Source organism: Miscanthus floridulus, chromosome 10 (assembly GCF_019320115.1).
Source record: "Miscanthus floridulus cultivar M001 chromosome 10, ASM1932011v1, whole genome shotgun sequence".
NCBI classification, from domain to species: domain Eukaryota; kingdom Viridiplantae; phylum Streptophyta; class Magnoliopsida; order Poales; family Poaceae; genus Miscanthus; species Miscanthus floridulus.
The window spans coordinates 61,205,872-61,277,960 of NC_089589.1; the positions used below are offsets into that span (position 1 = coordinate 61,205,872).

The following is a 72,089-nucleotide window of genomic DNA, read 5'->3' on the forward strand; positions in this document are numbered from 1 at the left end:
TTCCGCACTTGTTTCGGTTATCCGACGCGATTAATTTTAGAAAAGACTATTCACCCCCCCTCTAGTCCGCCATCTCGACTCTTCACCCACGCAGGAACCAGTGCACGGGATACCCGAGCCCGCGCTCATGGAGGGTGAGAAAGGATATGACCTCATCGGCCTAGGGGTGCGGAACTACCTCCCTCGGCGTAGGAGCTCTCCAATGCGCCACCTCCTTCGACGGGAGCATCCCCCTCTCAGCGAAGGCGACCAACACCTCTTCATCTACGTTGGAAGGCCTCTAGTTCGACATCGCATCTCGGATTTATGGACGAATCTGTGAGTTTTTCTCTCCCTCGCTTTACCCTCCTCTCTCCTAGAAACCGCCGCGGTGCACGAACGGGCTTGGCGAACAGGAGGAAGGAGAAGAGGCAGCAGTTGGAGAAAGGCGAAAGAATGGAAGGAAAACCCTCTCCCTTCGCCCTATTTAAGGCGGAGAGGCGTGCGATGGGACGCGCCCTGGCTGATGGGACGCACCCTACCCAACGAAATGTTGCCTGGTTAACGGGACATGGCTGGGGCATGGCCCACCACTACCGTAACCCGGGCGCAGGAAACAAGGCGTAATAGCCCGCAAACGACCCTCCGCCTTCCCAGGCAGGGTTTGGAAGGGCCTACCAATGGAATCTCCATCGAGGAGAGGCCAACGGGTCACCCGAGTCGATCGGACGGCTCGGGCGGCAGCCGGGTGACAGGTAAGGAGCAGCGGGATGCCCCATGCGGGTTATGCCAGCCCTGTCACGAACGACGGACACGGATCCGTTTCGGACATATCCGATAAGAGCTCCCTAGACCCATCACTTGAGCCATCGAGGTAACTTTACCACGAATGATACTCTCAATGGTGTATGTATCCTCACCAAAGGCTATTATGCTCAGTCTCAACATTCTATTGTAAAGCATATGTAGGGTTTATAGGCACATGATGATTGTAAGGCATACTTGCATTATATATATTGCTAAGGCAAACATTTGAATCCATCAAGAAACAAGTCATACACTTTGTTTCTCTTTTTCCTCGTTTCTTTTTTCTTCTTTTTCTTTCTTTTTCTTTTCTCTCGTACTTTTTCTTTTTTTCTTTTTGCATAACCCATGTCTCTTTTTACAAGATGGCTAGAGAGGGATGAATCAAATTTTGTAGCATGGACTATATTTATTTGGTTGCAAGAGAAATGATAGACATGCTTTTTGCTTACTTTCAGTGTAAAAGCAACATATTCATGTGGAGTGCACGTCTCATCTTTTATTAGCCAACTGAGTTTAACTAAATATATAAAAAACAACTAAATTAAAAATATTAAATAGGTATCGTGATATTAATCGTATAATATATTTTCATAGTAAATTTACTTGATATACGATTTTCTATGAATCTAATTAAATTTGATATTGTTTGACCGTGAACTTTTCCTTAAGCGGCCGTTCCGTCCCCGGCTCGGATTGTCTGACTTACCTAAGGTAAGTCTGTCTGATGCCATTCATTCGCTATACAACGGTTGTCTTTTTTTAGAATCCAACGGATGATTTTTTTAGCACTATCCAACGGTTGATAAAAAGAGCATCTTTCCCACCTCCCAAATCACATCCCAATTGCGTTTCGTGGCCCAAGTAAGGCCCAGCTCAGGTTTAGATGACCTACGCGTAACTTTGCTCCTATGGCCGCTGGAAAAAAAAAGGCGCGATACGGACGGCGCATGGAATTTGGGCGGGACTGGGCACCGCCGCGACGCCGGGGTCGAGTGTCCGCGCCGTCGCTGCCCCAGCTGCGACCGCGTCCGCGGGATGCTGCTGAGCTTCGCCCGCATCCGCGCGGTCTGCTGCCTCAGCTTCTCCCGCATCCGCGCCGCCGCCTTCCGAGCTCCGCCGGGCGACTGCTGCCCAACTCTTCTTGCGTCTGCGCCACCGCCACCCCAGCTCCGCCCACATCTCAGCCGCCGCCTACCTAGCTTAGCATTGGACGAGGAACGGAGGGCATCGGCCATGGGGTAAGTCAGACAATCTGAGCCGTCCCCTCCCCAGTCTCGCAGCAAGTCAAGTCAACGGTTCGCACGGGCATTATTGGTGCGGATGCGCTTCTCCCATCCTCCCCCCAAACCTACAGCCATTCGTCTCCCACACCCACTCATCTCCAGGTTGTGTCCGATCACCAGGGAGAGGAGCTCTCCCGCTTATTGTCTCAGAAACAGACATCATTGCTTCAGGTATTCTCCAGCCTGGTGCTGATGCAGAATCTATGTTCTTTGGGGCATGATTTTTCCCTCTCTTTTTACCCAATTGACATTTCATCTGGATTTCTGTCATTAAATTGCTGCTTTACAAACGACTGAGGAACTATCTGTTTAGATTCGCTACCTTTGTATTGTGTAGGCTTAGCATATTTATGTTCTTCCCAAGTCCAAACAATCACGATTATCTGTAATTTTCTCCACAAATTCTTAAATTGTTATGAACCCTAAATTTCATGGATTTCACTTATTTATCAATATCTACTTCTGTATGTCAATGGCTTGCAATGTATCCATAGGCTTAATGGAAGGGGCATAGTTATTGGACTTTCCCTACTTCTATCAATCAAAGAGAGTTGTAGGTCGACCATAGGCTTGCAATGTTTATTTATAATGTTATGTTTTGTGCAGCCCCGCATGATTTATCGTCTCATATGAAGGTTATTTTTGTTTAGTTGGGGAATGAAGGGAGATTCCAGCAGACAAAGTAGCTTAAACGACAACTCACAAATATCAAGTGCATTTCCAAGGGAGCCAAAGCTAGAATTCCTAAAGAACATCACAAAAGACTTCTCAAGTGAACGAGAGGTTGGACATGGTGCATTTGGAGTGGTTTATAAGGTATAATTTCTGTCTCATATTTTAATTCTTTTGAAGTTAACTATAACTAGTAAAAAAATTGAAACCATATACTAACATGGAACCAAAACAGGGCATACTTCAGAGTGGACAACTGGTTGCTGTGAAGAAGCTTGTGCGAACATCCGGAGTTCATGATAGACGGTTTCAGAATGAGGCAGGCAATCTCCAGATTCTGGAGCACAGAAATATAGTCAGGTTACTTGGTTCTTGTTACCAAGTAGAAAAGAAATTGGTGGAGAGAAATGGCAGACATTTTCTCTCAGATGTTCCAGAAAAATTTCTCTGCTATGAATATTTGTCTAATGGAAGCCTTGACAAATACACTTATGGTATGGTAATCCCTGGTTGCATAATTGTTTCCTTATTTTTGTTTTTTGACTGTCTAAATACAGAATCCTAATGGTCTTGGTCTACGATAGAAAGTTAACATGATGATGGCTATTTTATATATACCTAGGAATGATACAGGGCACATAAAACATTTTGCCATTTTCTGTAACACAGAAGATGCAAAGATATCATTGAGAAGCTCTTTTCTACGAAGTATTTCAATTCCTTCCTACTTTTGTTATTCTTCAGATGAATCTTCTGGACTTGATTGGCCCATGCGCTTCAAAATAATCTTGGGGATATGCAATGGGTTGCATTTTCTGCATGAGGAGCGAAGTGAAGCCATAGTTCACTTGAACCTCAAACCTAGCAACATAATGTTGGGCGATGACATGGTGCCAAAAATTGCAGATTTTGGACTTTCAAGGTTGTTTGGTGAAGAACAAACCAGAATTCTCACCCAAAATGTTGTGGGATGGATGTAAGAACTTACTAGTTTCTGTATCTTTCCATTCTTCAAAGTTGCAGTAGTATTTTTTGTGTGATAGAATATAATTTGATGCTAATGTGACCCAGAGGATACATTGCCCCGGAATACCATTACAGAGGAGAAATATCAGTGAAGTCAGACATATTCAGTTTGGGTGTTCTTATTCTCGAAATAGTGACAGGACTGAAGAGGGACCTCAATATTCAAGACATTTCTTCTAAGTTACTAATTGATAATGTAAGTAATGCTGTAATAGTATGAACAATTTAGTCTCTGTTGGTGATGTTTTTCTGCTTTACTTTACAATTTCATTATCTAATTTTTCTAATTCGCACAGGTATCTAAAAATTGGACAAAAATGTCGCATATAGAATCAAAGTATCCATCACTGGAAGAACAACACATGCTACAAGTAAAAAGCTGCGTTGAACTTGGTTTAAACTGCGTGGAGACGGATCCAAAGAAAAGGCCTACTGTAGGATCAATAATTGGTAAACTCGAAGGTAAATGAACTGGTTCATAACCATTCATTCATTTCAGGATTTAAAGATTTAATCTAGAGGCTTTGTCGAAACATAGTGATAATTCCGCTGCTGTCGTAATCTCTACCTCTAGAGTAAAATATGCATTCTCTTGTTTAAAATGGAATATGTTCAAGCAGAAATCAGTCATGAAGCTCGCATACACAAATTCATGGAGAAGAAGCTGCAACTGATAACTGAATTCCCAAGGGAACCAAAGCTACACTTTGTAGAGGAAATCACAGGGAACTTTGCCAATGAACGTGAAATTGGTAAAGGTTCTTTTGGGGTAGTTTATAAGGTATATTTTATTTTCCATCACCATCAATTTGAGAAAAAAATATGGGAGAAGCTATCTGAATATTCTTCTGTACTAATGATATTAATTAATCAGGGAATGCTTCAAAATAGAGAAGTTGTTGCAGTAAAAAGGCTTTTGGTAGTTCCAGAAATCAATCTGGATAAGCAATTTACAAATGAAGTATTTAGTCTGATTGATCTCAATCATAGAAATATAGTGAAGCTAATCGGGTATTGTTTGAAATACATAAGAAACTAGTGGAATCCCATGGAAGATATGTTTTTGCAGACACACAAGAAAGGATACTCTGCTATGAGTATTTGCCTAGGGGAAGCCTTGACAAGTATCTTTACGGTATTCTACTTTATCTCATTCTCTCTCTGATTTTAGTGGAATATTGGCTTCTGTTGTATCAAACACGAATTAACAGTCATAGGCAGCTTTATTTAACAAGTTGTTCAGACACCAGGGAAAAAATATCCTTCTGCTCCGTACATTTAGATGACAACAAGCAGGCGCGTGTGTAGCGCAGTGGCAAAGCTCCAGTGGCCGGAGCTAGCTGGCCGGGGTTCGAACCCCGGTTCTGCACCGCTTGCTTCGTGCAAGCAAATTATTTGCCTGAACCTTGATTGCTTCTGCTGGGTTTCAACTCTAGCCTACCCCAACTTGTTTAGGACTTAAAGGCTTTGTTGTTGTTGTTGTTGTGTGTGCCCACTAGATATTTACTGAACCCATCACAAAATATAGTGCAATTTAGTATGAGACTATAAAGGTATTTGTCCACGTTACATATTAGATTTCCTTAAATATGTCCATATATCTTGGGGATGGATCCAAACTTATAGTAGTAACTTTGCATTCAAAGTGTTTTAGTTTGCTAGTAATAATGCAAAATTATGAGTGCTACACAAATATACAACTTTCTCTAGGTGTTGACTTACTGATTTGTCTATTTCTACAGGTGCATCTCATGAGCTTAACTGGAGCGTCAGCTTCAAAATAATACAGGGGATTTGTCAGGGTTTACAGTTCTTACATGAATTGCAAAGACCCATAATTCACATGGATCTCAAACCTGGAAATATATTGTTGAATGATAATTTAATGCCCAAAATTGCTGATTTTGGTTTGTCAAGGCTCTTTGGTGAAGAGCAAACACGTACACTCACTTCAAATGTTGTGGGATCAAGGTAAGCTTGACGAAAATTTGTGAATAATTCTCTGTTTGTTCATGATCAACCGGATTATACTGCATGTACTGCTTCCAATGACTTTCATGCAATGCAGAGGATACATGGCTCCAGAGTATTACTCCAGAGGTGAAGTCTCAGCCAAATCAGATATATATAGTCTGGGTATCCTTATAATCGAGATAGTAACAGGGTTAAAAGTCGATTCTAACACTGAAGACTTGTCATCTAAGAACCTTATCGACAATGTAAACATATTTTGATTTTTTTTATCCTTAACCTTAAGAATGTTGTTCGGACAAATAGAGGTAGTGAACAGTACTTTGAATGGTGTAACTGATGCTCTTTAATGAAACTTTGCAATTACAGGTACAAAAAACTTGGACAAAAATGCCGCAGATAGCTTCTAAGTACCCAACGGTGGAAGCGAGCAGCCTCCAACAAGTTAAAAGGTGCATTGATGTTGGGCTAAATTGTGTCAGCGAAAATCCAAAAGAAAGGCCTTCCATAGGGAAAATTATGGAGCAACTTAATGGAAATGGCTTTCCATCCAGCAGCTAGATCTTGATACTTGAACTGAAAAAAATTCCTAGGAAGCAACAGTGAAGGGGACCAGATAGAAAAGACTTCATGTCTACACTCCCTCTCTCAGTTGAGGCCTATGATCAGTTTCAGCAACTCATTTTCATTCTGGATGACACTCACCTTCTTCAAGGCAAGGATCAATGGTCTTACATCTGGGGTTCGACTGAGTTTGCATCAAACAAAGCTTATCTACATCTGATGGGCACCAGGCAAATATCACCGGTTTATACATGGCTTTGAAATTCCTATTGCCAGCCAAAGCGGAAAGTTTTCTGTTGGCTAGTTTTAAAAGATAGACTTAGTACCCAAACTTCTGAAAAGGAAAACTATGGTGTTGGAAAATTACAACTGTGTGCTTTGTCATTTGGACACTGAAGAGTCTTTGCATCACTTGTTCCTGCATTGCCCTTTTGCTATGTCGTGCTGGAATGTGTTGGGTATGGCACATTTAATACAAGGGGACATTCTGGACACGATCTCCTTGTTCAAGACTCAAATTCAGAGGCCAATATTTATGGAGATAATAGTAGCAATGTTATGGGCAATTTGGTCTACTAGAAATGATGTCATTTTCTTTTTTTTTTTGGGAACGAAATGATGTCATTTTCAGAAATCTCCAGCAATCACTACTACACAAAAGATTATGTGCAGCGTTGCATTTTTGCACTCCGTGGTGGTCACCTATTTTCGCCCGCTGCGGTAAATGCCACGATTTACCGCGGCGGGCATTTTTTATTTACCGTGGCGGGTATTTTTGCCCATCACGGTAAATCGATTTACCGTAGCGGGGGCCTTAAGATGCCCGCCACGGTAAATGGCCGAGGCCCAACAGGCCCAGGGCGAGGCCCAATAATTGGTCTCCATATAAAATGAGCACTTTAGGAGTTTAGGGTTTCAGTTCACTCACTCCTCTCCACCGATAGCGCCGTAGTCACTCCTCTCCTGTCGCGAGCCTCTCTCCTCCCGTCACCATCTCCTTCCACTGCATATCCACCAGCATGGCGCTCTCCCTTCCTCTCTTCTCTCCCACCGATCCCTCCCTCTCCCTCCTCTCTCTCTTCCGAGCGGGGCGTTGAGCGCGGTGGCTCGTGGGACGGCAACGACGAGCCCGTCCTGAGGCGGATCTAGCCGGTGGCGGTGCGCGGTGACCGGATCCGGCCGGTGACGGCGTCCCGAGGCGGATCCGGTCGGTGGCGGCGCGCGGTGGCCGGATCCGGCGGGCGAGGACGGTTCGGCGCTGCGGCCTCCCTCCACCACGGCGGGATCTCCACCACGGCCACGACGCCGGGATCCACCACGGCCACGACGCTGGGACCTCCACCACCGCGGGCGAGGACGCGTCGGCGCGGCGGCCTCCCTCCACCACGGCGCGGCGGGATCCGCAAGGAGGCACGGGTATCCACGAGGAGGCGTCGGCGTGGTCCCCTGCGAGCGACTGGCGAGGTGGTGGCGGCCCTGCAGTGGCGTCGGCGTGTCCAGCCGGCTTCTCCAGAGACGCTGGGGCCCGGCCGGCTGCTCCTCTTCTCCCTCCCCGAGCGGCATGGATCTGCAGCCGTGGGAAGCCCGGATCCGTCGCCGGTGGGCTCGCCAGTGGGCTCGAGAACGGGCTCGCCGGCGGGCTCCTGGTTTTTTTTGTTTTTTTTAAAATGATTAACCGCAGCGGGCATCCTAACGTGCCCGCCGTGGCAAAAGTATATTTACCGCGGCGGGCACGTTACACCGCCCGCCGTGGTTAAGCCACGATTTACCGTGGCCTCTAGGCCACGGCGGACAGCTTTGCCCGCCGCGGAAAACCAAAAACGTCCGCCTCCAGTAAAGTTTGTGTAGTAGTGAATCAGTGATCTCTTGCAAAGTCACCTTTAGACAAGAATTAGCTTGAGTTAAGCTTAGAGCTAAGGAGGAGTACAAACAACTGATAGACCTATGGCTAGACAGCTTTGTGTAATTGAGATAGTAACAGGGTTAAAAGTCTGGGTATCCTTATAATTCAGATAGTAATAACAGGGTTAAAAGTTGATTCTAACACCGAAGCTTTATGGTCTAAGAACCTTATCGACAGTGTAAGTCCAACATATTTTGAATTTTTATCCTAAGAATGTTGCTCTGACAAATAGAGGTACTGAACCATACTTTGAATAGTGTAATTTATGCTCTTTAATGAAACTTTGCAATTACAGGTACAAAAAACCTGGACAAAAACACCACAGATAGCTTCGAAGTACCCAACGTTGGAAGCAAGCAGCCTCCAACAAGTTAAAAGTTGCATTGATGTCGGTCTAAATTTTGTCAGCGAAAATCCAAAAGAAAGGCCTTCCATTGGGCAAATTATCAAGCAGCTTTCCATCTAGCAGCTAGATGCCTAGATCTTGATGCTTGAACTGAAACAAATTCTTAGGAAGCAATAGTGGAGGGGAGCAAATAGAAAAGGCTCTGCAAGTCTCAAATATTACAGGCATCCAATGCTTTACAAATTATTACACGTAGCAACTAATCCTCTCTTGTGCGCTTTCTTTTGAAGAGTCCGCGTGGAGATAGGAAATGAACAGCTTTTGCTGCTACCGCTCAGCGGTTGGAACTTGGAAGCGAAGAGTAAAAAATGCTGAACGTGTAAATAGAAGGAGCAGATGTCATCCCGGATTTGTTCTTGGTACCAAAATAGCGGTCGACACTCGACAGGGTAAATCAGTGTAAATTTCTTGTGACATAGTACAGGCTGAGAGACGACTTCCGTTCTGGCTAGATGTGTACCTGTTGGAAGATCAGTTGTATGCATTTAGTCATCAATCAACCGCAAAATATGTAGTACTATTAGTATATAAATGGACCTGTTTAGAAAGAGAGTCGACCAATCAATTAAAGAACCGTTAGCTCCATTGGCTACTAAGCTAATACTTTAATATAAATAGATAATAGTCCGCTCTCATCCAACACACAACAACCGGACGCGGTTATGACAACTGACAACATGCATGGGTTTTGGTTTTGGAATTACTCGGCAATTTCTGCAACATTACAAGAGTGGTTCTTTGTCACAGTCTCATAGTAGATGGCACCGCGTAAGGCCATTGACGACGACTGCAGCTTGGGTTCGAGTCAATTCAACGTCTCATGGCGGAGCCTCTCAGACACGACGTACACGATGGATGCTTTGGTCCGGAGCTTGTCATTGCCTACTTTATCTGATTCTTACTGTCCCAAACATCGACGAGGCAGCAGATCCGCGCTCTCCCCCTCCAGTGTCCATCCCCTCCCTCCTTCACCCACCAATCTCTGGAGCTTTACCACTACGGGCTCCGGCGGCTCGGCCTACAGGAGACCAGCAAGTGCGACGCCCCCCCTCTCAGCTGACCGCAGCTTCATCCAAGGTGAGCACACCCCGTTCATCTTATCTCCTCCAAATTGGTGTGAGTTGCTTGATTTGTTTGGGTAGAAACTTTCTGCCAATTTCAGTTTTTGCCTTCGGGTTAAATACATCAGATTGCGAAGCTTAGTAAGTTTTCTTTTTTTCTTTCTTTCTTGTATGTACAACTTGCTATATGTTTGACATGGGTTGGGCTCGGACATACAGTAAGCTAGCAAGGTACACAGAAATCAACTAATTACATGTTTTGTTTTACTTTGTTAGTGAGATAGCTAATGTATGTGGCAATGGACATTTTAAGGTACGGTGCTCCATTATGTTTTGGAATCCCTGCTTCCGCTCCAACTATTAACTTTTTTTTTTGATAACTTGCCTCATGTGAATTAATATTGAGCCTTGGTGCTTCTAAAAAGAATTAATGTGGAGCCTCTTTTGGGTCCTCCATTATGTAATAGTAAGATTACTATTAACTCAGTGGATGGAAACATATTATTTACATCCAGGTACAAGAAATATATCTTTTGATATGATAGATAGCTTGTGAAAGAATATCTTACATGCTAATCCATGCTCTGATAATTGTGTGGAGTCCAAAATGTAACAAAACATTAAAATTTAGTTCTAAATTTTGAATTGGTATATGCATTTTTATATACATGCATGTTTTTAATGGAGACTTCAGTCAGTTTAGATGCCAAATCCTAGTTGGACTAGGTAGAAGGTATTCGATACTCTGTACATTATCTTCTGTGCTATGCATACAAAATTGTGTTTTGTACATATACTTCTACTTTGGATTTTTGAAATTTTTAACTTCGTTGCATATACCATGAAATAAATGGCTCAGCATTTTGCATGCATGTTGAGGATTGCCTTATATTGAATTTAGAGAGTGATGTGGCCTCTACATTAGTGGAGAGCGAGAATGGTGGATTTGGAGAATAGAAAAGATGGAGTGGATTAGAGTTTATTGGAGCCTGATTTTTTGGTTTATTTTATAAATTTTGTAATAGTGAACCATGTAGAGAGCCTCTTGGAGATGCTTTTAGGAAAGAATTACATCTGTGCTCTTTAAAAGAAAGGAATAGCATCTGCACTAAAATTTATTTTTTACCCTATGCATTAATTGGAACGTGACAAAACATATTGTACATTGTTCAAAACAAGCCATTAGTAATCAATGGGGGCTGTTATCTATTATTGAATCTATAATCTATTAAGAACGGTTGATATTGTGTGCTTTTTGTTAACATGTGCGGACAGGTCTGAAACATCTAAGCAAAATAGATTGCGTACATTATCTTGAACTAATCAAGCTCCATGCTTTGATTGTGCAGAACTGAACTAATGGCAGAAGCACTGCTAACTGCTCTCTCGAAAATTGGTACCGTTTTAGGAGATGAAGTCATCAAATTCGTCATCGCTGAAGCATCTAAAAAGGCAACTAATCTGAGGGAGCTACCAGAAAATATAAGGCACATTGAGAGAGAATTGAATATGATGAGAAATGTAATACAAGATTTGGATACCACAAATCTCAGCATCAATGTGGTCAAGGGATGGATTGGGGAGCTGAGAAAGGTGGCCTTCCATGTGGAAGATGTAATGGATAAATACTCATATCACGCTTTTAAGCTGCAGGAAGAAGGATCGCTGATGTGGTTCATCAAAGGAGCACAAAATGCCAAAATTTTCAGTGATATTGCTGATGAGGTGGTTCGTATAAAGGGTGAGATTGAGCAAGTAAAACAACTGCAGAAGGACTATTTCCCTGCTCTCCAAGTTCCAGCAAGCCCTGTAATTGTTCGACATGGATCCCAAACCTTCTTGCCAGAGCTTATTCAAGATGAAGATCTCGTGGGGATTGCATTGAATCAGGCAAAGTTGATTGGATGGCTTCATAGCAATGAGCCAAACAACAAAGTGATAACGGTGTCAGGTATGGGTGGATTGGGAAAGACCACTCTGGTCATGAATGTTTATGAGCGTATGAAGAGCGAGTTCCCTGTCAATGCCCGGATCACTGTGTCACAGACCTACACAATAGTTGGTTTGCTGAGAGAACTACTCAGAGAGATTGGGAAGGACACATATAAGCCATCAGATAGCATCGAAAGTATGGATGCCTACAAGCTGAGAGAAGAAATTAAGAATGTCCTAGGTACCAGAAAATGTTTGTTTGTCTTGGATGATGTTTGGAACATGGAAGTGTACCATCAAATGATGGAAGACATTTTCAATACTCTTCGAGCAAGCTGTGTCATCATCACAACACGGAGAGAAGACGTTGCATCTCTTGCATCTTCAGGATGCCATCTTCAGCTCCAGCCTTTGGGACGTTCCCATGCACTCGACCTCTTCTGTAGAAGAGCCTTTAAAAACACGGCTGAGTGTCCCCAAGAGCTTGAGGATGTGGCTGCTTCCATAGTAGAAAGGTGTCAGGGCTTGCCATTGGCACTTATATCTATGGGCAGCCTCATGTCCTCCAAGAAACCAACTAAACATGCCTGGAATCAAATGTACAATCAGTTCCGGGTTGAGCTAGCTAAACCAGACAATGTGCAGGCAATTTTGAAGCTTAGCTACAATGATTTACCAGGGAACCTCAGAAATTGTTTCCTGTACTGCAGCCTATTTCCAGAAGATTGCATCATGTCGAGAGAGAGCCTTGTCAGGCAGTGGGTTGCTGAAGGATTTGCAGTGACCAACGAAAACAACACACTGGAGGATGTGGCTGAACTAATTCTGGTGGAGCTCATTACTAGGAATTTGCTGCAAGTTGAAGAGTATGATGAGCTTGGTAGGGTGAACACATGTAAGATGCATGACATTGTGCGTGACCTGGCTCTTTCAATAGCTAGAGATGAAAAGTTTGGTTCTGCAAGCGATCAGGCTGCAGTGATAAATATGGACTGGGAAGTGCGCCGACTATCATTGTGTGGATGGAATGGAAGTGATGCACCAAGAGTGAAATTTCCACACCTTCGCACTGTATTTTCACTTGATGGTGTTACATCCGCTCACATGCTAGCCTCAATCTTTTCTGAGTCAAGCTACCTTACTGTTCTTGAGCTACAAGATTCTGAGATAACCGAAGTGCCACAATCTATAGGGAATCTGTTTAATCTACGTTACATTGGCTTGCGGCGCACAGGAGTCAAGTCGCTCCCGGAGTGTATTGAGAAGCTATCCAACCTACAGACACTGGACATCAAGCAAACAAAAATAGAGAAGCTACCAAGAGGCATAGTCAAGGTCAAGAAGCTGCGGCATCTGTTAGCTGACAGAGTGGTGGATGAGAAGCAGAAAGATTTCCGGTACACAGGGGTACAGCCACCCAAGGACCTCTCTAACTTGGTGGAACTTCAGACTCTGGAGACTGTTGAAGCAACAAATGACTTAGCAGGCCAACTGGACAACCTCAGAAAACTAAAAAGCGTGTGGGTTTGCAAAGTTACTGCCATCCATTCTGCAGATCTTTTTCCTGCAGTATCTAAGCTGCCACTTCTTGCCTGTTTGCTTCTTAATGCAAGTGATGAGGACCAGACACTGCACTTGGAAACTCTCAACCCACAGTCCAAGCAGTTCCACAAGTTGATCGTCAGGGGCTGCTGGGCTGCCGGAACACTGCAGTGCCCAATATTTCAAGGCCATGGGAAAAACCTCAAGTATCTAGCTCTAAGCTGGTCTGGTCTTCAGGAAGACCCGCTACTGCTTATTGCTCCACATGTACCAAACCTCACCTATCTGAGTCTTAACAGGGTGAGCAGCACAGAGACAATGGTTATTTCTGAAGGGTCCTTTCCACAGCTAAAGACACTAATACTGAAGAACATGCTCAATGTCAAGCAGTTGACAGTTGGGAAGGATGCTCTTCCAAATATTGAAGGTTTATATATTGTGGCGCTGCCGAAACTGAATAAGGTTCCTCAAGGATTTGAATCCCTTGTGTCTTTAAGGAAGCTGTGGTTACTGTCTCTGCATAAGGATTTCAAAATCCTGTGGGAGCTAAGTAGAATGCGCCAGAAGATGCCAGAAGTGGTGGAGGTTCGCGTCGAGTGATCGCCTGCTTCTTCATACCGCAATACTTCTGATTATTTATGCATATAGTCCTTTGTGTTTGATTCTTCCAGTAGATCTGCAATTCTGAATGCTTTTGTGCTTGTGTTTTTACTTTCAATAAGTCCGGAAGAAACAGATCTCCTCACCAAGAATGTGCCTGATAGTTGTGTTTATGCCATGTTATTGTGATTTCTTTGTAGTTTGATTTTCCTTTTTTATGTACGAACCTTGTCATTGAACTGGATTTGACAATAACGTTTTTTCTGTCACCATCTTGCTGCCATGTTCAGTTCTGAAGTAACATGGTCTCATGATCTTTATTTCCCATATGACATTTGACTATCTTAGGCAAGCCAGATTTCTTCATAGTGAACGGGTGACGATTCAAGAACAGACCTATCATTGGGGTTCTCATAATAAGGCTTGTTTCTCCGAGGCCACTGGGCTGTAGTGCCCAAGATTTCATGGCCTTGGGAAACATCTCAAATACGTGCTTGGTATCGCCCGGACGTCCGGACGCCTGTGCGCAGTCCTTTTCTCACATAGTTTCGTGTGCCCACATGAGGCCCACGCTGCCCCAAACCTCATCAGCATCGGTAAGAGAGGGAGAAGGCAGCGGAGGAGGAGACACCGAGACGAGGCAGCAGAAGACGAGGAGGGAGATGTAACACCCAATCTACTTTTAAAACATTCACATGCAACACTTGCAACATACGTTTGAAGCCAGATAAAATACTTGAAACATGCATCTGAAACACTTGCAAAAACACATGAAAAACAATTGAAACCATTGCAAAAACATAAGCAACATCCAGATAAAACACTTATAAAACATATTTCAAAAACATATGCAACATCCAGACAAACACACTTGCAACATACGCCAAAAAAACAGACGAAACATTTAGAATAAAAGCTTGCAACATATGGGCACAACCATTGCAACATATGTAATATCTCGATCTACTTTTGCAATAGAGCACCTGAGTAACATCCAGCAGGCCTGGGTTCGACTCTCCGTGGGAGCCAATTAAACAAGTCTAGAATAAAAAAAATATAAAAAATAGGTTGGGGTTTGTCCGACTGACTTCGGTCGAAACATAATATCTGAAACACTTGAAACAGCTTGCAGCATGCGCTTTCAAGATGCTACGGAGTGGTGCAGAGGTCGCCGGTGTAGACCTCGTCGACGGCACGGACATCAGCAGAGACCGCGGGAGACGCGAGTCCAGGGGCGGCACGAGGGCGAGGGCAGGTCCGTCCCGCGAGCAGGAGCGCACAGCGCGCAGAGCAAGTGGCAACCCACTCCGACTGCTTGTGCCACACGTGCCAAACCTCACCTTCCTAATCCTAAACAAAGTCAGCAGTGCAGACTCACGACCTTCACACTTGCACGATATCTCCCTGTTTATCTTTTTATATATATTGACTCTGTTCATTTCTCTTATAATCCGTCTTTTTCAGCTTGTTTTTTTAGCCGGAACATTATTTTTCTCTCACAACAAATCAGTCGGAACAATGTTTCGGCTGATTTTTCAACGAAGCGAACGGGGCCATCATTATTTTGTCCTTTTATACATATTAATATTTTGTAATCTTGTATTAAATATTCTGGCTACTTGATGAACTCAAATGAAAATAATTTTAACTATAAAGTTTTAAATCTTATCAAACATTATAACTTTGGTATAAGATGTGCCTCCATACGAGATTGTTTGAAAATTTAAAAAATTAATCTCAAAACTATAAATATAAAATGTATATTTAAGACTCTAAAAGACTTGAATAAAATACTTATCTACAACAAACTTATAGATTGGGTCCGCCCGATTAACAATGTGAACATTCAAGGTGGTTTCATAATTCTAAATTTTGAATTTCAAAATCTAAAAACTTAAAACACATATTTGGGACTCTAAACAACTTCAAATAAAAAACCTTTTCAACTAGTAAATTGTATATTCTATTGACAATACATCTTTAGTGTAGAGCATGTCAACATCAGAGATTATTTAAAAATTTTAAATTTCAAATATCAAAATCCATGGACTTAAAACAATATTTTGGGAAACTATAAAGTTTCAAATCAAAATCTTCTCAAATTCAAACTTGTAGGTTGTGTCAAGAGTTACAACTTTTTTTTATATAAGGTTCGTCTTCATTTGATTTCATATGAAAAAGTTATAGTTTATTCTTGACGCAACTATTTGAGAGATGAATCTCTTAAGACCTGTTAATAGTGATTTTTAGAATGGTCATCTTAAACGATACCCACCTCTTTTAACCAATTTACAAAGGTGGACGATCTAAAGCAACCGTCTTATTGTAAATTACTAATGATTAACAGAGGCAAACACCTTAGGATGCTCGCCTTTATAAATGATTAACAGAGACAGGTGTTTGCCTGGAGGCTGCTTGACCATTTATAGGGGCAGTCCCTAGATATGCCCGCATCTGTTAATCAGAGAGGTTGTCTTCTAAAATCACTTTGCTAGTAGTGAAGATTTGTTGTAACAAACGAAGCAATAGTTAGTTATGATTGACAAATTCATCCACAAATATCAAATCATTTACTACGGGTGTTTTGGATCTATTAGTCCCTACCCTATTTGGATGGAGTGGCTAATGGCCACACAAAGACCAAATTGCCCCTAATTCACACAATGTTCTCGAGGGAGTCCAACTCCTCCTTCACCACCGCTGGACCTGGAGCGTGGGCCCGCTCTTGCCCATGGCAACGCATCGACCTCCACGGTGCCGGGGAACACTGGGAGGGGAGTCCCACACACGCTTGTTGTAGCCCGCATCGCCGAGGGCAGCCACGCTACGCGCACGCGGGCAGGACGCTGCGCCCTGGCCCGCGAGTGCATTAATGAGGGGTAGGGGTGTCTTTTTTTTTTGCTAGTTTAGTCCCTTTTAATCACCCCAAAAGATTAATGGACTAATTAGTTTAGTCACACTGTTTGGGTCTTTAGGGGCTAAAAGGGACTAAATGGGGTCACCCCATTCAAACAGGCCCTACGTATCCATACATGGCAAATGTATGTTTGTCATATAATGTAGTTCCCCTAGACATATATATTAAATCAGAGCTTATTTGATGCCATATGAAGTAGTCTTACTAGATTTTTATCGTTACCATGAAGTTAGGCATGATGTTAGAGATACATTAATTTCCTTGGCATTAGTGGTGCAAGTATGTGTTCGACGGTAGCATGACGCCTATACTGAAAGAAACTAGGTAGTAATAGTACTTGCAAGACTGCTTATATAGTTATAATTTTAGATGTGTCATGTCTGGTAAATTTGGCTAACACATGCGCGAGCTATTGCACACAAGCTCATAACATGATATTTATTAAGATTTCCCCAAGGATTTTGTCGAAATGGCTGAGGCGCGAGGGCTTGTTCTTCTTTACTTTTTGTTTTTCGGGTGAGTGAAGCTGTTTTGTAACTAGATGATCTTGAGCAACAAAAGCTTGTGAACGCTCCACTTGAGAAATGCAGTTTATTCCTCTTTGACTTAGCTTTTGACTCGATCTGACCTATTTATCACCTGTATTTTGACATTTAAGGCTCTGTTCGCTTGAGCTTATCAGCCAGAATCAGCGAGTCAAAAAAATATTATTTTTCTCTCACAACAAATCAGCCATACAAATGAGTCGGAGCTAAAATAAGTTCTACCGAACAGAGCCTAAGCACATTTCCGGTAGCCATATTAGTTTGAGAGAGTGACCATGGTTAGAAACTGTGTCCAATACAGTCACGGTCCGAAACTATCCAGAATGAACACGGAAGTGTGCATAGTTGTTTGTTTCCAATTCGAAAAGGGTCACCAAGTCAGTGTCGCCGAGTTCCATAATTGAATCGTCAGCTTTTCACTAAGGCCTTGTTTGGTAGGGCTTCTTCATCGACCTCAGGAGCCATTTGGAGCTGTTTTCTGTCAAACAGGGTAAAATGAAATGGTTCCTTTGGAATACCCTAAAAACATGCTCTCACAAATCTTTGGAGTGGGATGAAGAAAAAAAATGATGGTTTCACCTAACTTTACTAGTGAACTAGAGCCTCGCCAAATGGTGCCTAATTAAGCACCACAAAAGTGGATTCGGTTAAGTTCTCATCAGAGTTATGTCAAGTCAAGATGCGTAGGCCACATCCGTGTGTGAACGGCACTAGCGTAGCGGCCATAGAGAATCTTTTCCTCGATGATTGGTGGGGCTCCCACTTTCCTCGTTGTTCCCGCGGTTGCATCGAATTAAAGTTTGCAGCAGTAGTGCAGATTGCAGAGAATCTCGGTGCTTTCTCCTCTTTTCCCTGTTCCCATTCATGAAGTTTGAAGCGACGCAGGGCAGAGCGCGCGCCCTTCTCAACCTGTTATGTTCACACGCCCAAGGTAAGGCCCCGTTCAGTTGTCAAAAAATTTTGCATAGTAACTGTCACATCGAATCTTACGGTACATGTATGGAGTACTAAATGTAGACGAAAAAAAAACTAATTACACAGTTGCTCGAGAAATCACGAGACGAAACTTTTGAACCTAATTAGTCCATAATTAGACACTAATTACTAAATACAAACGAAATGCTACAGTGAGCCAAAATCCAAAATTTTTTGGATCTAAACGCACCTTAATTAGTGGATCATATCCGTTGCAACTTGCACGGTCATTTCCAAGTATAAACTTTAGATTTAGTTAATAAAATAGTGTCATTTACTCTTCATTCTGTAATATTGTGCGTTCTAAAAAATTTAAGACAACTTAAGGGAACTCTCAAACGATGTATGTACTCATGGATTATTCTAATTAAGGAGTTTCTCCTCAAATTATTGTTTTCTTTTTAACAAACTTTTTGCCAAATCTAGACATAATCATTGCATAGAATGTACTATATTTCATTACAAAATTTTAAAGTCGTAATGCACTATATTTTAGGACGGAGGTATGTCCTATTATAAGATAGAAAAATGAGATAAGAGGTCAAGCGAATCTGAGCTATTGATTTTTCTAAATCGAAAGATTTGACAAGATAAAATACAACATTTAGGAATTATCTGTTCGCTCCTTAACGTGCCATCAACAAATGTTTTTTTGAAAAACAAAAAAGAAAATGTTACATATGTATGATGCACCTCATATAATCGCTACAGCAAATAATCATGTTTGGGCCAAGGAAAGTCATATATAATTGAATGAAGTATACATGTTTCACATTTACATATGCCACGTTAAAAATAAAGAAATTTCATCCAACCTGCACATTGAGATCCATCACATATGTGATGTCATAATAAAAAAACCTTCGCGAAAACCTCAAGAATGGATGCAGCAGATTGTTAGACGGTCATCATGGAGGTTTTCGTGTTCGGCTCTTCTTTCTTTTATTTGTGGGGTCACTCCTAACCTCCCACCCTCCCTAAGGATGCGCGGTTAGAGGTCGAGGGTTTCTCACCGGTGGAAAGACAAACAAATATAAGAAGGCATAGACGCTTGAGCGAAGGGGTCCTGTAAGGGATACAAAGGATAAATGCAGATTAATAGATCATTTAATTGCCCCAAAAAACCTTGTCTCTTACACGGGCGCCCTGGGATATTTATAGACCATACCTGGGGCCATGGTGAAATTACACTAGGGTTGGCGCAAGATAGTTTGTCACAGTCCCGCTGCCAAGGGCAGGGTGGTAATTCCTCGTACCCTAAGTTAACCACTCCAAACCCTAACTACGTCGACGGGGCCGTGCCGGTTTCACGCTGGTCCTCTTGGCAGCTTGCGTCGAACCCTCGCCCATCCCAGGACGGTTCGCTTCCCGTCAGTAGCCGTGCCTCCCTTGGAACACTCCGCGGCCTCCAAATCAGCACCTCGTGCGAAGATACCTGAAATGAGGGACAACTGGCAAAGAACACCCTCGCCGCGGGGGTTAACGTCAGTCACAGGACCGGTTAATTGATCCAAGGCGGGGGTCGTGGGCCAGAGCCGCCTTCCCCCAACATTATTGTAGTTTGAAGTCTTGTTGATTTGGAGCCTATGTACGTGTTTGGGATTGTAACTATTGTACTTTATCCCTTTGGAAAGTAGAAGTTGGAACCTTGTTTCATTATCTAAAATAAATAAATGTCAGGTTTCAATAAAAAATTTATACCCACCATGCACGTCCGCCATGTATAAGATCCATTCATATGCAGATCTATTTTTTTAGATCTAATAAAATATTTTACATGTTTCTCCTGTCTTCCAAAATAAAAAGAACATATAAAATATATTTCTTCAAAATAAGAGACCAAAATTTTAAGCTCTACTTATAGACTAGCACTCAATATTTTTATATTCCCTTCATCTGGAAAAAATAAAGATAGTACTATGTCAAAGTATCTTGAATTTGACAAAACTTTATATAAATATTGTTAATATAGGAAAAAATAAATATCCTAATACTATGATCCTTCAACAGCATACAATAATTCATATAAGTGACTTTTCAAAGATTCGGCTGTGATAAAATACTATTTGAAGTTAAGAGGTGTTGAGAATAATGTCAAGAAATAATAAAATTTCTCTTAATTAAATGTAGAAAAGGTGAAATAAATTAACCAAAATCAAATAGTATATCCTTCAATCTATACAACATATTACTAATTTTACATAAAATATAATTTGTAAAATTCGATAGGAAAGAAGAAGAAGATAAATGCCGATCTGAACAACCTTGTGCACCGCAATAATTGTAACTGCTTGTTGGCTCGGCCTCAGCTCTTGCTGGAACCAGCACAAGCACCGCAAGTGAGTCAACTGTGGTCACTGCTCAGTTAATTAGCAAGTCTTCTTCCCAAGGCCCAAATGCAGAGGTCCGACATACTTTTGTTCGGCTCTCAAAAGAACATACTTTTGTTCGCATCAATCTTGATAAGCATCATCTACTATATACCTAACTAGTACCTGTGCCCTCTCCTTTCCTCTACTCGCCATCCCTCCAACGAGAGTGGCCCTCTGCAAGATTGCTTCAGGTTAGTGACTCTGACTCTGCTGTTTAATTCTGAAAGGTTTTAAGGAAGTTATTTGCGCCAGCTGGATCACCGTAGTTCTGTGTTAAATCTACCAAAATCTAACCTGGCGACTTTGTTCGGTAAAGTATTAAGTATGTATGGTCGGAGCATATATGCACATGTGGATGTTCATCACATATCGCTAGTTGTTCGTGCTCAGGTACTCTTGTGGTGCCCATCGGACATCAGTGCAAAGGAGGTCGATTCTTGATTGGTGTGGTAGAAAACAGCAAGGTGACAAACCAGTAAAACCTTTTCGTGATGCTATTTTACTACTTCCTCTATCCCAAATTATAAAACATTTTGGCATTTTTAGATTCATAATATTTGCTATGTATCTAGACATAACATATATTTAGGTGCATAGCAAAAGCTATGAATCTAGAAAAGCCAAAACGTCTTATAATTTGGAATGGAGGGAGTATATATTCTCTCATTTAGACATGTTTTTTTTCGACAAGGAGTAATGTTAAGGGGCTCTTACGTTTGTACCCTTGTGTTGTATCGAAATTGTGATTTTGCCTCTATTTTTTTTTTACTTTGTGAATTTACCCCTACTGTGCCATTCATGAAGCACCAGTTTACCCCTGCTCCATCATCCACGCCTAACGGTGTTAAACTTTGTACAAAAGGACATAAATGCCCATGCGATTTGATGCTAATGTGACCCAGAGGATACATTGCCATGGAATACCATTACAGAGGAGAAATATCTGTAAAGTCGGACTTATTCAGTTTGGGTGTTCTTATTCTCGAAATAGTGACAGGACTGAAGAGGGACCTCAATATTCAAGACATTTCTTCTAAGTTGCTAATTGATAATGTAAGCAATGCTTTAGTATAAACAATTTAGTCTCTATTCAGGACTGTCATTATTCAGTCTAATGCTTTACTTTACAATTTCATTATCTAATTTTTCTAATTCACACAAGTATCTAAAAATTGGACAAAAATGTCGCATATAGAATCAAAGTATCCATCACTGGAAGAACAACACATGCTACAAGTAAAAAGATGCATTGAACTTGGTTTAAACTGCGTGGAGACGGATCCAAAGAAAAGGCCTACTGTAGGATCAATAATTGGTAAACTCGAAGGTAAAGGAACTGGTTCATAAAACCATTTATTCATTTCAGGATTTAAGGATTTAATCTAGAGGCTTTGTCGAAACATAGTGATAATTTCACTGCTGTCGTAATCTCTACCTCTAGAGTAAAATATGCATTCTCTTGTTTAAAATGGAATATGTTCAAGCAGAAATCAGTCATGAAGCTAGCATACACAAATTCATGGAGAAGAAGCTGCAACTGATAACTGAGTTCCCAAGGGAACCAAAGCTACACTTTGTAGAGGAAATCACATGGAACTTTGCCAATGAACGTGAAATTGGTAAAGGTTCTTTTGGGGTAGTTTATAAGGTATATTTTAATTGCCATCACCATCAATTTGAGAAAAAATATGGGAGAAGCTATCTGAATATTTTTCTGTACTAATGATATTAATTAATCAGGGAATTTTTCAAAATGGAGAAGTTGTTGCGGTAAAAAAGTTTTTGGTAGTTCCAGAAATCAATCTGGATAAGCAATTTATGAATGAAGTATTTAGTCTGATTGATCTTAATCATAGAAATATAGTGAAGCTAATCGGGTATTGTTATGAAATACATAAGAAACTGGTGGAATCCCATGGAAGATATGTTTTTGCTGACACACAAGAAAGGATACTCTGCTATGAGTATTTGCCTAGGGGAAGCCTTGACAAGTATTTTTACGGTATTCTACTTTATCTCATTCTCTCTCTGATTTTAGTGGAATACTGGCTTCTGTTATATCAAACACGAATTAACAGTCATAGGCAGATTTATTTAACAAGTTGTTCAGACACCAGGGAAAAATATACTTCTGCTCCTTACGCTTAGATGACAACGATCAGTTAAATTTAAACTTAAGGTGTGCCCTAGATATTTACTGAACCCATCACAAAATATAGTGCAATTTAGTATGAGACTATAAAGGTATCATATTAGATTTCCTTAAATATGTCCATATATCTTGAGGATGGATCCAAACTTATAGTAGTAACTTTCATTCAAAGTGTTTTAGTTTTCTAATAATAATGCAAAATTATGAGTGCTACACAAATATACAACTTTCTCTAGGTTTTGACTTACTGATTTGTCTATTTCTACAGGTGCATCTCATGAGCTTAACTGGAGCATCAGCTTCAAAATAATACAGGGGATTTGTCAGGGTTTATAGTTCTTACATGAATTGCAAAGACTCATAATTCACATGGATCTGAAACCTGCCAATATATTGTTGGATGATAATTTAATGCCCAAAATTGCCGATTTTTGTTTATCAAGGCTTTTTGGTGAAGAGCAAACACGTACTGTCGGGGGCCGATACTAGGGTACCCAAAGAAGAGCTAATAACCATCAACATTGATTCATTCGAGCAGTCAAGAGCGTGACTACAGCTCCAACCGACTCCCGGGAGCGCAAGCTCTGCCTTGCCTGACCCCTGAGGGCGAACTCTGCCTCGCTCGACCCTCGAGGATTGGCTCCGCCTTGCCCGACACCGAGGCCACGGGCTTCGCCTCGCCCGACCTCTGAGGGCGGACTCCGCCTCGCCCGACCCCTGAGGGTTGGCTCCGCCTCGCCCGACACCGAGGCCGCGGCCTTCGCCTCGTCCGACCTCTGAGGGTTGGCTCCGCCTCGCCCGACACCGAGGCCGTGAGCTCCGTCTCGCCCGACCTCTAAGGGTGGACTCCGCCTCGCCCGACCCCTGAGGGTTGGCTCCGCCTCGCCCGACCTTTAAGGGCTGGCTCTGCCTTGCTAGACACCGAGGCCGTGGGCTCCGCCACGTTCGACCTCTAAGGACTAGCTCCGCCTCGCCCGACCCTTGGTTGGCTCCGCGTCGCCCGACACCGAGGCCACGGGCTCCGCCTCGCCCGATCTCTGAGGGTTGGCTCCGCCTCGCCCGGCACCAAGGGGGGACTCCGCCTCGCCCGACCCCGAGGCCGGGGGATCCGTCTTGCCCGACGGAGACCCATACCATCGCCAACCACTCTAGGTCCAAGCGAATGGGCCTGGGTCAAAGCTCTGACACTAGGGAGGTGACCGGCACGCCCCGATATAACCCGTGGCCATGACGGGCCATACCTAATGATTCACATCAGGAACAACGTCGGGCGTACCGGTGCTGTTCTGCCTAACCCTCATACGAACACTGACAGGCGTGTCAGTTCACCACGACATCCGTCGGGATGGAGTGGAGCACCACGATCGGGAGACGACGCCTGCGCATGGCGCAAGTGACGGACAGGGCCACGACGTGGAGCTATCCCTGTTGACGTCTACAAGGTTGGCGGGACCCGCATGAGGGAAAAGAAGGACCAAATGATCCTGGAGGACTTCCTCTCCTCCTCATTCTCCTCTTTTCCCTCTGCTGTAACCCATGTTTTTCCTTGGCCTATAAAAGGGAAAGCAGGGCATCCCATGAAGGGGACTCGAACCCGATCAACTCGAGCGCATCGAACCCATCGAACCCTGTAACCGATTAGAACACAAGCACACAGCTGAGCAACAACCGAGCTCTCAGCACTCATTCGCTCCTTTCACCAGAGACTTGGGACCTGTCCCTCTCTCGACCATTTGTAACCTCTACTGCAAACTTTTAGTGCTAGTAACACGAGCAGCAGCAATGGACTGGACGTAGGGATATTCTGCTCGAACCAATATAAACCTCGTGTCCTCTTAGCACACTATCCGAGCTAGACAACAATATTAGAAATTTACTAGTCGGTGGCAACTCGAAACACCAATAGTTGGCACGCTAGATAGGGGTCTTTTGCGCATCTCGACGTACACACCAGGCCTTGAATGGCTAGTCACAACGTCAGCTGGGTCTCGGGCGCATATGTGCGCTTCGGGGACCTGGACTTCATCGTCACGACGGAGGGAGAGCCAGCGCTAGCTCCCGCAGCCGTCCAACCACTCCACTCCACTAGCCTCGACACGATCGTCGAGGCGCTTGTGGAGCTACAGCTGCATGCACCGGAGGCCCATGCCCCTAGGAGCGACTAGCTCCTCTGCTTCGACTACGGGAGGTTAGAGCTCCAGCTCGGCGCCTTCCTAGGACCCCGACCATCCTGGAAGGACCTGCGCCACCTCACCTTCTTGTTTGCCAACATCATGGCGTAGCTTGCCGGAGGAGAGCCCCTCTCCCTAGAATACCTCATTCGGAGCGCCCCTACAGCGCTCCCATTCGGTCTCCGCAACGCCGCAGAGACCATTGACCACCTTGTGGTGCAACACATGCCTCCATTCCCCATGAACAACGAGTTCGTGGGGATGACCGAATATGTCGTGGAATCTTCCCACGACCTCCTCATAGGAGAGTTGGAGTCGCCCTCCAGCTCTGACTCCAATAGGGGAAGCCATCACCCCTCTCATGAATGTTTTATGGCAGGTACCCCCGAGGGACACGTCGAAAGCATTCGTGAGGAGGAGGCTACCCTGATGAACGACCTCGATGACGAGGTCGAGGGGGATGTAGCCACCCCACCCCATCGGCGGGTGGAGCAGCTGAAGGCCCGGCACCAAGAGCTTGAGGAAGCGTGACTCTAGCTCGAGCAGGAGCACACAGAGCTCGATCGAGAGATCGAGCACCATAGAGACGGTGGGCGTGTGTGCGCCATGGCCTGCGACATGAACCGGAGAATCATCGAGGACGATGAAGCCCTCCCTCACTTCACCTACGTGAGCCAAAACATCGCTGCTGCGGCAGCCTTGCTCTGGGGGCTTTCGGGGCCCACGATGCTCGAAGACCGTCGGGCCCATAGCGAGATTCGCATGCTGCTCAAGCGTGCAGCGGTGCAGCAGGCCGAGAGCTTGCTGTCTCAGTAACACGAGCTTGACGCCAGCCAGTGCACACCCTTAGAGCAACCCGACAAGGATGCGTCAGTCCACCAGGCATCACAAGGCGGCAGGCAGCGCACCATGATCCCAGTGCATGAGCGTCACGGCCATAACCGTGACGCGCGCAACACCCTCGACCCCCATAGGCGCACCCACAACGATGTGGGGGAGGGGGCGAGCCGCACGATGGGTCGCAGAGCTCCCCGTGGTGCTCTAGAGCCTGAGGATGACCCCTAGCTGGGCCGCTGGCTACACGCCATTCTTCATGGTCTACGGTTCTGAGGCTGTCCTCCCGACTGACCTCGACTATGAAGCGCCAAGGGTCAGGGCGTATGATGAATAGGGAGCCGTGGTGTCCCTCGAGGATGCCATGGACCAGCTGGATGAAGTGCGCGACGTCGACCTCCTTCACTCGGCCAAGTACCAGCAAGCGTTGTGCCGGTACCACAGCCGTCGAGTGCAGGGTCGGGCCTTCAATGTCGTCTAGAGCAACAAGGACCGCCACAAGCTCTCCCCGCCGTGGGAGGGACTGTACGTCATCATGGAGGTGCTCCGGCCAGGCGCCTACAAGCTCAAGACCATCGACGGCGAAGTCTTCATCAATGCCTGGAACATCGAGCAGCTATGTCGCTTTTACCCTTAATAAACGCACACTTTCTCTTATCAGTTTCACTATCGAACTCCCCGATCTTTAGCGACACCCGACCCCAGCAACGGCAAGGGGTCAGGCCTCACTCGGGGGCTAATAAGAGCATACCTATCCGGTAGACATTCTCTATGCCCGACCCTTTCTCACGTTAAGACCGTGAAGTGAGGTTTGAGGAAACTAACGCTGAGTAAAAACTGGTCGGACTACAAGAAACCTAAGCCTCGGCGGCTACGACACCTTTGCTCACCAGCGTGATCAGAGTTTTTTCCGCACCCCGGGCTTTTTGGCCTTACCTACAAAAATGTCAATGCACATCTAAGAGTTTATCCACCTAGCCAACTTTCTCTGTGTCTGACCCCCTCTCATGTTAAGACCTAGGAGCTAGGGTTGCGGGAACAAACTCTGAGTATAACTGGTTGGACTACGAGAAACCTATGCCCCAGCGGCTATGTCGCCTTTGCTCACCAGCGTGATTATAATTTGCTCACCCACACCCCGAGCTTTATGGCCTGAACGACGGAAAGGGTCACAACACACTAACCTTTTTATATGAAAAGGGGAGAAGGGCTAAAAATCTGTTAGGCTATAACGAAATTTAAGAGCTTGTCCGTTTATTACAAGTTCGTAGCCTGGCTTATCTGCCTAACTAAATTCTTGCGCGGGATGTTCTCATCCTCTATCTCCATTGGTAAGTCCTATTCTAGCGGGTCTTACAAGTTGACTGGATGGCTTAGCCGCTGCCAAGGGACGGGTAGGGTGCAACAGGATGCCCCACACGGGTTATGCCGACTCTGTCACGAATGACGGACCTAGATTCTGCTCGAACTTATCCGGTAAGAGCTCCCCGAACCCATCACTTGTGCCATTAAGGTAAGTCTTGTGCCCAAGTCGATCGAACAATTTGGGCCACTGCCAAGAGACGGGTCACCCTTACTTTACGCATGTTTTCTCGTATTAATTTCGCTATCGAGCCCTAGACCCCAGCAATGGCAAGGGGTCAGGCCTCATTCAGGGGCTGGCAGGAGTGTCTATTCGATAAACATTCTCTATGCCTGACCCTTTCTCACGCTAAAACCTAGAGGCAAGGGGTGCAGAAACAAATTCTCGAATAAAGCTAGTCGGACTATGAGAAACCTACGCCTCGGCGGCTACGGCATTTTTTGCTCACCAGCGTGATTAGGGTTTTTGTCCCCGCACCTCGAGCTTTAGCCTCCGCCTTCCCAGGAAGGATTTGGAGAGACCCAAATATGGAATCTACATCGAGGAGAGGCTGGTAGGTCGCCCAAAGCCGATCGAATAGCTCGGGTCATGGTCGAGAGTCAGGTAGGGAGCAGTGGGATGCCCCATGCAGGTTACGCTAGCTCCATCATGAACGACTGACCTATCCTATAAGAGCTCACCAACATACAAACTAAGATCGTAGAGATTCAACATAAACAGTCACATGTTATATCACAGTTCACAAATATCTCACATACATCGGAGTTCACATAGTTATTACAAACAAAGTTTAAAAGTAGTGGAAGTAAAGTAGTTTAACATCGACATCACACGTAGTTTAATACATAGCTAGTTTCATAGTCATCTCCAACCAAAAGCATAAGGATGAGATGATATACAGAATGACCATTGCCCATGGTCCTAGTCCTCATCCACTATAGGAGCAAAGCAGTTCTTGCAGTAGCCGTGATACATAACATTATCTGCAACAATGGAAATAAAACCCTGAGTACGAGAAGGTACTCAGCTAGACTTACCCATCCAACTAAAATACTAAGACACCAAGGAGTATGCAAGGCTTTATCAGTAGAGCTGGTAGACATTATTTGCATAAAAGCATAAGTTGTCTAATATCTCTTAAATTATGAATCACCAGTTATTAATCCTATCTCATACTAGATTAGCAACTATCCTATGCCAAACATGTTGGTACCATTAAGTCATCACAATAATAACCATATCTAGTTGAGTTCTTTCATAATATCATAACCAATACTTTCATCAATTACTATGATGAAGTGTACTCCTATCAAGTTCTCACTATCCGGGAGAGACAGCGATTCGAATCGATTCCTACCCAGCTAGGGAATTATTCCTAACACACACCCATACTTCCCCCATAGGGGTCTCATCAGGTCACCTTTGGGACAACTCAAGTACAATCGCGGGTAGGACCAGCGCTGCGCCCTCAAAGATACAACCAATCTGCCAAGGGGGCTCGGGACTCTAACCTGCCCTTGGTCTTACGCCATTAGCTCTCTACACATCCTTACTGCCTCTAAGGTGCACACTTTAACTACTCGTGTCCTCAGCCTAAGTTGAGCTACTCAGCTTCACGGTCGGAACGACTTATCTGACCAACTATGTGAGAGGCATACGTTCAACATGACAAGATAACCTCCAACGGCCGGTCCTTAAACGACATAGATGGAATCACTATGATACCACAACATAAGACTCTACTCGATCTCCATTTATTCAATAGTACTAGGTTATGTTCCATGATAGCACAATATAGCCAACCATGATCAAGTTATCACCTATAGCTCGTAGGTGATAGGAAATCACCCGACTTCTACTGGTCTAAGCATAGCTAAGCATAATAAGTGTTCCTGGACTTAAATAGGATTCATGGTAGATGTTTCTGGTCAAGGAAAGGTAATATGCAGCAAGTGTTTCCAAACAACTCCTGTCACATAATGCATCAATACGAGTAACTTAGGTGACATTAATAAAATAGGGAGACTTATAATGCTCTGGGGCTTGCCTTTTAGGAACGTTGCTGGCTGATGATCAGGGCACTCCGGGAGATGATCAACCTCAGGCTCGCCTTCACCGGGAACCTCCTGGTGCTACACTTCATGACCCTCCTCTTGTGGATCGTCGTCTAGCTCCACCAACGTGATTTCCTCGGTTGCACCTATTGCATGCATATGCATAAGTAAGTTCCATGAATGCATAAGAAGGAACACGAAGGATGTGATAGGGGAATGTACATGCTGCGACAATGATGTTAAGTCACACAATGATAACAATGCTAACTCCTTGTTTACCTCGTAGGTGCATATCTCTTCTCTATCTACTTACAATATTCATCACAAGACAATTTCTAAGCTACACATGGTAGTTAAAAGTTTACATCATAACTGAAGTTCTACTTATCCAAATGCTATGATCTTAGACTTTCTAGAAAGATTATAAAATTTCATACAACTCTTATTTAATCACCAAAAGCTAATTCACACTTTGTCCTGACCAAAACAGGCTATCCAGTTCTATCTAGAAATTCTAGAGAACAAGCATTTCGGGAGACTAAATTTAAACAGCTATAACTCCTAAACAATTTGGTCTATTGCCCTGAAATTTTAACACACGATAGATGAAGAAGTTCCCTACAACTTTATTATTAACCATTTCTACAGTAACATCATTTTGACTATGCAACATACCCAACAACAGAATCTGTCCGAAAGCACTTCTAAATTGAATTATAGAGCAATAATATTTTTACTACATGTAAGCATTCAAAATTGGACATCACCAAGCAAACCAACAGTTTAGGAATATCAAATACACTCAAGAAAACATAATGATCAAGCCCAATCTATTTATTTAAATGCCTTTATTAATTTAATTAGATAATTCAGGGAAATAATAAACATATACAAATGTATATAATAAATTCTTAGAAAATTACAGTGGCTTCCAAGTGTTCCCAATAGACTACTGTAAAAATTTCATACCATTTGAACATGCATAACATCCTCTACAAAAATGACAATCTAGCAAGGCTTATTTTAGTGAAAATAGTTCACCCCATAGAAAAGTGTCAAACAACATATTATATATTTTTCTTAGCTTAATATTAGTACCATATTACTATACAAAAATTGGCATGGCAATATGGTACTTATTTTTATCCCAATAATTTTCCTCAGAAAATACCATTTATTAATAGATAAATAGAAAGACCCTACTCTAATCAAGTTTATAGCAAGTTTATTATTTTTCCTAGCAAGAGCATGTCAACACAAGACCAGCAAAATTGGAATCACAATTTCATCACTTTTCTAGCTCAAGATATCTATTTTACAAGATTGCTAACATTCAAAAAGCACTTATCTAGATATATTATATTCACCTATAAAAATACTAGAACTGTATAGTTAATATTTTTATAAAATACTACACTTCATGAGGAACACAACAAAATTTGGTTTACCAAAATTGGACATCTACAACTCAACTTATGATTTTTCAAAGTTAGCATACATTTCAAATCTACAGCCGCTGACAGCTGGGGCCCATGAGTCAGCCGGGCCCACGTGTCATAGGCTCAAAACAGAGTACTGGCGCTGATCGGCTGGAGTTCGCCGACGGCGAGCTCTCCGGCGACGGCACCGGCACCACGATGATCCCCATGACCTTCCGCACACACTGGGCTCGCTATCTAGGTCGATTACAGACGCGAAGGGTGACGGCGGTGCTCATGGCGGCACGACGGACGTGGGTTGACGGTGAGCCACAGGAGCTGGCCGAGACGGCACAATCTAGGGTTCAGCTGAGCTTCTACGTACTACGGTGAGTCTAGCGTGCACTCAAGTATGGCAAGTGGTGGTCGGAGGTGGCCCGGCCATGTGCGGCGTGGCATGACGGCAAGATGACGATGATGGCTACGGCGCTGCACAGGAGGTCTTACCATGCACGGCTAGCTACAAGATAGGTTTGGTGAGGTGGTGGGAACACGACAGAGCTATAGCTGTGGCGATGGGGTGGTGCGAGCGTGGGGAGGAGCCGAGCGGCCAGCAATGGCGTCGGCGAAGAGCGTTGCTGCTGCGGCGGTCTCGAAAGCGAAGGAAGGCAGTGGAGACGGAGAGAGCGCAAGGGAGTGAATGAACTGAGCTGCACGGGCTCGGCTTAAGCACGTGCCAGCACATAGCGAAAGGGGCTCGATGTCGGCCAGTGGCAGCCACACGGCAGCTAGGTCCTGCGCGCGGTCGGCCACTGATGGCCAGGCCGAGTAGGCCATCAGAGCCTCGTTCAACGTCTGACAGCGCCATTTGACGATGCATTAGCGCCTAATCCACGGCTGATTAGCGATAACTTTCTTAACAAAAGTTGAAGATCTACATACCAGCTCCAATATTGATTACATGATCTAAGTCTAAATCGCAACAGTTAGGAAGATACATCACTCCAAAGTCAGGCACGTTGAACTGTAAACACATCATGACAGAAAATTTCTAAGTGTGGAAAAATTGTGTTTTGCTGATTTTTGTGAGCTCAAAATGACAAAGCTCGGCACTGAATTAGCTCATGACCCAAAAATAAAAGTTGTTGCTCTAATCAAGTACTACAACTTTGCTTAAGGGTGCACTGCCATACAAGGACTCTGTGACATAGTTCAACCTAGGTCAAACATACAACTTGAAATTGATGACTTACACAATAACTATGACTTAGAGACCAAACTAGCCTTAGTCATGAATACCAAAGTTGTTCCTAGTGACATTCTGAACATGTTTAAGGTATTCCTAAGGTTCCACAATCATTTTATACATTGGTTACATGTAAACCCTAACATAAGTAAGGCAATGAAGTAACAACACATGCAATATAAGCCAACATAAAGATAATACTTGAGATGCTCATGCTTATAAAGGATCAATGATGCTTTTGCTCATGCAATGTCAAGGTTAAATGCATGCTTAACACCTAGGGTGTTACAGCCCTTCCCCCCTAAAATAAATCTCGTCCTAAGATTAGTATGACCTACCATTCCTCGTAGAAACCCAAATAAACCTCACTAAGATAGTCCTCACGTTCCCACGTAGCGTCTTGCCCACTATGATTATTCCAAATCACCTTGTAGAACTTGATCACTTTGCTATGGGTCACTCTTTCCATTTCTTCAAGCACTCTAATAGGTCTTTCTTCATATGTCAAATCCGACTGAATCTTGATACTAGTGGATTCAATAGCTTCTTCGGGCACACGAAGACATTCCTTGAGTTGGGAGACATGAAAAACACTGAATATAGCTTTCATTTCCGGAGGTAACTAGAGTTTGTTGGGTACTAGACCTTTTCGTACAATGATTTGGTATGGACCAATATACCTAGGAGCAAGTTTTTGCTTTACTCCAAACCTTTGTACTCTCCTCATTGGGGATACCTTCAGATACACATAATCTCCAACTTGGAACACAATAGGACTTCTCCTCTTATCTGCATAACTCTTTTGTCTTGATTGAGCGGCTTCTATATGTTGTTGAATGATTTGAACTTGTTCTTCAGCTTCTTTGACAAAGTCAATTCCATAATACCTTCTTTCACCAGGCTCAATCCAATTCAGAGGGGTCCTACACTTGCTACCATATAAAGCTTCAAACGGAGCCATCTTGATGCTATCTTGATAACTATTATTGTAGGAGAATTCAACCAAAGGTAACCAGTCCTCCCATGAACCCTTGGAAGAAATCACACATGCTATCCAAGATTTGATTTACCCGCTCAGTTTGACCTGCGGTCTGGGGGTGATATGCAGAGCTACGAATCAATGTGGTACCTAAGTACTTGTGTAGATGTTCCCAAAAATGATTAATAAATTGGGGCCCTCAATCTAATACAATACTCTTAGGGACACCATGCAATCTGACAATTTGTTCAATGTATAGCTTTGCATATTGATGAGGTGGATACTTGACATTGACAGGAATAAAATGTGCAGACTTGATGAGACGGTCAACAATTACCCATATAGAATCATAACCTTTTTGGGTGTTTGGAAGTCCGACAATAAAATCCATACTAATGTCCTCCCATTTCCAACTTGGAATGGATAGTGGCTGAAGTAACCCTGCTGGTTTCATATGAATGGCCTTAACTCGGCAACAGTTATCACATCTAGCAATGTATGCTGCAATTTCTTTCTTCATTTTTGTCCACCAAAATCTAGTCTTCAAGTCTTGGTACATCTTGCTACTACCCGGGTGAATGGATAGCTTGGAAGAATGAGCTTCCTCTAGGATTTGGTTTCTCAACTCCCTATCTTTTGGCACTACAAATCGATCTTTAAACCACAGAACACCATTCTCATCCAGTTAGAAATGCTTGCTTTCTTCTTCTTTCATCTTTCTCTTGATATGGAATATACCAACATCAGTCTTTTGCAGCTCAATGATTTTGGACTCAAGAGAACAACTAACCGTGATATTGTGTAGGACTGCCGGATGCAATAAGTTGAAACCATCCTCCAACAAAGAGTTACCCTGATACTTCCAACTTAAGCCATAGACAACCACATTGGCTTTTCCTGGATGATATTGCACTTCTAGGTTGTAATCCTTGATCAATTCTAACCATCTGCGCTGCCTCATGTTCAACTCAGGTTGAGTGAAAATGTACTTAAGGCTCTTGTGATTAGTGTAGATATGGCAAACATTACCAAGTAGGTAATGTCTCCAAATTTTTAGAGCATGAACAACTGCTGCAAGCTCTAAATCATGCATTGGATAGTTGACTTCATGCTTTCTCAATTGGCATGAGGCATAAGTAATGGCTCGGCCTTCCTGCATTAAAACACACCCTAAACTGGTACCGGAGGCATCATAAAATACATCAAACGGTTTCTCAATGTCAGGCTGTGCTAAAACAGGAGCAGTAGTTAGCAAAGTCCGCAAAGTGTGAAAAGCTGCTTCACACTCTAGTGTCCATATAAACTTCTCATCCTTCTAAAGTAACCTCATCATAGGCTTGGATATCTTGGAGAAATCTAGGATAAACCGACGATAGTATCCAGCTAAACTAAGAAAACTTCGAACTTCATGAACTGAGGTGGGAGCTTTCCAATCCATCACTTCTTGCACTTTGGATGGGTCTATAGAAATCCCATCTTCCGATAATACATGACCTAGGAAAGGTACCTTCTTCAACCAAAACTCACATTTACTAAACTTTGCATACAACTTATGCTCTCTTAGTCTTGATAACACAACTCTCAAGTGCTCTTCATGCTCTTCTGCCGTCTCAGAATAAATCAAGATATCATCAATGAACACAACCACGAACTTGTCAAGTTCAGGCATGAACACCGAGTTCATCAAATACATGAAATAGGTAGGAGCATTGGTCAATCCAAAGGACATGACTAAATACTCATAAAGGCCATAGCTAGTGGAAAAAGCCGTCTTAGGTATGTCTTCTAGCCTAATCTTGATTTGGTGATAACCTGACCTCAAATCAATCTTAGAGAACACTTTTGCTTTTGCTAATTGATCAAACAAGATATCAATGTGAGGCAAAGGATATTTGTTCTTGATAGTAACGGCATTGAGTGGTCGATAGTCCACACACATCCGTAAAGACTTGTCCTTCTTTTTCACAAATATGGCTGGACAACCCCATGGCGACGAACTGGGGCAAATGAAACCCTTTTCTAAAAGTTCAAGCAATTGAATCTTCAATTTTGCTAACTCATTTGGTGGCATTCTATACGGTCTTTGGGAAATATGTGTGGTACCTGGTAACAATTCTATCTTGAACTCTATCTCTCTATCCGGTGGTAACCCCGGCAATTCATTAGGAAAGACATCCATAAATTCACATACTACCAGAATATCAGCAAGGACCACAGGCTGGATAGCATTGGCCACATTATGGAGATCAAACTCCCTAGGAAGGGGTACTAAAAAAGCCTCATTATTCTTGGGGTCCCTCAACATAACGGTTCTAGTTGAGGTATCGATAAGAACACCATGGTTCTTCATCCAATTCATACCCAAGATCACATCTATACCCAATCCCGGTAATATCACTAAGTTTGCAGTATACTCTCATTCACTTATTTGGATACGTACATCTCTAACTATCTGATTGGTAGAAATGTTACTCCCAGTAGCACTTATACAATAACCACCTTTGTCTACTACAATTATTTTCTGACCATACTTGGATGCAAATGTTGGACTCATGAATGAATGCGAAGCTCTAGAATCAAATAAAACAACTGCATGATGATGATTCACAAGAAACATACCAGCTATGGCAACCTCACTAGAGGGAATCTCCTCCATGGTGGTATAGTGCATGTGTCCCTGACGTCCATTTGAGTTGCCCTGCTTCTGGTTGTTCTTCTTGGGATAAGGGTAATTTCTCGACCAATGGCCAGTCTTGTTGTAGTTCCAGCATGGCATACTGCTAGGTGGAACGTTGGAGCTACCTTGTCCAGTGCTACCCTTTGGTAGGGAAATATAGTAGGCCTTGTGATATACTTTCTGGTTCTGACTGGGCTACGCCTTCTTCTAAGGTGGTCTATACTTTGGAGCGTGAGGGCAAAACTGAGGTCTTGCAGCAGTAGGAGCTTTTGGCTGAGATACACCTGCTTCATAAGCTCTCTTGCGACTCTTGGATGCTGAATAGATGTTGTTATGATTCTCTTGGGTTAATGCATCACTAACAAACTCATTGAAAGTGGCACATTTGTTGTTAGCTAGTGTCTTCATTAGCTTCGGGCTAAGTCCCCGCTTGAAACTAGCAATCTTCTTTGCATCAGTATCCACAAACTCAATGGCATACCTTGATAGGTTGTTAAAGGCTTGTAGATACTCAGTTAGACTCTTAGTACCTTGCGTCAACCTCATGAATTCTGTATGCTTCATACTCATCAGACCTGGGGGAATATAATGTCCCCTAAATGCAGCCTTAAATTGGTTCTAGGTGATTTGAGCATCTTTAGGAAAAGTGGATCAATGATGACTCCACCATATGCCTACAGGTCCATGCAGCTAGTGCGGTGCATATTCTGTCTTTAGGTGCTCGGTGAGCCTCAAAAGATGGAACTTCTGTTCAATTGTATTCGGCCATTCATCTGCCTACAATGGCTCTTCTGCTTCAGAAAAAAACAGGAGGCTTGCTGTCAAGAAAGTCCTTGAAAGTGCTGAACTAGTTAGGTTTAGGTCCTTGATATTGGTCCCTTTCTCGTCCACGGCCAGCATTCTGCTCGAGACCGCGCAGCACTTTGTGGCAAAACTGCCTAAAATAGCACACTTACAGAGGCGCTCATCTTCCACCAGACACTAAGCACCCCGAAAGCAGGCTACAGCGGGCGGTATCCGTCGGGCACACCCAAGGGAGAACCCAAAGGATCCACATTTTTCCCAAGGATCCAATAATGAAAACGAGTTACAACACAAGTCTATCTCATACATTAGAGTTTCTTGAAAAGTACATTATTACAATACCAAATACAGAGTGCGGAATGATAAACAGCGGAATATTAAAAGATAACATCTAGCGATAAGATAACGAGGATTCCGTCTGAGCCCACCAGATGGATCCTCCACACAAGGAACTCCTCAAGCGTCACCTGCAACAGGGGTAAATAAACCCTGAGTACACATTGTACTCGCAAGACTTATCCGATAGTGGGAATACTTTCCTGACTCCAAGGAATATGCTAGGCTTTATGGTTTGCTGGTTCTCTTTTAGCAAAAAGCAATACTAATAGTGAGTCCTTATTGATACATTATTATCATCAGCCGTATTAAGTTTTCATCTAGTCAATCTATATAAGCACCTGTTCTACTTTCAAGCAAGAGTTGAGCAATCGATACTGTTCCTTCTCTTCTTCCACTTCCAGTTCTTACTATGGTGCTAAACCGCAGACAAGCCGTACCGGATAACCCGGCGATTCGCGAATCAATGTGCCCAGCTGGGTGCCCCGAAGACACACGCCCCGCTTGTACCCCAGGCACAAGCAGGACTAACCCACCACTCTCCTGTCCCGAGTGTCCAGGTCCCCGTCCAAACTTGGACTCCAAGCCCCCGCCTCTGAGTCCCGGACTCAGTGCGGTGCAAGGACCTCCACCACCTCCTCTTCCCATCAGTCGGTCTGGAAAGAGCCAGATCCGCGACAAGAGAGCAGCAAGCCTTCCCTGCGCCCATACCCAAGTATGTGCTCGGGACAATAATCTATGACTTGCCTAGAGTCATATGCAACGACCGGTCCTTAATCGACATAGACAGGGAAAAAGTGTAATCGGGCTATGCCCTGTTGGCCGCAGGACACAACCCCTCACACCCACCAGTACCAAATCCACATCCCTGTCCGGTCACCATTTTCCTTTCCATTATTTCATCATGATATCATAGTTTAATCACCTATTTGCGAGTAACGACAGGTTACTCACGCTAACGACAGGTTACTCACGCTTCCGACATCCTGAGCATAGCAACTACTCGACCTGTACTAGTAGGACTCATGGTGGATATATTTATGCATGTAGCTTCCATAAAATGCCTGTAACGTAAATGCATATCATATAAATATATTCAGTGATCATTTAAAAATAGGGGTTATGCACCGGGGCTTGCCTTGGGTAGGCGCGGTGTCAGCAAAGTCAGTGACGGGTGGCTCCGGAACATCCTCCTGCACGAGGATCTCCTAGTACTCTTCGACGACTTCGTCGTACTCCTGCTCGCCGAAGGTCACGATCTCCAGTGGCTCGTCCTCTATATGCATGCAGTGATGATGATGCAATAATTAATATATAGGCAACCGCAACTCTTAAAATAAGAATACATCTACCAAGCTACTAAGCAAACTCTAATGACTAATACGCAAAGTTACCTATTATTCCCACTAAACAGGTATGAAACATTTCATGTATTATCTTAGCAACTAAAGGCATCCTTATTGTTAATATCAATTTACTATATATATAATAAAACAAGGTGCACTAGCTACCATGCATCATAAAAATTCATTCTCTAAATAACCATAATAAGCATTTCAAAATAATAAAGTAACCCTAAAGGTATCACTTAACTATACGAACTAATTACACTAACAGATAGATCATGAATTTAGGAATCTAACAAAATTTATTTCACAATCAATAAATAAATTCAAATGAGCTCTAGAGATGAAGAAAATGATATTATTGGAGGAGGCTAATCACGCAATTGAACTTGTTGACTTGCACATGACTGTGGGTCTAGAATTACTAGATGAGACCGCGGGTCAAGAAAATAATAGAGAAGGAGGATGAAGGAATTCTTGTAGGCTAACTACCTCGGAATTGAATGAAGTGCCTCCTACGGTGATCGATGTGCGGAGGCAATGCAAGATGAGAGACACCAGGGAGCTTAGCAATTGCTTGCCCTGCATGGAGCGAAGCAGAACCATATATAGCACTGGTTGTGGGTGGTCATGACAAGCTAGGTAGTCTGGAAGCACAAAACGAGTTGGCAGGGTTGTCCTCTGGCTCCGTGCCGTGTGCGGTGGTGTGGTCTTTGGTCATGAGAGAATTAATTCAAGGATGAACTTTGAGTGGTCTTGGACTTACGAGCACGTCAGGACTGGAGTGGGCTTTGGGCTGAATGTGCTTGGCAGTGGGGTGCTGGTTCATTTATGCAGGTCAAGAAATTAATTGAGGAGGAGACCACAGGTCAAGGAAACATCAGAGAATAAGAAGGTCAATTGTAAACTAGCTACCTCAGCTGATTATAGCTCGGGGAAAAATCGATAGATGTAGCTCTCTTGGGCAAGAACAGAAGAACTTGATTTGAGAGGAAGAAACAAGTGAGCAGCTGAGCGAGATAGCTCGGCGTATCCTTTTAAAGACAGGAGACGCAGGAATGGAGAAGCAAAGACGCGACAGCGACGCGTCGTAAGGTTAGTGGCTAAACTAGCTTGCTTAAAGGTAATAAAGCGCCGCGGGAACGACGTGTCGACGCGGATAAACAGTGTTTTCTGTGAAGCTACAGTGCTCCACACGTGGACAGTGTTTCCTGCGTGTGACCAGTGATTTCTGCGCTGCTACAGTACTTCAGTTGGAAAATGTGCCGCCGTATGGAAAATCTTCACTGCTGCATTGCTGCGTGAGGAAATTCTTCACAGCTACAGCGCGTGAGGAAAGGGTGCGTGCACTGCGTTTGCAGAACAGTGCGCGAGCGGCGTGCTCAGCGGCCGAACTTATGATTGAGATTAATGCGTAGCGTGTGCGACACACTATGGCCATGGCAGCGCGTCGTACACTGATAATTTTGTAAGGTGATTAGCAAGCGAAGTAAAGGCGGGATAATTAGAACAACGAGAGATGACAGTGGCGCGTCGCGAGATTGATGGAGATAAAAATCTTGCCAAGTGGTATGCTAATAATTAGTGAATGACAATAATTTATCATTTGACTTTGTGGCTATGGAGCTCTTATGTGGAGAGAGATGACATGCTGGAAGGACAACTTGGACAAGGAATAAATTAGAGCTCAATTTGAGAATTAGTGCAATAAAATTTAATTTCTCATTTACCACATGCAATAATACATAAACATGATGCTCATGACATGGTTTAATATTTTGATTAAGGCGTAACACCGAGGGTGTTACACACTTCACCCACGGAACATTGAGTTTCCATGAGTTGAGCCATCATCTCTGTTGGTGTAGGATGTGGTGGTGGGGGAAGATCCTCATTGCCATGGCCACGGCCATCACTACCACCCGCATCGTCACCACCAGCTCCCCTACGAGTGCGCGTTATCTGCAAAGTTATAACAACAAGTGATTATTGGATGATGTCAAGAGATTGTAGAAGAATTGTATAATCATGCTATACTGTAATTACTCTAGAGAATCGTAAATTCATACAATAACACAGAGGCACAATAATTCATTTCCACAACATAACATCACCAAATGATCACTTATCATGCTCGCAACGTGTTCCAAACATGCCAAGTTTCTCTTGCCAGAACAACTGGCAATCCATTAAAAAGTGCAATCACCACATGTAGTACATGTATAGTTCCAATAACATCACAAGGGTACATCATGAAATTGAGACCTACATTATGAGTTCATTACATAATGATCAAGAATAAAAAGCTAAGACATCAAGCTCGCTACGACTATAGCTAAGCTACTCCTTGGGGTTGTCGCTGTCGATGTCGGACACACCATCACCATGGTCATCCTCAAAATGCTCGATCTCTTCATCTTTAGGCTCTTCTTTGGCATCCACTTCCATGCCATCATCCTCAGCAATCAACACATTTGGCTCTCCTTCCATCGCTGGAGCTAGAGGAAGAATTGGGTTCACCATGTTGTTGAGACGGTGAACATCAAGCTGAAGCTCCTCGATCTGGCGGATGAGTTCTTGCTCCCTGTGATCAAACTCAGTGGTCTGCCTAGCAGCCTAGAACACAGTCCTAATCCTAGCTGCCTCTCTTGTTTCCGCAAGATGAATGACATCATCCCTCTCAGCATGGACGCCCTGTAATTTAGCCCTAGCTGCATTTCTTTCTGCAACAGCATGGCCAAACTACCTCCGACGAGCTTCGAAGGCTATCATGAAGCCATCTATCTCATGCTAGGCTGCTCTAACTACCCTTCGATGCCTGCGCCCATGTCCTCACATCCTGCGCAGTGCAGCCTATGCTCTTTGGAGCTCTTGCATACAGCTGACATAGCTATCTTGACGAGAGTAAAACATCCTCATGACTGCATATATGGCACTCATTGCAGCATTACTACTTCCAGCTCTTTCATCCCTGTCTCTTATCAAAGCATTACCACCTGGCTAGGTCCAAGCGGTCTGTGATGCATCCACACGAGGAAAAGATCCAACCGGCCCATTTACAAGTTTATCACTGAATTCTTGGTAGATTTCGCTGAGAACCTCAAATGTGGCCACTTGGGCACCTTCCCAAAGGGTCTGTCCATCTGACTCTATACTCCATCCTTGCCACTAAGGATTGTCCTCATGGGCTACGACAGTGACCTGCACGTCGTACCCCCTCTATCCCTCAGTTACTACTTCGCTCCAAAAGTAGCGAGGCGGTTTAGCATACCCAATAGAGTTTAGCACCCACCACAATAAGGTGGGAGTCCCAAACAATGCCAAAAAGGTGTCGCTAGCAACAGGGGCTCCTAGGGCTGCCATCTATATCAAAAGGTTACAATTGAGTGAGACAACGCGATTATAGATACGAGTTACTTAACCATAAGATCATTTAAGGGGGAAACAATGCAATAACATGAATGAATGATGTATCATGATGTATGCTCGTTCCGTACATTCTCACAAACTTAGAAAAATAAATCCTAATGACATACGTGGTGGCATATATAGTTCTCTAGATATAATCGTAACTAAATGAGCTACACGTTTCATTGTTAGTGTACCTGCAGAAAATTCATTTCAGCCCAACCCAATAGTTATAAGTACAGAAAGGTAAATCTAGAGTCTAGGTTGCAACTAAATACTTCCATATATGTATACCCATACATATACTTCCATATCAAAGCTACCCAATGACAATTTATACCCACAATTAAATACACACCATACACACATGCAAGCATGCATATACAGCCGTATCAAAACTAGCTCTCCCCGACCGCACGCTCACATCTTGCGGTGATGCCATTTATCAACTTACCTTCTTACCTGGGCGTAGAGGCATTTGATCCATACATTACCACTCAAGTGAGTGGCATCCATACAATAGCACGCTGTATGGATGACGAAAGTAAAAACCCACATGTTAGTACTTAAATAGCCACATAAAAATCCTTAACTGGGCATAAAGGAGATGACCACTGGCACACTTTACATTTTATAGAATAAAACCTTTGTTTTTAAATACATATATGACAAGTTTAATGTTGAATCCTTGCTCCGATGCCAGCTGTCATAGAACCGTCCAATTTATAAGAGCACAAGTAGAATAGCAATCACCAAAGTGATCAAACCATCACACTTGAGCCCATATAAACCCAGTAGTTCGATGAAATCGTGAAGGATCTCAACCAACCAACATACAAACCAAGATCTTAGAGATTCAACATAACTAGTCACATATTACATCACAGTTCACAAATATCTCACATACATCGGAGTTCACATAGTTATTACAAACCAAGTTTAAAAGTAGCAGAAGCAAAGTAGTTTAACATCGACATCACACGTTGTTTAATACATAGTCAGTTTCATACTCATGCATGCATTCATACATTCATTCATACATTCAACCATACATTCATCCCATACATCCAAGCATTACATATGCAATTACTGCATCACAATGCTTCGCGTCGCGTCACAAAGCGGTAGCTGTCTCATTCGATATGAACGGCGATCGATCGAGGTTCGAAGGCTAGCCCGCGAAGGGCTCAAGGCCGCCTCACATCAAACAGAGCTAGGGGAAAAAAACCGAGATGAGCCCCAGCGGCCCTTTCCTGACCCCGCTTAGAAGCGGACAGGGACATCTTGACCTTTCTCATTCGATCCAAACCTCGAGCCAAGCCCATAGAATCTCCATCGAGGAGAGGCTAGCGGGCCACCTGAGTCGCTCTCCAAAACAACATGGGCATCTACCAGGAGGTGGGTTAAGGAGTAGTGGAATGCCACATGAGGGCTATGCCGACCCCGTTAGCAGATGACAGACCTGGATTCCACTCAAACATGCCTGTTAGCGAGCTCACCGAGCGTGACACTCAAGCCATTGAGGCAAGTGTCGTTAACTCAACCCCTTCGATTACAGAAACTGTGGACGGGGTGACGCATGAAATTTGGCTGACCCTTACTAAGGCCAACAAGGCCTGAGGGCTCGAGCCGCCCAACCCTAGCTTGGGAATCCAATTGACCTGGGTTCAAAGGCTAGCCCACGAAGGGCTCGATGCTGCCTCGGATCGAACAGAGCCAGGGGAGAAAACGTAGATGAGCCCCAACGGCCTTTGCCCGACCCACTTAGAGGTGGACAGGGTCATCTCAACCTTCTCGTTCGATCCGGACCTCGAGCCGAGCCCATAGAATCTCCATCGAGGAGAGGCCAGCGGGCCACCTGAGTCGCTCTCTGGAGCAACACGGGCATCTGCCAGGAGGCGGGTTAAGGAGCAGTGGAATGCCACATGAGGGCTATGCTGACCCCATCACAAACGATGGACCCTGATTCCACTCGAACATGCCCATTAGCGAGCTCACCAAGCGCGTCACTCAAGCCATCAAGGCAAGTGACGTTAGCTCAACCCCTCCGGTTGCGAAAACCACGGACGGGGCGACAATCACAAAGATGAGCCGACCCTCAACCGGACCCCTGCTACACGTGGGGGCTCAAGGAAAGTTGGACTCATAAGGAGACTGAACGTGCTGTCACAGAATGATGGCTCAGATCCTAGGGAGGGGTACGCACGAAAACAAGAGATGCCTTCTCCTACTAGTTCTGTATCCTCTCCTCAATCTTTAGTGACACCCGACCCTAGCAACGGCAAGGGGTCAGGTCTCACTTGGGGGCTGGTAAGGTAAGGATATATATACACCCTTTCTAAAACAGTCACCACGCCCAACCTCTTCCTCATGTTAAACCTAGTGGCAAGGTCTAGGGAAACAAACGACTGAGTAAGGCTGGTCGAATTGCAAGAAACCTATGCCCTAGCGGGTACGACACTCTTGCTTACTAGCGTGATCAGAGTTTCCCTCCTACACCTCGAGCTCTACGATCTTAACAAATGGAAGGGTCAGAACGTATGAACCCCTTTTCACACATAAAAAGGGAGGAAAAACAAATCCATTCGCACCAAAACAAAAGAATAGACTTAGTCAAACAAAACAAAATGACAAGTTTGTTTAAACGATACACAAGGGTCGACACTTGTCCGCTGATTACAAGAATGATCGACCGACCTATTGAACTAACTAACCCCTCTAGGGGAGAACTATGCTCTCTATCCTGTCCGCCAGGTCTTGTGAAAGGGGAGCGACAGACACTTCCATCTCCTCTAGCTCGTGGACTTGATAGCTGTCATAGAACCGTCCAATTTATAAGAGCACAAGTACAATAGCAATCACCGAAGCGATCAAACCATCACACTTGAGCCCATATAAACCCAGTAGTCTGATGAAATCACGAAGGATCTCAAACAACCAACATACAAACCAAGATCATAGAGATTCAACATAACCAGTCATATGTTACATCATAGTTCACAAATATCTCACATACATCGGAGTTCACATAGTTATTACAAACCAAGTTTAAAAGTAGCGGAAGCAAAGTTGTTTAACATCGACATCACATGTAGTTTAATACATAGCTAGTTTCATAGTCATCTCCAGCCAAAAGCACAAGGATGAGATGATATATAGAATGACCATTGCCCATGGTCCAAGTCCTCATCCACTACAATAGCAAAGCAGTTCTTGCAGTAGCCGTGATACATAACATTATCTGTAACAATGGGAATAAAACCCTGAGTATGAGAAGGTACTCAACTAGACTTACCTGTCCAACTAAAATACTAAGACACTAAGGATTATGCAGGGCTTTATCAGTAGAGCTGGTAGACATTATTTGCATAAAAAGCATAAGTTGTCTAATATCTCTTAAATTATGAATCACAAGTTATTAATCCTATCTCATACTAGATTAGTAACTATCCTATGCCAAACATGTTGGTACCATTAAGTCATCACAATAATAACCATATCTAGTTGAGTTCTTTCATAATATCATAACCAATACTTTCATCAATTACTACGATGAAGTGTACTCCTGTCAAGTTCTCACAATTCGAGAGAGACAGCAATTCGAATCGATTCCTACCCAGCTGGGGAAATATTCCTAACACACACCCATACTTCCCCCGTCAGGGTCGCATCAGGTCACCTTTGGGACAACTCAAGTATAATCGCGGGTAGGACCAGCGCCACGCCCTCAAAGATACAACCAATCTACCAAGGGGGCTCGGGACTCTAACCCGCCCTTGGGCTTACGCCATTGGCTCTCCGCACATCCTTACTGCCTCTAGGGTGCGCACTTTAACTGCTCGTGTCCTCGGCTTGAGTTGAGCTACTCGGCTTCGCGGTCAGAATGACTTATCCGGTCAACTATGTGAGAAGCATGCGTTCAACATGACAAGATAACCTCCAATGGCCGGTCCTTAAATGACATAGACAGAATCACTACGATACCACAACATAAGACTCCACTCGATCTCTATTTATTCAACAGTACCAGGTTATGTTCCATGATAGCACAATATAGCCAACCGTGATCAAGTTATCACCTATAGCTCGCAGGTGACAGGAAATCACCTGAAACTGACAATCTATCCAGTTCTATCCAGAAATTCAAGAGAATAAGCATTTCGGGAGACTAAATTTAAACAGCTATAACTCCTAAACAATTTGGTATATTGCCCTAAAATTTTAACACAAGATAGATGAAGAAGTTCTCTACAACTTTGTTATTAACCATTTCTACAGTAAACATCATTTTGACTATGGAACATACCCAACAACAGAATCTGTCCGAAAGCACTTCTAAATTGAATTATAGAGCAATAATATTTTAACTATATATAAGCATTCAAAATTGGATATCACCAAGGATACCAACAGTTCAGGAATATCAAATACACTCGAGAAAACATAATGATCAAGCCCAATCTATTTATTTAAATGCCTTTATTAATTTAATTAGATAATTAGGGGAAATAATAAACATATAACAAATATACATAATAAATTATCAGAAAATTACAGTGGCGTCAAAGTGCTCCCAATAGACTACTGTAAAAATTTCATACTTTTTGAATATGTATAACATCCTCTACAAAAATGACAATCTAGCAAGGCATATTTTAGTGAAAATAGTTTACCCCATAGAAAAGTGTTAAACAACAGATTATATATTTTTCTTAGCTTAATATTAGTACCATAATACTGTACAAAAATTGGCGTGGCAATATGTTATTTATTTTTATCCCTATAATTTTCCTCAGAAAATACCATTTATTAATAGATAAATAGAAAGACCCCACTCCAATCAAGTTTATAGCAAGTTTATTATTTTTCCTAGCTAGAGCATGTCAACACAAGACCAGCAAAATTGGAATCACAATTTTATCACTTTTCTAGATCAAGATATCTATTTTACAAGATTGCTAACATTCAAAAAGCACTTATCGAGATATATTATATTCACCTATAAAAATACTAGAACTGTATAGTTAATATTTTTTATAAAATACTACACTTCATGAGGAACACAACAAAATTTGGCTCACCAAAATTGGAGATCTACAACTCAACTTATGAATTTTCAAAGTTGGCATACATTTCAAATCTACAGCCACTGACAGCTGGGGCCCATGAGTCAGCTGGGCCCACGTGTCATAGGCTCAAAACAGAGTACCAGCGCTGACCGGCTGGAGTTCGCCGATGGCGAGCTCTCCAGCGATGGCACTGGCACCACGATGATCCCCATGACCTTCCGCACACACTGGGCTCGCTATCTAGGTCGATTACAGACGCGAAGGGTGACGGTGGCGCTCATGGCGGCACGGCGGACGCGGGTTGACAGTGAGCCACCGGAGCTGGCCAAGACGGCACAATCTAGGGTTTAGCTGAGCTTCTATGTACTATGGTGAGTCTAGCGCGCACTTAAGTATGGCAAGTGGTGGTCGGAGGCGGCCCGGCCACGTGCGGCATGGCACGGCGGCGAGACGACGACGATGGCCACAGTGCTGCACAGGAGGTCTTACCATGCACGGCTAGCTACAAGATAGGTTTGGTGAGGTGGTGGGAACACGACAGAGCTACAGCTGCGGCGATGGGGCGATGCGAGCGTGGGGAGGAGCTAAGCGGCTGGCAATGGCGTCGGCAGCGAGCGCTGCTGCTGCGGTGGTATCGAAAGCGAAGGAAGGGAGTGGAGAGGGAGAGAGCGCAAGGTAGTGAATTAACTGAGCTGCATGGGCTTGGCTTAAGTGCGCGCCAGCACACAGCGAAGGGGGCTCGACGTCGGCCCATGGAAGCCACGCGGCGGCTAGGTCCTGCGTGCGGTCAGCCACTGATGGCCAGGCTGAGTAGGCCATCAGAGCCTCATTCAACATCTGACAGCGCCATTTGACGATGCATTAGCGCCTAATCCACGACTGATTAGCGAAAACTTTCTTAACAAAAGTTGAAGATCTACATACCAGCTCCAATATTGATTACATGATCTAAGTCTAAATCACAACGGTTAGGAAGATACATCACTCCAAAGTCAGGCACATCGAACTATAAACATATCATGACTTAGAAAATTTCTAAGTGTGGAAAAATTGTGTTTTGCTGAATTTTGTGTGCTCAAAATGACAAAGCTAGGCACTGAATTAGCTCATCGCCCAAAATAAAAGTTGTTGCTCTAATCAAGTACTACAACTTTGCTTAAGGGTGCACTGCCATGCAAAGACTCTATGACATAGTTCAACCTAGGTCAAACATACAACTTGAAATTGATGACTTACACAATAACTATGACTTAGAGACCAAACTAGCCTTAGTCATGAATACCAAAGTTGTTCCTAGTGACATTGTAAACATGTTTAAGGCATTCCTAAGGCTCCACAATCATTTTATACATTGGTTACATGTAAACCCTAACATAAGTAAGGCAATTAAGTAACAACACATGCAATATAAGCCAACATAAAGATAATACTTGAGATGCTCATGCTTATAAAGGATCAATGATGCTTGTGCTCATGCAATGTTAAGGTTAAATGCATGCTTAACACCTAGGGTGTTATAATAGCCAGGCGCGAAGCCATGGCTCATTGTCTCCAGGTCGATGATGTCTCTATAATGAGAACGAGCAATTGGGAAGGATTGATTGAACCTGGCATGGAGGGCGTTCCTCTCAAGCTGGCACACCTGAGCCATGATCTAAACGACATGGGCCATGAGTGAACTAGTCCCCTCTAATGCACCACCTCAAGGTCATCGCAGACCACTCCGAGGGTGGCGCTTAGGATACCAAGCTCGTCGCTCTCCGCCTGAAGATTCCTCGTCGTCTCGGTGAGGTCCATGGATAGCCTGGCAGAAACTCTTTTAGCCTCCAGCTTCTGGGTCCTCGCATTTCCTAGCTCGACCTGGAGGGAGCCGGCCTTCTACTGCACGTCGTCGCGCTCCTGGTAGTTGTCGATGTTTCACCACCGATAGCCTACCATGGGGGTACCCGGGGCAGAACTCAATGGTAAACGCAATAGATAGTCAATGTATCCTGGTTCGGACCCTCGATCGTTGATCGAGTAATAGCCCCACGTCTAGTCGACTTTAGCCTTTGCGTTGGATGGATTGTCAAGTATTGTGTGTTGTGTTCTGTTGTTCTTCTAAACTCTAGAATCCCCGATGTAAGGAGCCCTGCCCTCCTTTATATAGTCAAGAGGCTAGAGTCCTAGTCGGTTTACAATGAGGGTTCCTAGTAGGATTACTGAATAATACTACTACTAAGATTACATGGGAAGAATCCTAGTTAGACTAGATCTTCTCTCTTCCTTGCGGGGTATCCTGTGGGTCCCGTGTCAACAAGCCCCCGAGCACTTCATGGTTGAGCTCTAGAAGCCTCATCTTGTTCCTTCAGGTCTTGTCGAGTAGGAACAAGCGTCATCCGAGTGCTTTCTTGAGTGAAACCATGTAGCGCTTCTTGGGATCTTCGAGTGGTGAGTGCTTTTTGAAGAAAAAGTACATCCATCTGGGTATAGCCCCTGAGCCTCTTGCTATTTGGAACAAGGAGCTAGAGGATCTTGTCTTGAAATTACTCTGATTCTTCGTTGAAGGGCTCCCAAACATGTACCCGGGTTCATTATAAAAAAGAACTTGTATATGGCTCGGTCCGGGTTCTTTTTGTCGTAAGGTCTTGAAGTGGTCTGTCTTGAAGAAGTATTTTGGGTGACGTGCGCTTTTTCGAAGAAAAAGTGCACTCACTGAGTGTAGCCCCCGAGCCTCTTGCTATTTGGAACAAAAAGTTGGAGGGTCTTGAATCTTTATGTTGTTTGAAAATTCCTGTTTGAGTGTAGCCCCCGAGCCTCTTGCTATTTGGAACAAAGAGTTGGAGGGTCTTGAATCTGAGTTGTGCAAAGAACTAAAAACTTTTCCTGTTGCAGCCCCCGAGCATATATCCGGGTTCTTTTAATCGAAAAGAACTCAGATGCAGAGCCTTGGCATGTTCTCCGATAGTCTACTGTTGTCAGATATAGTTGTAAGGTGGTGGTTGGGTGTAAATGCTGTTTGTTCATGAGTTGTATAGTATTGGTATATTCTTCCGGATATGGTCGTACTTGAGTTCTATTTCTTCATGCCTGAGTCCTCCTTTATTGAGTTCTGTCTTTTCACTGGCTTGTACTTGAGTACTGTTTCTTCATGCCTAAGTCCTCCTTTATTGAGTTCTGTCTTTTCACTGGCTCGTACTCGAGTACTGTTTCTTCATGCCTGAGTCCTCCTTTATTGAGTTCTGTCTTTTTACTATGTCCTTTGTTGGACTTGTTCCTTTGGTGCTCCTGGTCCATGTGCACCACTTCTTTGGTCTATAAATACCATCCTGGAGTGCTATTTTGATTCATCGAGCATTTTGTTGCTTGTTCTGAAGTCTCTGTAGTCATGAATATGATAGTTTGTGAAGTAGAGCAGCCCTCGGGGCGTATTTTGTAGTTCTTGTATATCTTGTCATAGCTGGAGAAAGTCTTGTGATAGGGATTAGAGGTAGACTAATCCTGCAGTGGCATTGCACCAGGAAGTTGGTGGCGGTAGTTGGAGGAAGTCTTGTGATGTGGGATATGTTCCTTCATCCTGCAGCTCTTTGCTGATCCTCCTTGCCTACCCTATGACTGTCCAGTGCAGATCAACACCTGATACGGCGTTACATCAGACTTGGGTAGATAGATGGCTGCAGGCCTTCCCTAGTCCATGTTGTCCCGCCGTGCTGCTGATTTCCGTCTTGGATGCACTGCGTTCGTCCTTTGAAGAAAATAGTGTAGCCGAGTGCGGTTTGTTCTACCGAGTAGCAATTTGGAACACGTAGTCGTTCTAGAGCCTAGCTGTGTCCGGGTTCCTCTTTGCTACCTTGCTTGTTGTAGTACCAAGTTCGTTGGGTCTTGTAAGATGTGTAATCTTCTATTTTTTGAAACCATTTATAATGGAAAGAATTTTGTCTTCTGAGTTGTCATTCTTTATTCTGCTGATGTCCCGGTTGTTTTTGAGATTCCCGAGTTCTTTCTATAAGGACCGGGTTGTTGCGTTCCTTGTGAGGTAACCCTTCATTGCTTCATGGTTGATGAGTTCTTTTTGTAGCTATATGATAACTCCACCATGGTGCTGGATGGATAAGTCTGAAATCTACCCGTTGAACTGTATCGTTGTGTGGATTTATGCCGTCCGTCATTTCAGCTGTGTCATTTGTGTTGGGAAATGTGCCATTGTGTTCTGATGCGGTGTTTAAACAGGCCTCATGGGCCATGTTTGTACTGTTGTGAAACCTATTTAAAGGCCTTTCTCCTTCTTTTTCTTTCCTGCCCTGCTCTTGTCTTGAAAACCTTAGTCCTCAAAACTCCGCCGTCGCCTTTGTCGCCATCATCCGAGCACCGCCGTCTGAGCATCCTCGATTCTTAGTGCCTTATTGCTTTTTGGTAGTATATGGGTAGGAAGAAGTCAGTGAGCAAGTCCCAGGCAACCTTTGTAGACGAGGAGGCGTTGCTCTCTGTGATTGAAAATCAAGAGTTCATGGCCATGAGGGCTGCCCAGAAGATTTGGCCGGCTCCGACGATGACTGAAGATCAGCTTCGCGAGCTTGTTAGCGATGGTCTGATTCAGAGTAAGGACATTGCTGAATGGAAAGCTCCGGGCGAGCATCGGGTCCCCACTCTAGGTCCTGGTGAGATTGTCCTTTTTTGTCTCCTTCATCCATGCTGGACTCTGCCTTCCTGCTTCTTCTTTTCTTCATTGATTTCTCGATTATTTTGGGGTTAGCTTGAACCATCTTGCTCCCAATGCCATCCTCCATCTTTCTATTTTTTGTTCATCTTTGCGAAATTTTTCTTGGAATTCCTCCTTCTCTTTTTCTCTTCCGTTATTTCTTCCATCTAAAACCCCATCCCCGCCGCGATGACACCAATGTTCTTGGTGGCTATGTGATTCAATTTTGCCAAGGTCTTAAGAGTAAATTCTTTGATTATGACTTGGTTGGTTCTGTGAGGGATTGGCATGGTGACTGGTTTTATGCTGCTAACATGATTCCTCCTCTTTCTATTCATTCTAGATCTGGTCCCGTGGTTAATGACCGGTGGGAAAAGAATCCTATGACGACGGCTGAGGCCCAGGTGATCCAGCCGCTTCTTGAGAGAATATGTACTTTGAAATAGCAGGGCTTGACCAGCTTCGGTATCATTTCCAGTTTTCTTCGCCGCCGTGTTCAACCTCTGAAGGAGCAAGAAAATTATGGTTTTGAGTACTCTGGGGCGGAGGACCCTTCTCGTATGGTCCCTGCCCTTGAGTTGAATGATGAGGAGGTGCTCGAGTGTCTTTAGAAGATGCTAAAAGGAGTGAGTGTTGTCCCACACGCTGTCCTTGAGTACAGTGCTAACAACCCGCCCCCTATTGTGAGTTGTTTTTTTCTTATGCGGGTACTTTTCATATTTACTTTGCTGTCTCCACTTTTGCTTATTCTTTCTTGCCTGTTTGTTTTACTCGTTTATAGGAATTGGGGCATAACTTCGTTGACCCTATATCCCTTGATGTTTGCTCTGCCATTGTGGAGACTGGGGAGAGTCTTGTTGGGGCATCCTTGACCAGTAAGTTTAAAACCACCACAATATTTCCTGGCGTTTCTTCCGCAAACCTTGATGCATATGTAGAGTATGTTCCTCGTCCAGTTCCTTGAGCTCCTCGTACTGTCGTAAAGAGGGGGCGATCGGATAGTTCTTCTTCTGCTTTATCTGTTGCCCAGAAGTCTCGCCAGTCGAGTGCTCGTCCAGGTACTCTAGTTGTAGCTAGCATGCTCTTAGGTGAGCATATTAGTACGCTCTGTCCTTTTGTTGTTTGTTTTTATCTTTGACCGAGTACTTTTGTCCTTTTTCAGCTGGTGCTATGGTAGCCTTGGTCGAGAGTGAGGAAGAAGAGGATGATGATGCCGCCCTTGTTACTCGTCGGTGAGTTGTTTCCTTACTTTTCTGTTGTTGAATACCTCTTTCTGTTCTGACTTTGGTCTTGTTCTCTTGTAGTAAGCGGTCGTCGGGTTCGAGTTCTTCTGGGGCTCCAGTTCTGGCCATGCCGCTCCTGTCGCAAGGTGGCGGTGATGTTTTTGCCGCTGTAGTTCCCCCTGCCAGGGCTTCTTTTGGTTTTATGAAAAAGAAGATAGCCGAGCGTGTGAAATTCTGGTTTTGTTTCTTTGCTTTTGTTCTCCTTTTTTCTTGTTCTTATTGGTTCCCTTATCAACTTTTAGGCCTTTGTCTTCCCTGAACCCTTAGTCGACTCCTTGTTAGACCTCTAGTGCGCCCTTGTGTACTGAGCCTCAGGACTCAGAACATATGGTCGGCGAGGTGGCTATGAGGGGGATACGGTACGTAGCCATAGATTTGCTGACTCCTAAGGTTACCGTGGCCATGGCGGTGGATCCATCTGAGGGGTTGCCTAGGGCTTCCTAGGAGATTGCCCTGGCCTTGCCTTCTTTGTATCGGCCAGCTTCTACCTCTGCCCCTCTTGCTGCTGGCGGTCAGCATTTGGATGATGATGTGGTGCAACAATTTGATGCCACTCATCGATTATCGGAGCTGACTGCCACCTAGGGGACCGTTGCGGCTTCTTTTGGTGAAAAACTCTAAGTAAGTTTTTCTGAAGTTCTTTCTCTGGATGTCCATCTTTCTTCTGTTCTTATGTCTTTTTTCTCTCTTTTTTTTTGTTCAGTCTTTCTCTCGGGATCATTCCAGCTTCTTTTTCTCGTCTAAAACCGAGAAAAGGTTGTCTTCTGAGGTTGTTGCCTTAAAAACAGAGCTTGATCTCTGTCGGGTCGAGATGGAGACTGAGCGTCAAACGCATCAAAGGGAGGAGTAGGCTCTCCATGCTCAGGTGGTCGAGGCAGGAAAGCAGAGGGATGCTACCGTCCAGGAGGCCTTGAAGAATGCAGAGGCCGTGAAAAATTTTGAGGCCATGAAGAATGACAATAAAGGTATTGCGGGTTCTTTTTGATTCCTTTTGTGTTCAAATTTCCCCTTCTGCTGACTTCTTTTTGTTTCCTTATCTAGCTCTCCGAGTTGAAAAGCAAAAGCTCTTAGAGGGTATTGAGGAGATGAAGACACTTGTTCATAGTAGTCAGAATAGGGCCAAAGAGGTAATTACTCATGCTGAAGAAGAACTCGCGATTGCCAAGTTGATTAGGCGTGGAGCTGACAGAGATCTTGTGCAGGTCCAAAAAACTATTGAAGTCTTGACTGACAAGTTGGCGACGACTACTGAGAATTGGAATGTTTTGTGGAAATCTTTTCGGTCAGTAGCTGACCTTCTTCGGACTCCAGTAGATGATGGACAACCTTGGGCTCAATTTATTCCCCAAGTTCTGACTCGTTTCCAGGAGTTCGTGAAGACATGTGCCCGCTTATGTACCAGAAATGTTCTTGTCTAGGTCCGGGTTCTTGCTCCAAAGTTCCCTTTGTCCAAGGTTGCAGAGGAAGCCGAGAGTCAAGAGTATCTGGATGCTGTTGAAAAGGTGGAGCCTGAGGTTGAAAATTTAGCCAGGAGGATTGTAGATAATCTTAATATTGATATTTCTTCTCCTGATGATGATGCTTGATGTAATTGACCTTTATTCTCCCACCTTTGTAATATGACATTATACTTCTTTTTGAATGAAGATTCTTTGTCATTGTTGATGTCTTCTTTGTCTAGATGTCTTCGCCTTGTTTATTCTTCAAATGAGTTGTCCAAGTGATAAGGATTTTTCCCGGGTAGTTGTGTCTTGGACATGGTGTACATCTGAAGCTTAGGTTGGCCGTGTTCTTTCATCCATTGTAGGAGCTTTCTTGATGGGTCGTGTGTTTGTATGGCTTTTATCTGAGCCTTGACTTGTCGAGTGCTTGTTTGGCTTTTATCTGTGCCATGTAAACAACTCGGTGTATGTTGATTGTTGGCTTGATTTGTCGAGAGCTTGTCTGGCTTTCGTCTGTGCCTTGTAAACAACTCGGTATATGTAGATCATTGTGTTGAGAAGCTTTCTTGATCTTGTTATTACTGAAAAGACTTTGCTCTGGCGGGTGTTAGCTTATTAGCTACCCTCATCGGTGGGCTCAAGCATCTTTTCAGCTCTTTTGCTCTCGGCTGGTATGCTCAGGCATATTACTAGCCATTTTGCTTTTTTGTTTCGGGTGTTAGCTTATTGGCTACCCTCATCGGCGGGCTCAAGCATCTTTTCAGCTCTTTTGCTCTCGGCCGGTATGCTCAGGCATATTATTAGCCATTTTGCTTTTTGGTTCGGGTGTTAGCTTGTTAGCTACCCTCATCGGCGGGCTCAAGCATCTTTTCAGCTCTTTTGCTCTCGGCCGGTATGCTCGGGCATATTATTAGCCATTTTGCTTTTTAGTTCGGATGTTAGCTTGTTAGCTACCCTCATTGGTAGGCTCATGCATCTTTTCATCTCTTTTGCTCTCGGCCGGTATGCTCAGGCATATTATTAGCCATTTTGCTTTTTGGTTCGGGTGTTAGCTTGTTAGCTACCCTCATCAGCGGGCGCAAGCATCTTTTCAGCTCTTTTGCTCTCTGCCGGTATGCTCAGGCATATTATTAGCCATTTTGCTTTTTGGTTCGGATGTTAGCTTGTTTGCTACCCTCATCGGCAGGCTCAAGCATCTTTTTAGCTCTTTTGCTCTCGGCCGGTATGCTCAGGCATATTATTAGCCATTTTGCTTTTTGTTGGAAACATCTCGGGGAAAACCATAATAGGTCATGTTGTCGAGGAACACCATCTTTATTGATCATGAATGAAAGTCATAATACATATATTGTCGAGAAACACCATCTTTGTTGATCATGGGCGTTGGTCCCCTATGGCTTGTATATATATTCTTCCTTGAGTTGTTTTCATGCGTAGAATCTTCTTAGTTGGCTGATGTGCCATGTGTTGTTGACTTCTTTTCTATATTCTTCCTTGAGTTGTTTTCATGCGTAGAATCTTCTTAGTTAGCTGATCTGCCATGTGTTGTTGACTTCTTTTCCATCTTCAGTTATCAACTTGTACGTGCCTGGTCCGGTGACTTTTGTGATAATAAAAGGACCTTCCCATGGACTGAGTAGTTTATGGCGTCCATCAGTTTTTTGTATTCTTCTTAGTACTAGGTTTCTGACTTGGAGTGACCGAGGCTGGGTGTTCTTGTTGTAGTGGCGTCTTAAACCTTGGAGGTATCTTGCTGATTGAAGTGTAGCGTTTACTCTGACTTCTTCTGTACTGTCGAGTTCTAATCTTCGGGTGTGTTATGCTTCTCCTTCGTCATATTGTTCTATCCTTGGTGACGTCCAGATCAAGTCAGCAGGTAGTACGGCTTCTGATCCATAAACTAGGAAGAAAGGTGAGTATCCGGTGGCTCTGCTTATTTGAGTTCATAGCCCCCATACAACTTTGGGTAATTCTTCAATCCATTTGGATCCATAGTCCACTAGTTCTTCATATAATCTTGGTTTTAATCCGGCTAGTATTTGTCCGTTAGCCCTTTCTACCTATCCGTTAGCTTCTGGATGTGCGACTGATGCGTAATCTATGCTGAAACTGCAATCCTGTGCCCAACTTTGGAATTCTGTGGCTGTGAAGGGAGAACCCAAATCTGTGATGATTCGATTGGGTATGCCGAAGCGGTGCATAATGTCTTGGATGAACTCAAATGCTTTGGCTGCGCTATATTTTGTGAGTGGTTTGTATTCAATCCACTTGGTGAACTTGTCAATTGCTACAAAGATGTACTCGAAACCGCCCTTTGCTTTCTTTAGAGGTCCTACTTGATCCAGCCCCCAGTAGGAGAAAGGCCAAGCAGGTGGGATGTAGATGAGATTGTGGGCTGGCACATGAGCTTGCCTTGCGAATATTTGACAACCTTTGCATTTTCTGACTAGTTCTTCTACGTCTTTCAAGGCGGTTGGCTAGTAGAATCCGGTGCGGAATGCTTTGCCGACTAGAGTTCTTGAGGCGGCATGATTTCCACAGCAACCTGAGTGAATTTCGTCTAAGATCTCTTTGCCTTTTTCAAATGAGACACACTTTAGGAGTACTCCTGATGATGCGGCTCTTCTGTAGAGCTTGTCTCCTACTAGGACATAGTTTTTGCTTCTGCAAACAACTCGGGTAGCCTCATCTTTATCTACTGGCAACTTATTCTCTTTGATGTAATCAATGAAAACCTGGGTCCATGAGGTGGTGATTACCAAAATCTGGGTGCCTTTAGCTTGTAGTTTAGGGGTTATCTCATTGTGTTGTTTGATAGAGGGTGCTGATAACTCCTCTATGAATACGCCGGGTGGGACCTTTGCCCTGTCCGATCCAAGCTTGGCAAGGACGTCTGCTGCAATATTAGAATCGCGCAGGACATGTAGAATTTCCAACCCTTGAAAATGTTTTTCAAGCTTTCGTATTTCAGCACAGTAAGCGCCCATGTTTTCTTTGGTGCAGTCCCAATCTTTGTTGACTTGGTTGATGACTACTGCCGAATCACCATATACGAGTAATCGCTTGATTCTAAGGGTAATTGCCACTTTGAGTCTGTGGATTAGAGCTTCATATTCTGCTTCATTGTTTGTAGCTTGCCACAATATCTGAAGTACATACTTGAGTTGTTTTTCGTCTAGAGAAATGAAGAGGACGCTTGCACCGGCACCACCTAGCTTGAGTGATCCATCAAAGTACATCTTCCAATGGTCAAGGATGGTATTTGACATGGGTTGTTGAATTTCTGTCCACTCAGCAACAAAATCGGCAAGGGCCTGAGATTTAATTGCCTTCCGGGGTGTGAAATTGATATTGAGAGCACCAAGTTCAACTGCCCACTTAGATATGCGCCCTGTTGCGTCTCTATTGTGTAGGATGTCTCCGAGTGGGAAATATGTCACCACGGTAATCTTGTGGCTTTCAAAATAGTGGCGAAGCTTGCGTGAACTGATTAGTAGGGCGTATAGTAGTTTTTGCACATGTGGGTACTGGATTTTTGATTCTAACAGTACTTCGCTGATGTAGTATACTGGGCATTGTACTTTGTATACACACCCTTCTTCTTCTTTTTCTATGACTATTGCTGTGCTGATCACAGTAGAATTAGCCGCAATATATAGCATCATGTCTTCGTCTTTCTTTGGAGGTGTGAGGATGGGCGAGGAGGTAAGGTATTCCTTAAGTCTTTTGAAAGCTTCATCGGCTTCTTTTGTCCACTCGAACTTGTCTGTCTTCTTTAGTAGTTTAAAGAAGGGTAGCCCCTTTTCGCCGAGTCTTGATATGAAATGATTGAGGGCCGCCATGCAGCCTATTAGTTTCTGCACATCTTTGACACTTCAAGGAGGGCCCATCTCTATTATGGCTCGAATTTGCTTGGCGCTGGCTTCAATTCCGCGATGACTGACCAGGAATCCGAGTAGTTGTCCTGAAGGAACTCCGAATACACACTTGTTTGGGTTCAATTTCCACCTCCACCTTTTCAGGTTCTCGAAGGTTTGCTTTTAGTCTTCAATTAGTTTATCCGGATTCTTTGTTTTTACTACCATGTCATCCACGTATGCCTCTACATTTTCGCTGATCTGTTCACCAAGGCAGGTTTGGATAGCTCTTTGGTAAGTTGCACCAGCATTCTTTAGTCCAAATGACATGGTCTTGTAGCAGTAGGCACCGAACGGAGTGATGAAAGATGTCTTGCTCTGGTCTTGTTCTTTTAATGCGATCTGGTGATATCCTGAATAGCAATCAAGAAAAGATAATAGGGCAGATCCTGCTGTTGAATCAACTATCTGATCAATGCATGGTAGCCTGAAAGGATCTTTTGGGCAGTGTTTGTTGATATCTATGTAGTCGACGCACATGCGCCACTCATCCGTATTCTTCTTCTGCACTAGAATCGGGTTTGCTAGCCAATCTGGATGAAGGATTTCTCTGATGAATCCGGCTGCCATCAATTTTGCGATTTCTTTTTTAATTGCTGCCTTCTTATCGGGTGAGAATCATCGTAGCCGTTGCTTTATAGGCTTGGAGCCTTCGTTGACATTGATTACATGCTCAGCCAACTCCCTTGGGACACCTAGCATGTCGGCCGGCTTCCAAGCGAAGATATCTTTGTTGTCCCGAAGAAAGTTGGGGAGCGCGAGTTCCTATTTTGCCAAGAGGTGAGCGCTGATGGTTGCCGTTTTGGAGGGATCACCGGTGCCCAGGTCGATTTGCTTGACGTCGGCTTCTTTTGGTGGTGCTAGGATGCTGGGCTTCTTAGCCGGTATCTCTAGTTCTTCTGATCTCATTTCTGCGGTAATAGTGGCTATTTCTTTTCTGCCATTGGCGTCTTGTGCTTTGGCTGCAATTTGGATTGCTTGAACGTCACAGTCAAAAGCACGCTTCAAGTCACTTCGGAGGGAAAGGACTCCATTAGGTCCTGGCATCTTAAGCAGTAGGTACGGGTAATGTGGTATTGCCATGAACTTTGCTAGTGCTGGTCGCCCGAGGATTGCGTGATATGATGATTCAAAGTCTGCAACTTCAAACTTGATGAACTCTGTACGGTAGTTTGAGGGAGTTCCGAAAGTAACCAGTAGAGTGATTTGTCCAAGTGGCATGGCTGCCTTGCCGGGTACTATCCCATAAAAGGGGTGCTTGTTGGTGTAATCATCCCAGCGAGTTGTAGTCCCATCTTCCTTAGTGTTTCTGAGAATATGATGTTGAGTCTAGCTCCCCCATCGATTAGCACTTTTGTGACAGTCATACCGGCAATAGTTGGATCTAGAACCAGTGGATAATGGCCTGCGTTTCCTACGCTAGTCCATTGGTCTTCTCTTGAAAACTGGATTGGATACTGTGACCAATTGAGATATCTTGGAGTAGCCGGCTCTGCTGCCATGATGGTTTGTAGAGCTAGCTTTTCTTGATGTTTGCTTCTAGAACCTAGAGCCCCGGCGAAGATCACTGCTACTGTCCCCCTGGATTTTTGGAATCCCTTGTCTTTGTGGTTGTCTTTATCTTTTTTTTGATTGTCCTCTTTAGTGTTCCCTTTACTATCTTTTCTTGTGTAACGATCTTTGAAGGTGTAGCACTCTCCGATGGTGTGATTCGCTTTAGGGTGCCAGATGCAGCGCATGTTTTCGATGTCATCATAACTTCTGGGTTTGTAAAACTTCCTTGATTTGTCAGTCACCGCTACGGTGTTGTCTGGTCCATGTTTTCTTTCCTGATGTCTGTTGTTTCGATGATTTTGCTTATCCGGGTTGTCTCGGTTGTTTCTATCTGGGAACCTTTCTCGTGTCTTCTGTTCTGCAGTAATCATCATTTCTACTGTGTATCTGAATTCTTCATTATTTCTCGGGTTTTCTTTGTAGAAATCCTGAAATTGCCACCTAGCCATGATTCCGTGAGAGAAAGCTTCGATTACTTCTCGTTCGGTGATGTCATGTACTTGAGCACATAGTTCGCCAAATCATCGATAGTAATTTCTAAGACTTTCGCCCCCTTTCTGCTTGAGTCCCTTTAGTTCTACGTGGGTGATGGGGTGCATAATGATACCTGCAAAAATTTTCACAGAAGGCTCTTTGCAAGTCTTCCCAATTTTTGATTGACCCTAGATTCAATTTGTCGAACCATTGTAGAGGCATGGTTTCTAGAGCCATTGGAAAAAACAAGGTCTTGATATCGTCGTCTCCTCCAGCTAGTTCAATTGATTGTGAGTAGATCCTGAGCCACTGCCTTGGTTTGGTCTTGCCATCATATTTTGTGTGGTTGGACGGCTTGAACTTGTGAGGCAGTCGTATTGAAGCTAGTCTGTTTGCAAAACAGGGGAATCTATCGTGCGTTCCGGCTTCTTTGTACTCTGATTCAGCACCTCCTTCCTGCCAACTATTGTTTTGGTGAGAGTAGTTCTGTGGGGCTGTTTGAATAGGTGCTTTGCTTCTGGTCTTTCTTGGTTGTTCGACTCAGTAGTTTTGACTATGGTCCCTTCTACTTTCTCCGTTGTGATTTCCACTTGGTCCAAGTCTCTTAAAAGCGGACTTCCTTTGATTTTGATCTTCCTGCTCATGAGATGTTGACCTAGCAGGTAGTCTTGAGCATGTCCTTCCATCGTGCGTCCTTAGTACCGTTGACCGAAGAAAGTCCCAGAGCTGTTCTTGTTTTTCACTGGGATGTGAGGTCGCTTCGAGTTCTTCTATTGCTTCTCGGATCCTGTTGTAAGGTGTATTCGCCGCGCGTCTCTCTTCAACTTCTTGTTCTGATTTTCTCCTATTGTACTCGACTAGATCTGACTCATATCTGTTCCAAGCTTCTTTGCGCTGCCTAGCACGGCGTTGGCATCCCTATTTTAATTTGTTTCTTCTCTCTCTGGCTTGTTTCTGAGTTTTGGTCTCTCCATCGTGCCCTTGGACAAAGGGTGATATGTTGGACTCAGATTCATCCGATGACCTGATGTCGGGTGCTTCTGGACGATCAATGGTGATTGGGGACGGCGAACCATGAATACTTCTCGTGCGTGAATTGTTCTGTTATCGGCGTTGGTTTCCACACTATCAGAGTTGTTGATAACTTCAGTAGAGGCTTCTAGGTCATAGATCGAGTCTCCCTCTTGGTAGGGTAGGGCTGTTGTCATTGTTGTTTCAACTAGTCAAGTACTGCTATCCTCTGGAATAGAGCCTGACTAGTGGACGATGCAGCCTTGAGATGTTACGGTTAGTACGAGACCTTCTTGAGCTCCTTTCAGTGGTATTCTGAACACCAGATTGAAGGATCTTTCGAGCTGTGTCTGATAAGATGTGGCCATGTTGTGGAGTCTGAACGAAAAAGGTCCCAACGCCTTGAAAGAACTCTGAGTGTACTCCGGGTTGTATTCTTGATAGGCCAAGGCCGTGCTTTGGAACCCTACCGGAAAAGAACTCGGTTTCTCGAAAGAACTCGGGTAAGACTTTACCTCGGATGCGGAATCCAAATTTGAGTTGGATGCGCAACGCCACGAAATCTGAGTTGAATCGGACATTACGAGCTACGCAAATCTTCTGGCGAGCTGATTTGTCATAGTTGTCGAGATAGAAAGTTCTTCCTGGTGATTCGAATCTTTGAGGAGATGGCCTTTATGCTTGCCATTGTCGTCCACCTCGTAGATCCATGAACCAAAGATGAAGGTCAATCCCATTGAGAAGATCATGTTGTCGAGGTCCGTCGAGCTCTCAGATGCAAATTCACTGAAAGCCCCTACCTAGCGTGCCAGCTGTCGATGTTTCACCACCAATAGCCTGCCATGGGGGTACCCGGGGCAGTATGTTCGGGCTTCAGCGTATGCAGAACTTGACGGTAAACGCAATAGACAGTCGATTTATCCTGGTTCGGACCCTCGATCGTTGATCGAGTAATAGCCCTACGTCCAGTCGGCTTTAGCCTTTGCGTTGGATTGATTGTCAAGTATTGTGTGTTGTGTTCTGTTGTTCTTCTGAACTCTAGAATCCCCGATCTAAGGAGCCCTGCCCTCCTTTATATAGTTAGGAGGCCAGAGAGTCCTAGTCGGTTTACAATGAGGGTTCCTAGTAAGACTATTGAATAATACTACTACTAAGATTACATGGGAAGAATCCTAGTTAGACTAGATCTTCTCTCTTCCTTGTGGGGTATCCTGTGGGTCCTGTGTCGATAGTAGGCCTAGTCATGCTCTTGGAAGGCCTGGTTGCGCTCCTCGCGAGTCACGCCGCGTTCCGAGCGGAGCCTCTCCGTGGTTTGGAGCAGCTCATCCTGCTCCTTGCGCATCCAAGTGACCATCATGGCATCTCGGCTCGCCTTCTTCTCTAGGGCCACGAGCTTCTCCTCGGCCCTCAGCTTCAGCTCCCTTTCCTTCTCAACCTCAGCCAGAAGGTCGAGGATCTTTTGGTGGGCCTCGACGTCTTTCTGGAGCAGCTCAAACCGGTCCTTCCTGACCTTGGTGGCCTCCTCGTTGTCCCTCCATGACCTCACCCACAGGGCCTCAAATGCCTTCTCGGCCTCAGCCACCCATGATCAAAGATTGTCCGCCTCCTCGACAAGAGGAGTCAACTCAGCCACCCTCTATTGGGTGGCAACAAGCTAAGCGGTCACCTCCCCGCGCAGCCATGCCTCCTCGACGAGGTGGTCTTAGGTTTCCTTCTACTCATGAAGGAACTGAGACTTCCCTTGGCTGCGAGCTATGAGGGACTGCAGGGAGACAACGGTCAGAATACAAAAAATGTATAGAGAAAGAAAAGGGCAAGAAATAGGATCAAGCAAATACCTGATCGGAGGGAACGACAATGTCGCGCAAAGCACCCCTGGCGTGGTCTAGGGCTTCAAGCACGGACGCGATCCCCACGTCAAGGTTCTCGTGCTCCATGCTCTCGGTGGCATCGTCAGGGGTGAAGAGCATCGATGCCAGATCCTGTGGATTTGTCCACTAGAACAGGGGCTCGCCCTACGCAAGCGAGTCGCAGCCCACTAACATCAGGGCTAGGGACGACTCCTCGCCGGCTCCAAGCACCGCTAACCCCTCTCGCCATGAAGTCCCCGCCAGGACACCCTCTCTGGCGATGGAAGGGGTCAGCGGTACAGATGCCGACCCCTCTTCTAGCACCATGACCTCCAGGGACCCCTCGGCAGCGTCCCCCTCCGTTCGGCCCATGCTAGACGTCGTCACTTGGGCCACCGATGGCATGGGTTGTGCCAGTGCCTTAGGCACCACCACGATCATGCCTGGCTATGACCCGCCTGTCACAGCCGCCGCCACCTCCACCTACATCGGTGGGGTCATGACCGGCTGTGTCACGCCCACCACGGTTGGCACCACGAGCGCAGTCGGTAGCCCCGTCCGCCCGGTCATCGGCAGCGGTATCATGGCCATCACCGGCTGCTCCATGACCTGCAAAGGCGTCCCTTGAGCCCCTACGTCTACCCATCTTGCTGATAGCACAGGTGGCACCATGGGCAGTGTTCGACAGACTGACGATGCGGTCACACTAGCACTGCTCCTGTCAAAATGGGCGCAACGCGTGCCGGTGGCTGCCGCCTCAATTGGAGGGCCACGCTCTTCTTTGGTGCTAGCGCCAAAGGATTGCACTGCCTGTCGACGCTGCAAGGGACAAAAAGCATAAGTCACGATGAAATCTGTCCAAAAAAGAGAAAATAGGGGAACTGATAACTTACCTCAACACCATCAGGCGACAGATACGTTTGGGGGTGAACCCCCCGACCTCTGCTCCGCCTCGTTAGGGCAAGGCCGTTTCAAGCCCTCCCCCTGCTCCTGGGCAGAGGGGCTCACTCCCCTTGACTCTTGGGGCATGACGGCAGAGCCGTCCACCTCCATCGGCATTTCAGGCGCAGCGGTAGAGCCGCTCGCCCCTATTGACTCCTGAGCGAGGCTGATGGTACGTCCTGCCTCTGCTAACTCCCCGAACATACCCTCCCCTCCGTGGAACAGGAAGGGTCCCAACTCCTGTAAGGACGAACCAATACCTATCAGCGCATCCTCATTCTCTAGGATGTCCCACTTGACATCGTTGGCTACCTCATCGTCGTCACCATCATCATTATCGTCATTGCTATCGATGTCATCCCCCTGTTCCCGCGCCTATAGCTTCCGCTGCCTCTTCCTCTTCTTGTCCTCCTTCACCTTCCTCAGTCGCATGCCCTTGGCATGATTTGCCGCCCTCATGGATGAATCCCTCGGCAATGGCACCCGGTGATCCATGAAGATGAGGTCCCTCAGCAAGTCCTGCCCCTCTCAAAGTTAGTATCAAGAGGTCAGGAAATTGATTGAAGAGAAGGCATGAGAAGGGGAAAATTACGAAGACGACGTGGCCTGGTTCTGGTCGCATCGGAGGATGTCCTAACACCGGGTAGACGAAATCGAGGGGGGCACCCATGTTATCCCATGAGGGCTACATTGCCTCCTTAATGCGTTGCGTGATCTCAGAGTTGGGGAGCACCCCCTCGGCGAGCGCTGTTCGGTCGAATGATGCCTCGAGCGCCATCGCGTACAGCAGGAGTGCACGCATCATCAACATCGCCACCCTCCTTGTGTGGTAGGACCCGATGATGCCCGACCCCTTTAGGCTGCTCTCCTTTAGGATGTGGATGGTGGCGATGTGGTCCCGGATCTTCTTCTTGTCCTTTTTCGGGATGCCCCACTTCCTTCACGACTCTAGGGCCTCTTCGATCTAGCACCCAGTGAACTCTGGCAGAAGGGCAGCGGTGTCGTTCTTGAGGTAGAACCACTATGAGTGCCAGCCCTTGTTGGATGTTGACAGCCGCATCGTTGGGTACTCACCGACCCGATTGTTCCAGAGTTGGATGCCGATGCACCCCATCGGCATGTGCAGTTCCTGCCTGCCGCTCTTCTCCCTCTTCTTCTAGAGGGTGATAGTGAAGAAGTACCTCCATAGATTAAAGTGGGGCTGATCCCCAGGAATCCCTCACACAGGGCAATGAACGCCGCCATATGCTGGATCCCATTGGGGTTGAGGTGCTACAGCTCGATCTTGTAGTAGTGCAGTAGCCCTCGGAGAAATCTATGGGCGGGGGTTATGAACCCACGCTCATGGAAGTGAGCGAACGACACTATGTAGCTGTTGGGTGGCGATGATAGATCCTCCTTGCCGGGCAGCAGCCACTCCTCAGCCAAGGTCCGCGCGCGGAGAAGACAACGATGGATGAGGCCCTCCATGCGCTGGAAGGTGATGTCAGAGCGGCACCATGGATCCATTAGAGGTGGGGACACTTGGATGCGGGCTCGACGACAGCAGGGATGCGGAGACAGGGAACTCTAAGCGATTGGCAGTGGCGGTCATGGCTATGGGGGCAAGGATGCAAGGTATGGAACTCAGGGGGTGAACCCTTTGGTTTTATAGGGGTGATAGGTGCGAGGAAACCAACCGCTAGCCTAGATCTCCGTGCTTGCCATGATCTGCCACAACGTCTTGCCACGGGACGTGCGCATGCAATCTCTGTCCGTTCCCTCAGAAAACTCGCTAGACATTTTGCCTCTCTGGACGGGCCACGACTCGTCGTGGGTAAGAGGAATACGGATCTAAAAGCGTCTCTATAGCCCGACTAGGCCTAGGAGTTCATAGGTCGGCCCATCGATGGGTTTGACAACCGCTTGAGGCACCTTTAGAGCGAGAGGTGGAAAGGGATGGGCCTGCTAGCGGCCAGTACCTGGGTGCATGAGTGCCATGGGCATCTAGGCCCATGTTCGAGTCTCGGCCGGTTGTGATCCATGGTTTTCCCTCAAAGAAAGGCACATAGCCATCGGGACCAGATGAACAGACCCGAGAACTATATGGATTGACCGCTAAGAATCTGGAGTTGACCACCAAGCTGACCCAAGCTGGATCCCCATGGACAGGAGCTGGGGGGCCCACTCAAACTAGCCCATTAATAGCTCACCGGGTGCCATGATTCGTCCTTAGAGGAAAATCGTGGCACGGCTCGGCCCCTCCGTTTTTAACAGGAAAAACGCTTGAGGGAAGACAATCGCAAGGATGAATAAATCCTCAACCAGGCCCCTGCTATGGGAGGGGCTCGAGGAAAGGGAATCACCATCCCCAGGTCACACTGTGGGCGACATGAGAAGGCCGAGGCCTTTAGAGTCCTCCCGTTCAGAAAAGCCTCCGAAGGAATATTCTAGTCCTCTGTAGGCTCGGGGGCTACTGTCGGGGACCAATACTAGGGTATCCAAAGAGGAGCTAATAACCATCAACATTGATTCATCCGAGCAGTCAAGAGCACGATTATAGCTCCAACTGACCCCTAGGAGTGCAAGCTCTGCCTCGCCCGACCCCTGAGGCCGGACTCCGCCTTGCCCGACACCGAGGCCGCGGGCTCCGTTTCGCCCGACCCCTAAGGGTTGGCTCCGCCTCGCCCAACCCATGAGGGTTGGCTCCACCTCACTCAACACCGAGGTTGCGGGCTCTGCCTTGTTCGACCTCTGAGGGTTTGCTCTGCCTCGCCTGACATCGAGGCCGCGGGCTCCACCTCACTCGACCTCTGAGGGCGGACTCTGCCTTGCCCGACCCCTGAGGATTGGCTTCGCCTCACCCGACACCGAGGCCGTGGGCTCTGCCTTGTCTGACCTCTAAGGGCTGGCTCCACCTCCCCCGACCCCTGAGGGTTGGCTCCGCCTCGCCTGACACCGAATCCATGGGCTCCGGCTCGCCCGACCTCTGAGGGTTGGCTCTGCCTCACCTGACCCTTGAGTTTGCGCTCCGCCTCACCCGGCACCGAGGGGGACTCTGCCTCGCTCGAGCCCAAGGCCAGGGGATCCGTCTCGCCCGACGGAGACCCATACTGCCGCCAACCACTCCAAGTCCAAGCGAATGGGCCTGGGTCAAAGCTCTGACACTAGGGAGGTGACCGACACGTCCCGATATAACCTTTGGCCGTGACAGGCCATACCTGGGGATTCACATCAGGAACATCGTCGGGTGTATTGGTGTTGTTCTGCCTAACCCTCATACGAACACTGATGGGCGCGTCAGTTCACCACGACGTCCGTCAGGACGGAGTGGAGTGCCACGACCAGGAGACGACGCCTGCGCATGGCGCCAGTGATGGACAGGGCCGCGACATGGAGCTATCATTGTTGACATCTACAGGGTCGGTGGGACCCGCATGAGGAAAAAGGACTCGATGATCCTAGAGGACTTCCTCTCCTCCTCATTCTCCTCTTTTCCCTCCGCTATAACCCGTGCTTTCCCTTGGCCTATAAAAGGGGAAAGCAGGGCATCCCATCAAGGGGACTCAAACCTGATCAACTCGAGCACATCGAACCCATCGAACCTTGTAACCGATCAGAACACAAGCACATAGCTGAGCAGCAACCGAGCTCTCGGTACCCATTTGCTCCTTTCACCAAAGACTTGGGACCTATCCCTCTCTCGACCGTTTGTAACCCCTACTGTAAACTTTCAATGCTAGTAACACAAGCGGCAGCAACGGACTGGATGTAGGGACATTCTGTCCGAACCAGTATAAACCTCATGTCCTCTTAGCACACCATCCGAGCTAGACGCGCAATATTAGAAATTTACTAGTCGGTGGCAACTCGAAACACCGACACGTACACTCGCTTCAAATGTTGTGGGATCAAGGTAAGCTTGACGAAAATTAGTGAATAATTCTCTGTTTGTTCATGATCAACTGGATTGAAGGGTGGGCCTGGTGCAAGCGGTAGAGTCTTACCGCCTGTGATCGGAAGGTCCCGGGTTTGAGTCGTGGTCTCCTCGCATTGCACAGGCTAGGGTAAGGCTTGCCACTGACACTCTTCCCCAGACCCCACACAGAGCGGGAGCTCTCTGCACTGGGTAGGCCCTTTTTTTCATGATCAACTGGATTAGACTGCATGTACTGCTTCCACTGACTTTCATGTAATGCAGAGGGTACATGACTCCAGAGTATTATTACAGAGATGAAGTCTCAGCCAAATTAGACATATATAGTCTGGGTATCCTTATAATCGAGATAGTAACAGGGTTAAAAGTCGATTCTAACACTGAAGACTTGTCGTTTAAGAACCTTATCGACAATGTAGGTCCAACATATTTTGTATTTTTTTATCCTTAAGAATATTGTTCTGACAAATAGAGGTATTGAACCGTACTTTGAATGGTGTAATTGGTGTTCTTTAATGAAACTTTACAATTACAGGTACAAAAGACTTGGACAAAAATGCCGCAGATAGCTTCTAAGTACCCAACGTTGGAAGCAAGCAGACTCCAACAAGTTAAAAAGTGCATTGATGTTGGGCTAAATTGTGTGAGCGAAAATCCAAAAGAAAGGCCTTACATAGGGGAAATTATCAAGCAGCTTAATGGAAGCAGCTTTCCATCTAGCAGTTAGACGCCTAGATCTTGAACTTGAGCTGAAACAAATTCCCAGGAAGCAATAGTGGAGGGGAGCAAATAGAAAAGGCTCTGCATGTCTCAAATATTACAGGCAGTCAGGCATCCAATGCTTTATAAATTATTACACGTATCAACTGATCATCTATTGTGCGCTTTCTTCTAAAGAGTCCGCGTGGAGATAAGAAATGAACAGCTTTTGCTGCTACCGCTCAGCGGTTGGAACTTGGAAGCGATAAAAAATGCTGAACGTGTAAATAGAAGGAGCAGATGTCATCCCGGATTTATTCTTGGTACCAAAATAGTGGTCGTCGGGGTAACATTAGTCTAAATTTCTTGTGACATAGTACATAACTGCTGAATTTGGCTTGAGGCTGAGAAACGGCGTCCCTTCTGGCCAGATAGAGAGATTGAGTTAAGATGGATGTGTACCTGTTGAAAGATCTATGCATTTAGGGGCCGCTTGGATCCTTTGGGCATGCTTGGTTCTTTTACCAGCTTGCCTCGCCTTGCTTGGCCTGGCAAAGCTAACCTTGCCAGCCAGCGCAAGCCAAATTGGTATGAGAAAATCTTGCTGACCTTTAACAACACACATGTCTCCCTCTAGTTCTTAGCTCTACGAACTAGAGGGAGACGTGTGTCTGGCTAGTGGGCAAGAATTTTCTCGTAGTTTGTGTGGGCAAGCTATTTCCTTGCTTTCATGGGAGAGCCAATTTCGCTTGCTCAGGCTGGCGAGGCTAGCTTTGCCAGGCCAAACAAGGCGAGGCAAGCTGGTAAAAGAACCAAGCATGCTCTTAGCCATCGATCAACGGCAAAATATGATTTATAAAAAATGGCAAAATATGTAGTACTATTAGAGCATCTCCAAGAGTTCCCTAAATCTTCTCCTAATCCTTGGTTTTTAGAAAGATAAGAAAAAACCCCTCTCCAACAACTGCTAATCTATCATCCTAATCTTTTATGACTTGGGAAAAACTCTCCCAATCCATGTAACTTTACGCGCCGAAGACCTCGCGCGTATCGTAGCATCCCGCGTTGTTTCCGTCTTGGCGCGGTGTTTTGGCGCGGCTCTTCCCCTTTGCGCCGAAGCAGAGGGTCGCCGCCGTCGTCTACTGGAGTGTAGTTGGTTGCCGGCGTCGTCGTGTGGAGGAGGTAGCCCATCGATGGCTACCTGCTGCTGCTACTTGATGGCCAGCAACCTGTTGATGCCTACTGGGAGTTGGTGCCGGCCTACATGAAACTACCGATGACTTTAGCGGAAAAAAAAAGAATCATAAAAAAAAATCCAGGTGGGACCAAATTTGATCTTGTAGAAGTCAAATATTAGGTACTATTGGAGATGGTCTTTTTTTTTCCTCCCAATAACTTTTTAGGAGATGGGAAACATGAAGTTTTAGGAGAAATATTTAGGGAACTCATGGAGATGCTCTTAGTATATAAATGGACTTGTTTAGAAAGAGAGTCGGCCAATTAATTATAAGTCTAGTTCCAAGCAAGCGGCCATGCTAGCACGTGGATGTCCGGACGCCCACGCACCCGTGTGCTACTGCTGCTGCGCCTGCTAGCGTGCTTGTCAATGTTTCGAGTTACCACCGACGAGTAAATTTCTAATATTGCGCGTCTGGCTCGGATGGTATGCTTAGAGAACACGAGGTTTATACTGGTTCAGGCAGAATGTACCTACGTCTAGTTCGTTGCTGCTGCTCATGTTACTAGCACTGAAAGTTTGTAGTAGGGGTTACAAATGGGCGAGAGTGGGAGATGATCCCAAGTCTCTAGTGGAAAGAGTGAGCGGGTACCGAGAGCTTGGTCACTGTTCGGCCGTATGCTCGCGTCGTGCTTTTGTGTTGAGCTAGCTTGATTCGGATGTCGATGAGTTCATCCGATGCCCCTCATGGGACGCTCTGCTTTCCCTTTTATAGTCCAAGGTAAAGCATGGGTTACAGCGGAGGAAAAGAGAAAAACGAGAGAGAGACGAAGGCCTTCAGGATAGCCGGGTTCATCTTCTCCTTCGTGCGGGTCCCTCTAACTCTGTAGATGTCAACAGGAATGGTGCCACATCACGGCCTTGCCCGTCACTAGCGCCATGCGTAGGCGTCATTCGCTGGTCATGGCGCTCCACTTCATCCTGGCGGACGTCGTGGTGAACTGACGCACCTGTTAGTGTTCGTACAAGGGTTAGGCAGAACAGCATCGGTACGCCCGACGCTGTTCTTGATGTGAATCCTCAGGTATGGCCCGTCGTGGCTGTATGTTACATCGAGGCGTGCCAGTCTCTTCCCTGGTGTCAGAGTTTTGACCCAGGCCCATACGCCTAGACCTGGAGTAGTTGGTGGCGGTATGGGACTCCTTCGGGTGAGACGAAGCCTGCACCCGAGGGGTCGGGCGAGGCAGAGCGCAAACCCAAGGGTCGGGCGAGGCGGAGCCTGCGGTCTTGGGTCGGGTGAGGCAAAGCCTACAGCCTCGGTGTCAGGAAAGATGGAGCATGCGCTTCGGTGTCAGGTGAGGTGGAGCCCACGGCCTCGGTGTTGGGCGAGGCGGAGCCCGCACCCAGAGGTCGGGCGAGGCAGAGCCTGAGGCCTAGAGGTCGGGCGAGGCGAAGCCTGTGGCCTTGGGATAGGGCGAGGCAGAGCCCATGGCCTGGGGTCAGGTGAGGCAGAGCCCGCGACCTCTGTGTCGGGCGAGGCGGAGCCCTCCCCCAGAGGTCGGGCGAGGCAGAGCCCCGACATCCCATTCATGGGGATCCGGCTTGGTTCAGCTGGTGACTGGCTCCAAATTCTTAGTGGTCAATCCATATAGTTCTTACATCCATTTGACTAGTCCTGAGGGCTCTCTGCCTTTCTTCGAGGAAAAACCATGGATCGTATCTGGCCGAGACTCGAACGTGGGCCGGGATGCCCGCGTCGTTTGTGTGCCCAGGTACTGACCACTAGCGAGCCCATCTTTTTCCACCCCTTACTCTGAAGGTGCCCAGAGTGGTTGTCGAACCTGTTGGTGGGCCAACCTTCAAACTCCTAGGCCCAGATGGGCCATAGAGATGTCTTCAGTTCTGTGTCCCTCTTACCCGTGGTGGGTCGTGGCCCATTTGGAAAGGTGAAACTTCCAGCGAGTTTTCCGAGGGAATGGACAAATGTTGCGTGTGCATGCCCCTCGGTGAGACATGGTAGCAGGTCGTGGCAGGCGTGGAGATCTAGGCAGATGGTTGGTTTCCTCGCACCCATCGCCCCTATAAAACCAAAGGGTTAGCTCCATGGGTTTCATATGCACGCCTGCATCCTTACCTCCCCAGCCACACCGCCGCCGCTATTGCTTAGGTTTCCTGCCTCCGCATCTCTGCTGTCATTGAACTCTCATCCATCCACCCCCATCTCCAATGGATCCATGGTGCCATTCCGACATCACCTTCCAGCGCATGGAGGGCCTCGTCCGTCGTGGTCTTCTCCATGCGCGGACCTCGATCGAGGAGTGGTTGCTACCCGGCGAGGAGGATCTACCGTCACCACCTGATGGCTACATGGTGTTGTTTGCCCACTTCCACGAGCGTGGACTCGCGACTCCCACCCACAAATTTATTCGAGGGCTACTGCACTACTACAAGATCAAGCTGCAACATCTCAATCCAAATGGGATCCAGCACATGGCGGTGTTCGTCGTGCTATGTGAGGGATTCCTGAGGATCAGCCCCCACTTTGACTTGTGCAGGCACTTCTTCGCCATCAACCTCTAGAAGAAGAGGGAGAAAAGTGGTAGGTAGGAGCTACATATGCCAATGGGGTGTGCCGGCATCCAACTTTGGAATAATTGGGTCAGTGAGTACCCGTTCATGTGGCTTTTGACATCCAACAAGGGGTGGCATTCGTAGTGGTTCTACCTCAAGAACA

At 45.4% G+C, this 72,089-nt stretch overlaps 2 protein-coding genes, 1 long non-coding RNA gene and 1 pseudogene across 4 annotated transcripts; all 4 read left to right on the forward strand.

Annotated features, from left to right (window-relative positions):
- The first annotated feature begins 2,120 nt into the window (after positions 1-2,120).
- Positions 2,121-5,742, forward strand: LOC136488740 (cysteine-rich receptor-like protein kinase 44; annotated as a pseudogene).
- Positions 5,743-5,853: 111 nt separating this feature from the next.
- On the forward strand, positions 5,854-6,713 carry LOC136486653 (uncharacterized). The gene is made up of 2 exons (XR_010766906.1): positions 5,854-5,986; positions 6,108-6,713. It is a non-coding gene; the product is annotated as an uncharacterized lncRNA (long non-coding RNA).
- Positions 6,714-9,372: 2,659 nt separating this feature from the next.
- Positions 9,373-14,015, forward strand: LOC136484774 (disease resistance protein RPM1-like). Of its 2 annotated transcripts, none has more exons than XM_066481731.1 (2): positions 9,373-9,688; positions 11,022-14,015. In XM_066481731.1, the coding sequence occupies exon 2, from the start codon at positions 11,032-11,034 to the stop codon at positions 13,744-13,746; it is 2,715 nt and encodes a 904-aa protein (XP_066337828.1). In that variant the 5' UTR covers positions 9,373-9,688; positions 11,022-11,031; the 3' UTR covers positions 13,747-14,015. The 2 variants fall into 2 exon arrangements, with proteins under 2 accessions (XP_066337828.1, XP_066337827.1); XM_066481730.1 differs by lacking the exon at positions 9,373-9,688 and adding an exon at positions 9,837-9,903.
- Positions 14,016-14,892: 877 nt separating this feature from the next.
- Positions 14,893-22,764, forward strand: LOC136488741 (uncharacterized). The gene is made up of 5 exons (XM_066485568.1): positions 14,893-15,001; positions 21,460-21,612; positions 21,718-21,882; positions 22,043-22,203; positions 22,296-22,764. The coding sequence occupies exons 1-5, from the start codon at positions 14,893-14,895 to the stop codon at positions 22,701-22,703; spliced, it is 996 nt and encodes a 331-aa protein (XP_066341665.1). The 3' UTR covers positions 22,704-22,764.
- The last annotated feature ends 49,325 nt before the right edge of the window (positions 22,765-72,089 follow it).

Bases quoted from the DNA above. Each gene is read 5' to 3' on its own strand.
- LOC136488741 (XM_066485568.1), top strand. From the start codon at position 14,893: ATGCTACGGAGTGGTGCAGAGGTCGCCGGTGTAGACCTCGTCGACGGC. The intron at 15,002-21,459 runs GTCCGTCCCGCG...TGTGACCCAGAG, and splicing joins CGGCACGAGGGCGAGGGCAG to GATACATTGCCATGGAATAC. The intron at 21,613-21,717 runs GCAATGCTTTAG...AATTCACACAAG, and splicing joins GTTGCTAATTGATAATGTAA to TATCTAAAAATTGGACAAAA.
- LOC136484774 (XM_066481730.1), top strand. From the start codon at position 9,860: ATGTTTGACATGGGTTGGGCTCGGACATACAGTAAGCTAGCAAG. The intron at 9,904-11,021 runs GTACACAGAAAT...TTGATTGTGCAG, and splicing joins ACATACAGTAAGCTAGCAAG to AACTGAACTAATGGCAGAAG.